A 71,680-nucleotide genomic window follows, 5' to 3' on the forward strand; every position below is an offset into this window, starting at 1 on the left:
AATGTCCTGAAATATGATACAGTGCTGGAATGAAACAAGTTAGTCCACAGTCAAATGTTTCAAACCAAATATTAAAGTCACAATAAAAGGTCAAAAATTTTCTGACTGTAATGGACAAAACTTAGAGTTTACGAAGGAATTTTAAAAAATAAAGATTTCTGAATCACGTATTCAAAGCACCAAATGTATTCTGTCTTTACTCCAATAAAACTCTTTACTGTTACGAAAGTTATGAAGTTTGAAAAAAGTCAAATGCATATAACTCCCCAATCAAGACTACAACAGTAAGCTTTAAAAACCAAATAAAACCTGTAACAATATAATAACTTTATAAAAATCAATGCTCTTGACCAAAATAAATTTTACCCGTTATTCACGAAACCCCTTTTCCAGTTACAAAAAATTTGAAGTTTGAAAAAGTCAAACAAGTATCTCACCAATCAAGTAAAATCAGGACCAAATTTTCAATAAATCAGTATAGAATCAAAAGCACGCTGAAAAAAGTTTGCACTGACAGAAACAAACAGTATATAGCACAGACTTACAAGGCTACAGTAGTAGGGAACAGTACTCTACTGTGAGAAAGAATTGGGTTAGTCAGCAATCAACTAAGAATATGCAAATTGCTCTAGTACCAATAACAGTGGTAAACAATAACTTTTCAAAGATGTCAGTAGCAAATATGAAGTAAACAATCCAAACAAAGATTACTAACTTTTCTAGATTTGCACTAGCAATGAAAAGTCAAACCAAATCAACAACTAATACTCTACTGTTTGGATCTGTTCAGTACTTTTTCTTTTTTTTTTTCCTTCAATATATTGCACCGAGAATATAAACAGTTAGCATGCAACAATTGAAATAGGAGCATGTAAAGAAGCAAACCCACTACTGATATTATGCAAGAGGCACGCTTCAATTCGTGAAAAAATCCAAAAACTGTTTTTCCAGAACAGAACACTAGTGGGCAAAACTCTTCAGTAACCCGAGGGAAAAAAAAAACTTGTTTTCCTTTTCCTCTTCAAAATCTGTTCGTAACAGGAATTCCAGAAACTGTTTTTCAAAATAGAACCGAAACTATTTTTCCAAAAGAGAAATTTTGTCTTAAGATTGTAGGAAAATAGTGCGGAAAAAACAAATAAACGATTTTACTAATTTATGGAAATTACAACATGAACATGAATCGCAAGATTACAGAATATGAAATGTAGACATAAACTGTAAAAGAGAATTAGCAATTCCAAACCGAGACCCGTTTTGTTTAACGGTGCCCTTAAGACAAATTCGTCGCCTCACCGGTGCTGGAGGTTGTGTCGGTGTTCGTCTCCCAGGGTTGACTCGGTTACCACTCAGCCGCCGGAGCACCGCCGTAGACTACCCGTCGAACCAACTTGTGTCTGTACTCTCTCTCTCGAAAAGAATAATTGTATTACAGAAGAATGCTTTTGATTGTTTTCGGTGTGTTGAAACCAAAGGTAGAGGTCCCCTTATATAGCTGAAGGAAGAGCCTCTACCATCAATACGACAATGAATACGAATATTCATGGAGGAGCTAATATCAATAGGGGAATTGATTCCGCAATTCAATTCTGAAATAAAACTGATACAGTTATTATTCTCAAAATTGAATACATAATCATGGGTAATAACTCTGGGTAATCAACCCAGCTTTGACCATTCAACCGTGCACTGTTGTCGGTCCGAAACCCACTTTAAGAGACAATTTCTTATTCATCTCTCAATGGAATTTGGGCCCACCTCGCGCGCTATGGGTCCCACCAAATTCTCTTTGGTTAAAATTCCATTTTTCCAACACTTTGTTAAGTGTTACTTAATTTTCAATCCAAGGAATTGTTGGGAATCAATGCATGCTGATTGAGATAAGCATTTTCTGTCCAAATTGGTTTAATTTGTCTTTCTTTCGAGAAAATGGGATGGTCCGATTGTTCCACCATCTGACTGCGATGAGCCATGAAGTTAAGGTCATCCTTTATGATATTAGGCAGTTGGGTAGAGGTTTCCAGTGCGTGAATTTTTCTTTTATTCGCTGAAATGGTAATTTAGTTGCCCACTCTCTTGCTGGGAAAGGTTTAATTGGTATGAGGTACAGTCTTTGGACTGAGTTTTCGTCGTTTTGATTACTTGGTCATTTGTCCATGGAGAAGTCATCATCTTGATGTACTGTTTTGATGAGTTAATAGTATCACAAGTTTTGGCAACAAAAAAAAAAAGATTGTTCCACCATCTAGGATTGTTTGGCTCTCTTGCTTTGGGCTACCTCTTAATGCATGTTTGGCTTTTGACAGAGGAAGTGTGATCGATGGTTGTGACTGAAATTATGGACCATATTGATGAAATTTGATTAAAAAACTAACAACCTTTAAGTTTCAGTAGAATGTGTTCATTAAAAGTACGAAGAATAATAATTAATATCCGTCAAAGACATTTTTAGTATTAACAAATGTTCTCAAAATATCCTTGACGGGTATTAATTATCAAAATACGTTCTGGGCCGTCATTTTCCCCATGAATAAAGTTCGGAGATGCTCTAACCGAGTCTAACAGGCCAGGACCGGAAACTTAGTGAGTGAGTCCACACTATATATGGACGTCAAAATACCACTTGTTTGCACTAAAACTACCCAAAATATCATTTAAGGCTACATTCTTTAAGGTTCTTGTTTTTTAATACTTATTTTCCGTTTTACGAAACAAATCATACTCTCACAATGCACCACCTTTAATACAAAAAATAAGTAATTATTTCCCTTAGTGAAACCGAACCTAAATAACAAAGTCAAGAGAAATAGTTGTCTTAAATAATGAGTATTTTATAATTGAAATATTGAAAATACTGTTTAGACAACAGGGTTAACTCATCCAGAACCGGACGCGGGGGGCTGCTGTCCCAATTTTGGGGCCTACCCCGGTCTCGCTTCGATGATCTGAATCGTTCACTTTGTAGAGCTCGTCGAGTAGAACAACTATGTAAAAATCAGCTTAATTGGATATCATTAAGTACCTGATCGGAGCCCATATAACTCTCAGTCCATGGGTTACAGTGGATTTGATCCAGTGTTTCGGATCCATTCTTTTTAAGATAAAAAGGTTCCGATCAGGTACTTAATGATATCCAATTAAGCTGATTTTTTGCATAGTTGTTTTACTCAACGAGCTCTACAAAATAAACGATTCAGATCATCGGAGCGAGACCGAAGTGGGCCCCAAAATGAGGTGCAGCAGCCCCCTCCCTCCTCCAGAACCTATCCAGAATTAAGGCAGTTGTTAATTCTGAGGGGACCGACGGTTTTTGAACCGATGGGTACCACGGACACACGGACTCATTTTGGATCCCGCACGAATGATCTGAGCAGTTTAATAATTTTAAAATTAAATTAAGTTCGTCCGAGAAAAATCATCTCAATAAGATATGTGTAGGTGCTCGATTCAATCTTCTATTTTTTTTATTAAGATTGTAGGATCCTGTAATCTGAATAAAAAATGGAAAGATTAAAACCAGCACTTATATATATTGGATTGAACTAATTTTTAAAGAACCCACTCAGTTTTTTTTTTAAATAATTGAACGGTTTGGTTCATCCGTGCGAGACCCCGACACGGAGTGGGCACTAAGTTCTTGCCAGTACCCCATCGTTTCAAAAATCGTCGGTACCAATAGTAGGACTCTTGTTAATCCGTACGTTCTTAGACACAGAGAAATTGTGCACAGATCATGCATTGATCGCGATCTGGGGCCACTGCGGGTCTCACACAAACGATCTAGACGGAATGAAATGTTAGACAATTAGATCGAGTACTTTTAGATATCGGATTAAGCTGATTTTTGACAAACACCCTTGAAAAAATATTTTAAATTTAAAAAATGGCTCGAATCATTCGTATGAAATCTATAATTGGCCATAGATCGCACGATCTGTTCACAAATTGTCTATCACGTCTGCTTTCTTGTTAACAATTAATTTTCAACCGCACACACTCATACACACAAACACATATAAACTCCCTCTCACATAAAGAATGAGGCCTACATACTGTGCAATATGCGGGCCCTACTCCTCATGTGAGAGGTGTTTGTGTGTGGTTGTAGAAGAGATGTTCTTGTTTTTTTTTTCAAAAATGATACTCACACAACAATTCAAACACAATCTCTCACATGCACGTGGGCTCCACACATACTACTATGTGTGGGTCCCACATATATGTGAGAGGTTGTATAAGTTGTGTTTGAATTGTTGTATGAGTAGCATTTTTGTTTTTTGTTTTTTTTTTTGAGAAATTCTTCAGTGCCAAGCGGATATATCCCACTTGGTCCCGAGCCATCCGATGCACTTTTAGGCGGCTCAGATTGAAACATTATTTCTTCTCTCACCCTCTTCTTTCTCTCTCCAAATCCGAGCCGTCCAAAATCGTATTGGACTGCTCAGATGTGCCGAGCGGGCACTACTTGATATCCACCCGGCACTGAAAAATTTCTCTTGGTTTTTTGGGTAATGAAGGTTTTTTTTTTTTTTTTTTTTTGATGGTAAGGGAGTTGTTCCTTGTTATAATTGTTGACAAAAGGCAAACGCAGGGTCATTGATGACACACCCATCTTCCCTCTCTCTCCGCTGATTGTCTATGTGAATCTATGGTGATTTCGGAGCCAGAGGTATAAACAGCTTCAGCTCGCCCATCCCAGCTCTACAAGCCATTGAAAAATTCTCTCTCTCTCTCTCTCTCTCTCTCTCTCTCTCTCTCTCTCTCTCTCTCTCGATCCCGATTCAAGTAGATGGTGAAGAAGCGAGTTCCCGATTGGCTCAACAGCCCTCTCTGGTACTCCGCCCCTCCTCCCCCGGCCCCCGAGGATGACGACGACGTTCGTCTCTACTCCACCTCCTCCGCCCCCACCATTTCTTCCCCTTCCACCTCTAAATCCGCCACGACCACCACGAATTCCGCCACCGCGTCCGCGGTAACAACGGAGCGTCCGAAAGTGGAAATTAGGGATCCGTATGGTAATAATGATAGTAGTGATTATGATAGGAGTCCTACTTCCGCTGAAGACGTTTCTCTCCTGGCTCAGCTCGAACTCGAGGTTAATATCATATTTCCCTGTTCTTTTTTGTTCAATTATTATTCTTTATTGATAACTCAGAATGTCTGGGCAAAGGGCTGCAAACGAGCCAAGCCGAGCTTTGATGTGTTTGAGCTCAGCTCATTTACTAAACGAGCCCAAAACTGGGGCTAAACGAGTCGAACCGAGCCGATTCCTGACAAGTTGAGCTGTTCACAAGCAGCTCAGTTCGTTAGCTCGGTTCATTTGCTGCCCTACGAGGCAAGCTTACGAGCATCTCGACTAATAATGAGACAAATCCCACCACTCGTCCAATTAAAGCCAGAGAAAACCTCCCACCGTATGGGCTGACCCCAAAAGGAATTGAGAGCACCTTTGAACGTGTGAGTGTGAGAGCTTAGGAGGGAACAAACCCCAAGTCTCGGGCCTCTCAGGCCTGGTGTTCCAATCCCTTGGGGTTCTCCTTTTGTTCATTTATAAAAGAGCGTTGACTGGAAATTTAGATGCCTGACTTTTGGAAATATGTGGAGCAATAGCTGCTAGTATCTGTTTTGTCATGCTTTTGCAGTTGTGTTTGTTGACCCTTTATATTTATACGAGACGGAATCAGGATTTTAACTTAGGAGTGGCGGACGGGCATAAGTGTAGAAATGGTACAGGTTTAGTAAAGAAAGAATATACAACCATTGGGGTATCGATCTCCTACCGCCATAACTTGTTCCCGTCTCTCTTCTACTTTGATGCTGATAGAAATTACTCGCTAATATCTTATCAGCATCAAAGGAGAATCTAAATCCATTTACAATAAGACTTTCTTGAAGACTTGAACCCATGAGTGACTGACTTTAAGAAAGCACTTTAAAGTTTAAACTCTAACAGCATGTTTGTTTGACGGGATTAATATTGAAGGGCATATAACCCCACCGGAATTACTATACACAATCCTACTGGATTAATTGCAATGGGATGTCCAAAACATGTATATGTGCCCGGGCAGCCTCTCCACTTTTTGCCAGTTGGTTTTGAGTTGGATGCTTTAATAGCATTGTATGTTTCCTACTTTGTGGGTTTATATATCCAAGGCATCCTAAATGCGGGTGGTAAATATTATAACCAAACACCAAATGTTTGGTCATTTTGGATATATAGTCCAATTTGATGCTTGTATCTAGTCAAACAAAAAATTGGCCCTAAAGCTACATGTATAGGTACACTACACATACATGTAGTTGTATCATTTCGTGCCACAGGAATAGCACTTGAAAATGAAAGATGGAACAAACATTAAAAAAATGATAATCAATCTAATAGGATTTCATATGCATGAGCTCCCATGCGACAAATTAAAGGATTGTTAATGTGCAGTATGAATAGGTATTTAAAAAAACACACATTAACATATGTATTCCTATTGTGTTGATAGGGCTAGCTTGATGTTCCTGTCCAAGCCTGTTACCCACGTGTTGCTTCTTTCAAAGCTATAAGAAAACTTTTGGGTGGTGTCTTCAGCTTCATTGTAATACCTGTTTTCCAGTTGTAATATTAAGCACCAAGCAGAAAGCAAATTGTGTTTTTCGTTGTACTATCTCGTTCTCATTAGGTTTCTTATCTGTATGTTGCCTTTTTTTAATTATATGCTCCAGTTGGTTTGTAAATGTCTCTTTTGGACTTCAAAGTTGGTGAAATGTATTTGCACACTAATTCACTTATGCACTCTCTTGGTGTTGTTGCTTACTATACTCCTAGGATCTTGTACCCAATTGCTGTTTGATTTCAGCATAATTTCGGCTTCTATGGGTGTCTTTGTGTATGTGTTTTAAATGGTTTTTTTTTTTGTGTTGAATTTAGCTTTCAAGAAAGGTTGTCAATATGGGTGAACTGCAAAGAGTTGCATCACAGGGCATTCCAGGTGCTGCTGGTATACGTTCTACTGTGTGGAAGGTTTGGAACTATTTGTATTTCCATTGATGTTGTTAGATATGTGTAATATTTCGGTATCTGATTATCTGATACATTTCCATAGAGATAAAAAAAAGGAAGACGGAATAAACTGCATTGGTTACGTTTAAAATGTGCAGAATTTTCACTTTTCGTTTATCGAATGTGGCTGAACAGCTTTTATTGGGGTATTTGCCAATGGATCGAGGGCTTTGGTCATCAGAATTAGTTAAGAAGAGGTCTCAATATAAGCATTTCAAAGAAGAGCTTTTGATGAATCCTGTAAGTCAGATGAGTTATGTCATTATTTCTCCATACACAACCATATAGAGTTTTTTTCCCAGAAATATTGCAAAACATTGAAGGAGGCTTTGTTATCCGCATTTGGAATTTTTTTAGGAGCAAACACGGACCATTTGGGGTTACTATAGATATCTCAATGCAGTGCAGGGTACAAATTGCATCCGTTTGTCTTTCTAAGACAAACAGAAACGCTTGAAATTTCTGTTTGTCTTAGAATTGCATCCGTTATTTTCATTTGTTTAGAAAAGATGGATTTATGAATGTTTCTGTGCTAGTCAGTCAGAAATCACAAGGAGGTTGGAGAAGTCCTCAGGTTTTGAAAATGAGGAATCAAAATGTGTTACCCGTGTTTTCCTCTCAAGATCAGCGATTACTCATGGAGAACACCCTTTAAGTCTTGGGAAGACCAGCATCTGGAATCTGTTCTTCCAGGTATGAAATGAGTGACACTGTGATAGTTTTTAGGTGACGAAACTTGATTTCTTGATATCTTGCTAGAAATTTTGAATGTTTTGTTTCTGAACTTTTGTTGGGCCCATTATCCGCTTCAGGTTATTTAGCCCTTTCCTGTTTGCAAGAACGAATTATGTAGTATTTTATCTTGTTCCTAGATACTACTATTTGTCTTTTGGGTGGGCTGATGTTTAGCTTTGAAATCCGGGCATGATTCATAACTATTTGTTGCACAAGTTTTTCGCTCAGATATATGGTATGAGCTTTTAATATTAATAATTTCTGTTCACAACTTCCTTGAGAGAAAGTTCATTGTCCAGAAATATAGCTTGTCTTGACTCTTGCCACAGCAGGGTATATGTTGTATCACTTGTATGTTACTTAGCCCTTTCTTAACAAGACTATAAGAGAAAGTTCCACCTTTGCTGTCCATGGAGATACAGTTGAATACCAGCTGCATGTGCTGCATCTCGAGTGGAGCGTTATATGGCTTTAACATTGCCAATTTTGTAGGACTCGGAATTCATAGAGCAGATTGATCGAGATGTAAAGCGTACTCATCCAGACATGCAGTTTTTCTCAGGGGAGTCGCAATTTGCAAAGTCCAATCAGGTGAGCTTTCTTATATGATGTGAATTCGATAGAAACGTGAATGCTTTATCTGAGGTGAATATTCGAATTCTTTCAGGAGGCTTTGAGGAACATATTAATTGTATTTGCAAAGTTGAATCCTGGTATAAGATATGTGCAAGGGATGAACGAAATTCTGGCATCTTTATTCTATGTGTTTAGAAATGACCCTAATGAGGAAAATGCGGTGAGAAAATGTGTCTTGTTTGTTCTTCTGTTTTCTAATTTCTGGACCGCTATTTATCTGATAAGTACTCTTTTGGACCATTGGTGGATGTAGATGGATTTTTACTCTCGGTGTACTAAATGTAGACTGCAGAATTGTAATTGCCTTACCGTGCTAGTTCAGTTTTTCATTTAGGTTCAAGATATATTTCAAGAGTTACAATTGTTATCTCTGAGTCTGATTTTGTTCACCCTCTTTGAAGATCATGTCAGGTCCATAGGATCCTCACACTTTTTTTGAGCGTGGAGTTACTTTTTGGCAGGAGCCTCATTCTGTTCACAAATGAGAGTGGGGTATTATTTACCAGATTTTGCTGGGGTGAACCTATGAAGTACCGACACTCTTAGGGGTCACTCTATCCGTATCTGACACGCAGGGACACGGCACAAAACGTATGGGACACGCCACATGGCTTGTCTACTAAATTGAAGTAATTTTTTTAAGGGGGACACGGGAGGGACACTTATGGGACACGGCAGGGGGTTAAATATGTAAATTCTTTGGGGGGTAAATGTGTATAACTTCTACTATTTTATCTTAAAAGTGTAGTATGATGAAAGTATGATGCTTGTCTATACATATTGATGCTTCATGCTTCTACATATAACTATGTTAGCACAGGTTTAAAATAAATTTTATTTATTTATTTTGCCGCGTCCCGTGCCGTGCCGTGTCTGAGTTCTCATTTTTTTTGAAATCCCGTGTCCCATATCCGTGCTACATAGGGGTGAACAAATCATTTCAATTGTCACTTGTCCCTTGTCAATTGACTCAGTTTTGGTGGCTTTTGCTATGTCCTGTTTTGGCCTATAATGCTATGTCTGGGGAGTGTGCAAACATGAATTATCCTGTATCAATCATTGCCGTAAGAATTTTGCCATAAAAATTGTTACAAACTTCTCCAATGTAGGTAATTTCTTTCATAGTTTAGTGGGCCAACTCTGAGAACAAACCATTAATGTTAGTAGAATGTATCATGTATGTTGAACTGCTAATAATTAGATATATTCAGTCTTATTAAAATGGTTATTCTCTCAAGTTTCAGGCCTTGGCAGAAGCGGATACGTTTTTTTGTTTTGTTGAGTTAATAAGTGGATTCAGGGATCTTTTCTGTCAGCAACTTGACAATAGTGTTGCTGGAATCCGCTCCACTATTTCAAAGCTGTCAAAGCTCTTAAAGGAACATGATGAGGAGCTCTGGCGTCATCTTGAGGTCACAACTAAAGTAAGTGGGTTATGCCATTTGAGTAGATGCCGCAATGGATGTTTTGTATTGCATATGTCTGATGTATATCTATGTACTTTTTCTCTGATGTTACATTGTGTGGGTTTTAAATAGGCATCAGTCATCGGACTAATTGTTCAAAAGATCCCATCTATGTTGATTGTCGAACTCTTAGCCAGGGGTGGACCCATGTTGAGGCACGTGGGGTCACGTGCCCCCAGGGGCTTTCGGAAAAATAATAATAATAATTATACATGGATAGGTTAAATATAATATATCTCCGAAACTTGTCATAGGACTTTGCCTCGGCAGAGTGGTAATTGGGCAAGATAGAGACTAGGCAGCTGGGGTTCGACTCCCCCTACCCACATTTTTTTTCATGTTTATCCTACTACTATTTAATTTCTCTCTCTCTCTCTCTCTCTCTCTCTCTCTCTCTCTATTTTGGCTTAAATTCTCACAAGATTTGTAATGTTTTCCACTAATTGGAAAGGTATGTGATGCGTGTGGACAATAAATTTTTACTTGACTTATTTGAACACATATTTTTTTTAAAAGACTAATGTGGTTGAGTTTGATTCCCAGGACCCTCTATCCCTTGCTTTTTCTTTATTTTTTCATTTTTGTTCTACCTCTTTTCCTTATGTTTTTTATTTTCGCTCTATCTTTTTCCTTTATTTCTCCATTTTTGTTTTATCTCTTTTTTTTTTCCTCCCAATCCACAATATTATGAAAATTAAATTACTAAATTACTATTATATCTTTTAGTTTACTTGCTCTTGGCATTAATCTTACGGTTGCCACCGCGACAGTTGGAAGGGTATTTTCAAACATGAATATTGTGAAAAATCGGTTGCGAAATAGAATGAGTGGTCAATACATAATGGTTAAACAATAATTTAGTGGTATACATGCAGAGAAATATTTTCGAGATTGTGAATAATAGGTGCCCCAAGTATATGAAATTCCTGGGTCCGCCACTGCTCTTAGCTCCATCAGACTGTGGAAAACCTACTGTGTGTAGAGTACTGTGATTCTTAATAAAATGGCAGAATGTAAATGCCGAATGGATTGAAACTTATGATTTTTTTCGCCGTCGTTATTGTGTGGGTTTATAAATAACTGTTCTCTATCGATAAGTTATCATTGTCGAAACTTATGATGTCTTCTGTGAGACACTTGTTTGGTTTTGTATTACACCATTCCCTGGGGGACAAGGAGAGGTATGTGAATAATTGGGCCACCTTGTATCGCTAATTAATTGGCAGCTTGCTGCGGTCAGGTTAGAAAATGGTTTGTCAAACCCGATATGAAATGGTAGTGCAGCATCTAGTTTATTAACTCCTGTTCTCGAAAACTGAATACATGACATGTGTCAATGTGATAAAGGAAATTTCCACCTTCTTGGTACAGGTGGAGATGTTGCTATCATGTTCTATCTTGTGGGGCCATTGATTTTGGCTCCATATTGTATCCATATTTTTTTCTTTTGCAACTAGAATTTTGCTATCCAAATATTGCGGCTTGCATTCTCGGCCAAGCATTGCCCTGAAGCTGTGCTATGGCTGGTGATCTTCCACAAGTTTGAAACTGATGAGAGTGTTATGCCTTGATTTTATCTTTAAAATATCAGGTCAATCCTCAGTTTTATGCATTCAGATGGATTACTCTTCTCTTGACACAAGAATTCGATTTTGCTGATAGTCTTATGATTTGGGATGCACTCTTAAGTGACCCCGAAGGTCCTCAAGTAAGTTAACATGTCCTTTATCAAATTTGCTCTTTTACTTGTCTTTTTGTATCTCTAGCTGCCCATTAACTGCTCTACCAGAGCTTATTCTGATAATATTTAATAGTGCTAATATTAGGAATTGTGTGGTGATCAAAAGATGTAAGGAATTTTTGTTTCCAAAACCGTCCGTCTCATGCGGTCAGGGCCGTGAGGCCCACCCCATGATAGGTTGGAAGAATACGAAGTGTCCATGGAAGCCCTCAGTTGTTTGGATATATAGCGAAGTCACGTCTCTCTTCGAAGCAGTACACAACTTTCATGACACTACTGCAGCTATGGATCTGATAGATGATAAGTTTGCTTATTAACAGTGATCTACCATAGCCTGTCATTAAAAAAGAAGAGAGTGACCATATACAGTCTGCTCATTGGTGGTTGACAAAGTAATCCATAACTGGAGTCGGGTTTATTTGCAGCAATGCTCCTTTTTTTTGACAGGGTCATATGCTACTAATATGAAGATGAGTTTATGGATCAATGTAATCTTGTGCGGCGAACAAACACTGAAATAGGAGTCTTTTCAGTCATTTAGATATCCACTTTTATGTCGTATACGTGAAGTACTACATCCAAGCAGAGATCTCAATAACTGGAAAGACTCCTAGTTTTGGTGTTTATTTACCGAGTAAGACTACAATGATTCTGCTTGGATATTGTATACATTTACTTGTCCGTTGAGACGGGATAACATATCTGGAGGGGTGTCCTCTCCAAAAGGTAGTACTGAGTTGAGTGCTTTGACCTTTGATCCTTATGAAGCTTGTGGTTGTTTGAGAACACAATGGAAAATGCATGCCACAATTTCAACTAAAACAATTTAAATAAATGCCGGATTTACTTTTTCTCACCCATTTCATATACCGAGCTATGTCCGGGGCTGGGGCTGGGGCTGGTATATTGCATACGTATACTGTGAATTTTGTTTTGGTTCAGTTTATATCTGGGCAAACAAGCAAGCCTGTAGTTGCTATCAATGTGAGATCTTTTGATTATCTCTCTCTCTCTCTCTCTCTCTCTCTCTCTCTCTCTCTCTCTCTCTCTCTCTCTCTCTCGTGTGTAAAGTGTATTTGGCGATCTCTTTTAGTTGGTAACGTGAAAGTACTTCCAACCTCTTATATCAGTACTTTGAATGCAGGAAACTCTACTTCGGATATGTTGTGCCATGCTAATTCTCGTCCGGAGGCGTTTACTTGCTGGTGATTTCACTGCTAATCTCACGTTACTCCAACATTATCCCTCTGCAAATATCAGACACCTACTCTATGTTGGGAACAAGCTGCGTAAGCAGCTACCTCTGTAGTTTTTTTTTTTCCCTTCATTTTTCTCATTTCTTTTTGTTTAATTTTACCACAGTATTTGTTGTCGGTGGTGTTATTTCCTTGGTGTCAAAATTTGTTTGTGAAATTTACTCTGTAAATGTCAGTTAAAGTAGTTAACACGCGAGCAGATCCTTTTTGTGTTGCTTTAATCTTCTTCTTTCTTTCTTTCTTTTTTTCCCTCTTTTCTTTATTTCTTTATAGATTTTGTAATGCAATATTCTTTAACCCTTTTAGCCTGATGAGATGTAGGAAATGCGAATGTGGTTCTTCAATAATGACTGAAAAACAAGGCGTGTTATTCGTTTTTATTTGTAAAAATTTGATGATGTATTGTATGTACGCTATACATTAAGATAGAGATCTCAAGTATTCTATTTTCTATCTATAAAAGGAGGAATTGTTTGGAATGATCCACGGGCCACCCGTGTAAACTTTGTTGTAATCAGATCTAGTTTCAAATTTGATAAGGTAGAAACTAGTCCTAAATCAGTAGGGGTAAAGGATTTATTTTTATTTTTATTTTTATCCAAATGTTTTTGAAAATATCTAAGATAAGCCAGCTTTTGTGGCTTTATCTTACATATTTTCAAAACTATTTGAGAAAAAATTGTGTTTTAGTCCCAAAATTCAACGCCCTAATAATCAATTCCTAGAAATCCATAAAATCTCGCCTAGAATGAAAAACGGCAAAAAGTTATGTTTTGGTTCCAAAATTCAATGCCCTAAAGAGCATTCACAATGAAATAATCAAAATCAAAATATTGTTAAAGTTATCAATGTGTGCTTAAAAAAGTGCTCACATTGTAATAATCAAAGTTAGCAACCTCCTAACCAATAATCAAATTTAGGCATTTGAATAATCAGAATAATCAAAAGTAACAATGTGAGACTTCACATTACTAATTTTAGCAACCTTCTAAATGAATAATTAAAAGCTGACGTGATAAGTTTTGATTATTTACTTTTGATTATTACATTGCTGATGCTCTAATACCCAATTCCTAAAATCAGATGATAATGGTTCATGGGGAATAAAGGCAAAGTTGGGTTTATCAAAATTTAAAGATAAAACATAAACCCAAAAAAGTGCCCAAGATGGAAACTTACGTCGAGTATGGGCCCACGATGAATCTTTTAAGTATCCCAATTTATAAAGGATTAATCTCACATTTTACAAGAAAGATTCTGATTAAGTAGTGCAACCCCTGTAATCCATGTGTAGGATAACACACAGCTGTCGATCTTATCAATTAATAGTTCAAATTAAAAATTAATTATAAACGATTATCGGTCATAATTAAAAATCATATCTCAATTATTTATTGTCAAGATTGATGATCCGTATGTGCCCTACAGGTGAAGGCCTTGCACTACATGATTTTCCAATCCGGCCAAAGGAGGGAGGCGATAGGCCTGGGATTTAAGCCTCTTGCGCTCCTTCTCACATGCAATAGGAAGAAATAGAAAAATCTCAAAGGTAAAAGAAACAGAGGCGTTGTTGCATCTGCGTCTTTTCATGGCATCACGGGGGCAGCAGCAGCAGCATGTTAATATTCCAGAAGAAATCGTGATTGAAATCCTCCGCCGTCTACCGATCCAATCCCTGCTGCGATTCAGGTGCGTTTCGAAGCTGTGGCGATCTATAATCTCCCATCCTAAATTCACCCTTTCTTCTTCTTCGTCCCAAAGCCACCTCTTTATTGCCAATAGGCCCAATACTCCAGACTTTTACTCTCTCAATTTCCAAGACACTTGGCCGAGCGATCCTCGTCCTCTCAAACCACCGTTTTTTTATGAAGTCCACAAGGGCAAGAAACCTAGGGGCTCCTGGTATTCTTTTTATGTCTTAGGTTCGTGCAATGGCTTGTTGCTTGTATTATATTGCGCAGATTTGTACTTGTGGAACCCTGCAATCAGGCAATGTGCCAAAGTGCTCTCGATTCAGAGAGATAGTAGTCAGAACGTGCTCCCGATGTGTATTTGTGGAACTCCACAATCTGGACTCTGTTTTGATTCCTACTCTGACGAATACAAGGCAGTAATGGTGCGTCGCGGTGGATTGGTCAACGTAATTAGTTTTAGAAAGAAAAAATGGGACAAAACTATTTGCAACATTGTTGCCATGGACGAGAAGGATGGCAAGAGCTTGAAGTCTGGACCCGTAGTAAAAGAAAAGTTGCACTGGCTGATCACCGGCTATGATCCTAATAACCACTTTCCAACCCTGAACCAGATCGTTTATTTCGATCCGCTTACAAATGAATTTGTGGAATTGCCAATGCCACAAATACCTAACAATGGGCAACACGTTACCATTATAATATGGTTGGGACTTTTAGAGGGATGTCTTTGTATGGCACGCTGTGTCTGTGAAGCGGGTGATTGTACTTTAGAAGTTGAACTTGATGAAGTTAAACCCATTTCTATCGAGGTGTTGGTGTTGAAAGAACATGGCATGGTAGAGTCATGGACCAAAGCTTTCATCATATCTAATGACTCCGGGATTTTACCGAGGCCACATTACAGAAGCTTGGTGCCATTGTGCTTTACAAAAGATGGTGAAGTTCTTATGTCAGTGAATGGCTCCCAATTGTTGGCGTACAACCCTGATGAAATGTCAAATAGGGATATTCATCTCCTAGGGAATCAACATGGCGGTTATGTAGCTTCATACGTGGAGAGTTTGGCTTCACCCTCTGCATATGGTCACGAAGATTGGATAGTGCAAGGACCAGATGTGTGGTATTTCTTCTTTTGTTCCTATGCTGAGAACGACAACTATGAGGAAGAGGACAGTTCCTATGGTTATTGTAGTGATGAGGAGTCCTTCCATTCAACCAAAGAGGACAATTCAATCAAGGAAGAGGACACATCCTATGGTTATTGCAGTGATAAAAAGTCCTTTCATTCGACCAAAGAGGACAACTTGATCGAGGAAGAGGACATTTCCTGCGATTATTTTACTGATGAGGAGCCCTTTCATTCGACCAAAGGTGATAGCTCCATCGAGGAAGAGGACAATAGTGTTTTCAAAGGCTTCTGAGAAAAAGAAAAAAATAAGGAAAAGTTAAGTAAAAAAACGAAAGCACGGCATTGCTTCTTATCAGCAAGAGAGAGAAAACAAAAGGCAAAGCAGAAAAATTAGAGATAAAAGTGAAGTAACAAGCATAAGAAAGAGCAAACAGAAAAAGAAATAGGGGAAAAACATGTATCATGCTGATTTGCATAAGCAGGTATTCATTGTCATTCCTTTCTGTATGAAATTCAAGTGTTTCTCAATGGTGAGCATTTGGTTACTTCTGTAATTATAATGTACAAACAAGAGAGCCTACTACCTAAGACCCATCTGCTACCCAATTATACTAGCTAAATTTAGCAGTAAGACGAAAGGGTCCCCGCTCGCTGAACAAGTGGGAAGGAATGACAAATGGTCTGTGTGTAGGCTTTCACCTCACAGTTAAATACAATAAGTTGAATTTAGTACATCTCTTTAAAATATATTGTTCGGGGATCATCATCTTCATTCCCAAATACTAATCAATTGAACCTTTAAAACATGACCACACAGAATTCCTACAAACTCGAAACTTTTGCACCAACAATGAACACTGCAATATGATAACGTAAAAGTAACAGTGTGTTGCCTAGAACGTCCCGTAAAACATACCTTGTAAACTCAATCATTCAAATGACTTCGCGGTTTCATCATACAACAAAGAAGCTCCAAATATCACTTGCTGATGGTGATGATTCAATCCAATAAATGCTCCACATGGACGGCCTTCTTTGTTAGTTCTATAGGTAGTATCGAAAAATAACACCATCTTACATACACTTGATGTGAGTGAGTTTGTAAGTGTTTGTAAGTGTTTGTGGTTATATAATAAGTGTTTGTGGTTATATAATAATTGTTACAATATTTTCTCTACTACTAAGACTTTCAAACCCACACTTGATGTGAGTGAGTTTGTGATTATGTGTGTAAGTGTTCGTGGTTATTGTTAGAGCATTTCTAGTGGTATTGTTAAAAATTGTGTGTTATATGAGATGAAGTGTATAAAGTGGGTCCCTATTTTTGTTTGTTAAGAGTATATAAATTTATAATGTGAATGTGTGTTGTAGTGGTGTAGTTAAAATGTGTGGTAGTGAAAGTTAAAAAGATATAATAATATATATGTGTGCATGTGAACCCACCCCTCTTCTCTCTCTGCAACGCAACTCTCTTTCTCTCTCTTCTCTTTGTATTGTTTTTAGGTTTGTTACAGTTATTAACCACACAATTAGCTTTTGTTAAAATTAGCCAAGTGTTAACAAAGCCACCAGAAAACCCAAACTAGAGTTAGTTAAATAAGTCAGAAAAATTCTGACCAAACCAAGCTCTTAACTCTGCCATTAGAGATGCCCTTATAATATTTTCTCGACTGCTAAGACTCATTGAATTGTACTTGGCAAAAAAAAAAAAAAAGGAAAAAAAAGACTCATTGAATTGTGGGAAGCAAAAAAAATTAGACTTCAAATGGTTGATGTAAATCAGTGATGAAACAAGTCCATGAGTTCGAAAACATTATTTATGACCTCAAAATGGAATTTTTCTTAATTTTTGCATCAATTCGTCTTGGCAAGAATAATTTTGGAACTACTAATAACTTAATTACAACTAATAAATAGTTATTATTGCGTAAATCGCATACATGCCGACCTTAGCTCAGTTGGTAGAGCGGAGGACTGTAGTGGGTCAGAAGGCCATCAGCCAATCCTTAGGTCGCTGGTTCGAATCCGGCAGGTCGGATGTTTTTGGGTGGTACAAAGTAAATATAAATGGGTTTGTTTTTTGTCTTTATTTGAATTTTTTTTGTATTTGTTTGTTTTGCATCAATTTTTTTTCACTTATTGATTTGTCTCGATAAAAGGAATCGAAAAAGTAAAAAAAAAATTTGATCGGAACTCATAATTTTTTGAATAAAGATAAAAATAAGTCAAAAATATAACTTTCTTTACTTATTTTTGTCTTTTTTAAAAAAGTTGAGTTCCGATCAAAATTTTGTGTACTTTTCCGATTCCTCTCACCGAGACGAATCAATAAGTTACAAAAGTTTGACACAAAACTAGCAAATGCGAATTTTTTTAATAAAGACAAAAAATAAGTTACTATTTGACTTTTAAAGCCAAATCCACCCTGATTTCCGAGAATAATTGTTTACCTTACTTTAAAGAGGGTGAAAAGAAGGCAAACATTAGCTACTCTGTGATTGGTGAAAATTGTGTAAGGTCGATGGATTAATACATTTTATTGGTAATAATTAATTAGTTTGTGGTGGGATCAATACGATTGGTGGAAATTGTGTAAGGTCGTCGAAATCGATACACTTTTTGGTAATACTAATTAGTTAGTTTGTGGCGGAATCCACACAATGTCCATCAATCATAGGAAGAATAATTTTCACCCTTTTTAAAAGAGGGAAGAATAATTTTCATCCTTTTTAAAGGAGGATACACAAAATTATTCTCCAAATTTCCAAAATTTTAACGCATCTTAGCAAAAAAAAATATATATATATCGTTTTAACTTGTGTTTGGACTTTGGAGTTGTGAAAAGTGAAAACCGAAAGGAATTGAAAGAAAGAGACAATATAAATGAAGACAAGAAAAAGTTGAAAATTGTCCTCTATTTTCTTTTTCATTTATTTTTCCTTTCCCAAAAAAACCTAGTATTTTTCTTTCACTCCCTTTCCTTTCCCGACTTCGAACAAACACTGTATGTTTGGTTTGATGGAATCAAAATTAGAATGGAATAGTCATTCCAATGGCATATTTATTCTTATGTTTGGTTCACTAATAAATGATGAAATGATCATTCCAGATTGAATTACTATTCACCTTAGTAAATGAATTGTCTCATTCTACTAAAAAGACAAATGAATTGCCATTCAATTTCTCGATCACACCAAAAATACTAGTGCTATTTCAACATTCACTATTGCCACACCAAAAATTACTATTTCCACTCCATAAATTACTAATGCCACATTATTCCATTGCGGATGAAAATGACTATTCCTAAGCACAACCAAACTTGAGAATGAAAATGAATATTCCAATCTCATTTCCTCAAATTTCATTCCATTGTCAATTTCATTCCATCAAACCAAACATACCCAAAGTCTAATTGGCAGGGTAGACCCCAATATATGAAAAGTAGTCGCATATAAGCCTCTTAAACGAACCAAATAGCTTAAGTTCAACTCGAGATTGACTTGACCTTTGGAATTCGTTCGATCTTATTTAAATAAAGTATAAGCCAAGCTTATTCACTTTTTTATTGTTTGTTTGTAAATTCAAGCCAAGCATAGGTGTTTGGCTCGATAAGATTGTGAACAGTAGGTCTTTCATAAAATATTGTAAAGATACGGGTAAATCATAAATATCTCAAATATATGAGATATTTTCTTCCATTTATATATTTTCACCATTCATCAGTGCATTTTCAATTTAATCATGTGAAAAAGAAAATACAAGATTGAAAATTCAATTGAAAAAATTACGATACCAAGCCATTTAATATAGGGCTTGCTTTTCAAATTTCCTAATATTTTTGTGATATGGAATATAAATAAAAGCTTTAAAATTTTCAACATATTTTGATTATTTAATAAAAAAATGAGGTGAAAAATATATTACGTGTCTTTTAACTTTATTTGTAAAAACAAAAGTAAAAAGTAAAATTTCTAAAAAGTCCCTCTAGTTTGCATAAAATCTTAATTTAGTCACTTTATGAGGAGAAAAGATAATTTTGCCCTTCAATTCTAATTGTTTAATTGACGTCGTAAGTGAGAGGGACGAAATTGAGACGGAACATAAACTATAATATTAAAATTGACACAATTAATACTAGAGAAATGAAAATGAGAATTCATACAAATTAGAGGGATCATTTGTAAAATTTACCCGAGAAGAGTAAATTTATAAGTGTTATTTCGGTATTTTTAACTTTTCGTAAATTTTTGTTTAGGTTTTCCTCGTAATTTTTGAGGTTAGTCGTTCGTCTCGACAAGACGAATCAGAAAAGTATAAAAATATGGACCGATGTTGAAAAAATTTAAATAAGACGGCACTTTAGACAAATAAAATATCTGTTTGATACTTTATTTCTTTAGTGATTTTTTTTTGCTTTAGGTCATAATCTTATACTTTTTAGACTCCTCTCGTTGAGCCAAATGATTAATCCAAAAAATATCACTCTAATCTAAAAAAAATTTAAAAAAAGAAAGAAAATACACAAAAGAAAGAAAATAATTAAGTTTAGAAGAATGAGTCCTAAATCACTCATTGATAGTAGTAGCATGTACTCCTAGTTTAATTACTCCATCCGTTCTATACTGAGAGTCCATTACGAAAAGTTGTGCTATTATTCAAATAAAAAAATCAATTGCTTCCGTGTATAATATTTTGAATTTTTTCGCACGAAATTAAAGTACTAATCGAAACATTTAATACGGTGCGAAAAAATTCAAAAAATTATACACAAATGTAGTTAATTTTTTAGTTTAAAAAATGACATAGGAGAGAGTATGAGACTTTCAATATGAAATGAAGAAAGTATATTAAAAAAAAAAACGAAAGCCTTGAGCCAAATTTCTACCCAAATAAAAACTATGGGTCAAAATTTGGATAAGTACTTCATTTTGGGGTGAACCTCATTCCAACGGTAAAATAAAATTTTACCCAAATATATAAATTTATGTTTTCCACAGTACCTCCTCCTCCTTTCGCCCCGCACGCCATCCCTCTCTGCGTAACAGTAATCGACTCCCTCTTCAAACAACCCCACCCCCCCCCCCCCCCCCCCCCCGACCAGATCTGTACTTCCAAGTCCAAACCTGAGTCCTCTTCTCTTTCCTCCTTCACGGTTCAAACCCCCCCGACTCTGGCGAAGCTCTGCACCAACTCCGGCGAAGCTCGGCAACTCCGACCAGGTCTTCTCTCTCTCTTTCTCTCCCTGATAATCTGATTTCGTCAAAACCAACCCCGATCCCATGTACGTCTCTCTCTCTCTCTCTCTCTCTCTCTCTCTCTCTCTCTAAATAGCCGTTGGAGAAATGGGGAAAGGATTTGGGCAAAGAAATGGGTAAAACCCATAATGGCGTTGGGAAAAGGATTGGAGAGTGTTTTTTGTGGTTTTTGCCCAAATTTTAAAAATTTGGGTAAGGGTTTGGGTAAAGGATTGGAGAGAGTATTTTGATGGGTTCTTTATCCTTTGTTTTGAACACGACCAGCGCAAATGCGCACCTGACGAGCGGGTTCTCATTTCTTTGTCGCGACTCTCTCAGATCGATGCGCTCCATCGGTGTCTCCTCAACTATGGTAATATATCTACTTACTAATCTTTCTCGTTCTTTTCTCTGTTTCTTGTTTATTTAATTTGTGTTTGTATTATATCGTGTTGCCGAGAAAATTTTTGAGGGAAAGAAAAGACACTGACATGAATCGTCGATCCTTTACCGAATGAGGATGAACCTCCGTCCAGTGGAATTTACTGAATTTTATGTTTAATCTGGACAAAAGTGCGACTTGAATTGGCATCAAGGCCATTCCTGACTTTTTGGGGGTCTAAACCTAAGATTAAAGATGGAGCCCTTTTTGTCGGACTATCACAAGGAGTACCAAAGTGTTAGGGGCCCCTAAAATTCTCAAATTTTCAGAGGCCTAAAGTGGCTGCTGCACCTCGAGATTTAGCTCAGTGCCGGCTCTACCTCGAGATTTAGCTCAGTGCCGGCTCTGATAATTTAGGATTTTAACTGTAGTGGAGTATTACATTTTGCTTTTCCCTGAGAAGAGAGAAAATATTGCTACTTGTATTACTGTTTTCGCCTGAACCAAAATTGGACAATAATGGGTTTCCATATTTTTGGGGTATATTCATTTATTCTTCAGGGACCTGTTTATCGAGAAGTATGCATTTGTTGAAACTAATGGGAGCTTACTAAAACTCTTTATATGGCATTCTTGATACATGTTTTTTTGTTTCTTGACTTACATTATTTAGGGTAATAAACTTTTCATGTGAATTACGAAAAGTAGTCATACAATTCTTGGATGATGCGGCTCAAAAAATAAAATAAAATTCTTGGATGATCAATACAGCAGAAGGCTTATTTAGTGAAAGTAATTAGAGCTGAGTAAACATGTCTACTGTCCGTAGCTGCTAGGCCTCTCTTCAGTCGAACAAGGGGTAAGACCTTCGGGAGACCTATGATGAGGCCTTCTCTCTGTTGCCATGAGCTGCTACACCCTCAATTTTGTTATAATGGCTCAGAATCAGGGCGGGCGACTCGAATTGGGGTCCTGTTATTTGTTTTGAAGGCCTTCCCTAGTCTTATTTAAAGGTTTGTACTGATTCTCTTAGTTGCATCTCTTTGGTCGGAGTTTCCGAGCAATGGCCCTCATTTTTGCGACACAACGAGTTCAAACCTCGGGAGACTGGGGAAGGGGTCTTTTGAGGATGTTCTGGCTCGCATTGGTTTTCCCATTGTTTAGGGACTCATCATGGTTTTGGTTTTGGTTTTGAGTTTGAGTTTCTCATCTCTAAGTCCTTCCCGCATATTGTGGGGCCTAGATTGTGTTTCTAGGTTGGATTTTGGTATCGTTTCTTCTCTGGCTTACAATTAGGTTGCTTTGACCTCTCGTGTTGTTTAGGCCCTATTCTTTTTGTAAGCCCATTTCGTGGACTGGATTTCCTTACCACTGGTTTCTCAGCTATGGTATGAAACATTTGCTAGTTCACTAGAGAGTTTTGTAGCGGCTTGGTTTCTGGGTTGGTGGTATAGGTGGTAGATGGTCTTCTTTTCTTCTTACCTAGGGTATGCCTTGTATACTTTTAAGTTTTAATGCGTTGTATTTATATATCAACTGGTTACTTGTAAGAGAAAATGAAAATTCTTTCAGATACCTAATTTCATGTGATCTTCTCCTCTAAAGAAAAATAATTTTACAAGGCCTGGGATTACAACAATATTTTATTTGAACTTTTTTGTGTGGTCAAGTTTTGATATTACCAGCAGTAATGTTAACTTTTGGACATTTTTTCAGGCAAACCCATTACGACTGTACTTGACTTGCATACGGAACACTCTTGAGGCTGCAATGTGTTTACAGGTGAAAATAGTTGATCACCTACTGGTGGCATTGTGAGAATAACAATGGAAGTATGAAAAGTCTGTTGTTGGTAATTCCTGATATATGTTTCTGTTATACATGTTCAAGTTGACAACTTATTGCAAGTGATCAGGTAATAACTGTTGTTTACTCTAGAATGCAGTATGCCTGGCAGACCTGTATTACTGACTAAAGCAGTCCAGTGTTTTTGTATTTGCAAATCAGCGAAAAAGATATGTTTTTTTCACATCTAGGACTCGGGGAATAGACAACTGGGCCCCGTTTACGTACTGATGATTCTCCCATTTGCTCCTTGGTTGATATCCCTATTCCTTTTTACGGATCTTGAACTCTCGTCATAACTTCCTTGTCAATGAACTTGTCAAAACTTGTTTTCTGGTTTTGATAAGTAACTTTTGTGTTCAGACATTCTTTTTCACAACCGTGTAACAATCATTGAATTCAAGGCTACCACTTAGTGCCTCCTGTGCTGTAAAAATGACTTTTGGATTGTATAGTTTTCAAATCATTTTCTAGAGGAAGATACTTATTCAGTTATCTGTGCCAGACTCGTGAATTAAGTGGGGGAATCTTTCGTATTCATACATTTTGGTAGACATAGTTTGGGAGGCAGGGGAGGACCAACTTTGTCTTTGGGTGGATTGTGTATTCAATGCTGAAATTTAGTGGGATATTGTATTCAGTTGTTACCCAATGAATCCTATTTATAATGAGTAGTCGATGAAGTTACATTAGTCAAAGAGGAGGCATGTGGTTTCCTAAACAATTGTGTACAATGCATTTCATTCTGATGTTAAGGCTTATTGTTGTTACTCAGGATAATTTATTGCAAAAGCTAAGATGTAGGGTAGGAGTGAGAGGAACAGAATGAAGATGAACACAACCGATGTTACGTCAAGCCATAAGTTAGAAAAGCTAGTTCTGAATTTTTAAATTTTTGTAGCGATGCCTCCTCATGCCTGTTTTTGGTTCTATGCACCCATGAATCTGATTAGAATGAAGTTTATATTGCCTCATGGCCATATATGTTTAATTACTGCTCTAAAACTTCATTTGTGACAATTGTATAACGAATTCCACAACATTTCGCAATTAACCTCATGCTTCCGTATGGTGGGTGCAGAACTTCCCTTGTCAAGAAGTTGAAAGGCATAACAAACCAGAGGTTGAACTAAAGTACGTTTGCAATCATCTCTTTCATCGGTTTACTTGTTATCTCTTTTATTTATATTTTTTGCTTTCTGCAGTCTTTAAAAAATTCATTTCTCATCGTTTTCTTATGGAAAGCGTTGCAGCAAAAAGAAAATTCTGGTGCATATTCATTGTCTCAAGTGCTGAAAGTGTTCTCCAAAAACTCGGAATCTCCTTTTTTCCCTTTTAGAATCTGGAAGATGAAAAAAATAGCGTTCCTGAGCCATATTATCTGTGTGTCTGATTCTTTAACCTCATCATCGTCATGTTAGGGCTATAAGCAATTACAACTTCTGAATTAAAACCTATTAGTTTCATCTGGTGATAGCCTTGAATTGTAGATAGTGATTTCAACCAGACTAGTCTGGTGAGCTTCTGAAGTGATAATTCAACCGCTGATGCTCAGAATTAAATTTAATCATGAAAAATGAAAAATCGTGATTACTCATACAGACTATGAAATCTTCATCCAGAAGGGCTAGACCAGGGGCAGATGGAAGGGGGTGCCAGGAGAGGCCCGGGCCCTGCACAACTCCCAATATTATCTTTAATTCTGCTAGTTTTTCAGGTTAATTTGAAAGTTTTATAAAATTGGCCCCTGCAAGTCCCTTGGTAAAAAAATTTCTTTAAGTTAGTATATGTATGTGTAGAAAAAACTCCAGATAAATTCTAAGTTATCAACAAGTTTTTGGTCGCCAGTGTAAAATAAAATGATGGCTACGCATATAAACACAGACTTAGATCTACCAAGTAGCAATATATAAACACCATATAATTTTTGTTATCATTGTAGAAATACACTCAGTCGGGCCCCAACAATGTACAAATCCTATGTCCGCTGCTGGGCTAGACCAAGGTTCTCTTCATTGTTTCTTGAGTACCACCAGATCAGACATGTGTTAGCTATTTAAGTTGTGTTATATTTATTTTGGGTTGCTTAAATCAGAACAACATTATTTTGTATAAGATTAATAAGACTCAGGGAAACAGAGTAGTGCGTTAGTGGATTTTAACTTTAGATGTGGAGTATCCTTCCTAGAGTGTGCCAGCCAGGCAGCCATGTCAGCATGATAACAGAGTTGCAGGCTCTGTCTACTATCGTGAGGAGTGTTTCTTATCTGAATGGTAAACCTTTGCAAATCTCTAAAAAGAAATTGAGTATATCGATATCTTCAACTTTACATAAATTCGTTGTTAAATGTAACATTGTCCAGTAAGATGACCCAGACATGCTGTTGGCTGATACCTCTGGTCAAACTTTGAGTTTTGTTATATTGGTCCTCCCTTAGTATTGTTGAACTTTATTACTAGAGTGTATGTTATGGTTGTTGTCCGTCTTCTCTAGGCTAGCTGGAAAACTATTCACCTCTTTTGTATTGTGATCAGTAACCAGATTTTACCAATTTATTGTTTTGTTCTCTCTTGAATCTCGGAAGAATTTGTCTTGATGACTCTCCCTCTGCACAACAGCATCTGTGTTTTATGTGGTCTTGATGACTCTCCTATTGTTGAACTTTATTACTAGAGTGTATGTAATGGTTGTAGTCTATCTTCTCTAGGCTAGCCGGAAAACTATTCACCTCTTTGTATTGTGATCAGTAACCAGATTTTACCAATTTATTGTTTTGTTCTCTCTTGAATCTCGGAAGAATTTGTCTTGATGACTTTGTGTTTTATGTGGTTTTGGATTTCCTCTATGTGTTGACTTTGGAAAAGCATTGGCAGTTCACTTACTTTTGTTGAGTTTTAGGTGGCAATTTAAGCTTCAACTATTCGTAAAAATCTTAACAATACATGCTTTGAGTAATTTGGTACTTTCACATGAGATGCAAACTTATTGATTTAAGCACAAAAAATAAGTGATGAGAACTTACCCTAGGGTAGGATGTGTTTTTGTTGTTTCCCGGGTTATTGCAAGAAAACATGGCAGCATAACACATACAGTATTCTCGGACTAAGAAGCACAGATACAGGATACGGACACGATATGACATGGATACGCGGACACGTCATTTCTAAGAAAATTAGGACACAGACACGTCAGGGACACGTCAAATGTAAAGTGTATTTATATTATAGAGGTATGTTATGAATTCATATAAATGTCGAAGACATTTTAATGTGTCGTTAGCATGTTCCATGAGTGTTGGCGACATGTCCTAGAGTATCCACAATGTGTCTAAGTAAAAGAAATATAATAAAAACATTTGGACAAGTATTTAGACATATGCAATACGTGTCCATAGAGTGTCGTGTCCGTGACCGACACGTGTCAGACTATACATGAGGCTGCTAGACGTGTTTGTGCTTCTTAGTTCTCAGACATAACACGAAGAGAAATTTAAAATAGTAACAACATAACACAGACTTAATTCAGAGATGTAGAGCACGAGCTTACAACAAGGGACTCCTCGTCAAGCTACTTTCTCCCGTTTTCTAATCGTCTTTGTACAAAATCAGAATAGAAAGCAACTTGAGGAAATTATGGCAACGTGTGGACATCTAGCCGAGCTTTGTCTTTTTGACCTCGAGCAGATGGATGAAGCGGAACACTTGGTATATCGCTTGCCCCATCTGATGCCTTTTCTTGTATTCTCCACCGGCTTCGTCCCTTCGCCGTTTGAGAATACCTCGGCAAACTAACAAAGGATGGAACCAAAAGAAAGGGAATATTCTTTTCCAATAGTTGTTGAGTAGCCAGATCTTGAACCATCGGACAGGAATGGAACAGCAGGTGAACCCTCGATTGGTCTGAAACAAAAAAGGTCTTGCCGTCGTACCCCTGCGTAATGGCGTTGTAAGATGTGTGGGCTGCTTCACCAGCATGAAGGCTGGGAAAGAGAGACATGCCAGCCCAGGCGAATTGGGTCTTTGCATTATGCAGTTTTTGCAATTATTTGTTTTGTAAAAGATATATGCTCTCTCCTTTTCCAAATACAATTGCAGTATGTGGTTTTCATCTATATGTTCAACCTCAAGGACATATATGGATGCAGTATACAAGACCTCTTGCATCACATATGACTCCATATTTACTGTTTGTATTTCAGGACAAGCCCAGAACTGCTGCTAAATCCGGTAAGTATCTTTTTTTTTAAATGCTTTTTTGCATTTATCCAATTGATTGACATATTAAATTTTGTTTTGCTCAATATCCATTGACCTGTTTCTGCGACAAATCGTCACAGCAAATTATTACTGTGGACAATGTATTGTATCAACTATCACGAGATGGTTGCTTTGTACAGAGGAGTGGTTTTCAATAAATGGGTTATTCTAACAGGCGCAACATGGCGCCGGGTAAAAGTACTATTTGCCGTAAATTACTACCAACTTTTCCTCTGAGTCTCTGACACATGGGACTGAACCAATTAGCACATTCGGCACCCTTTGGGAAATACACCTTTAACCCATACCCTTCATTTTTCATTTCTTATTCAGTAATGCTACCCGCACAGATTTTGTGCACAGATTTTTTGTGGGGCCCACTACGGGTCCCACACAAATAATCCGAGCCGTTCATTAAATGTAAAACATTTTTTCAAGGGCCCCGGCAAAAAATCAGCTCAATCCGATACTCATAGATGCTTGATTCAATCATTTAACTTTTCATTCGAATCTCAGGATAATGAAAAGTTAAATGATTGAATCAAACACTTATAGATATCGGATTGAGCTGATTTTTTTGCAGAGGCCTTTGAAAAAATGTTTTACATTTAATGAACGGCTCGGATTATTTGTGTGGGACCCGTAGTGGGCCCCACACAAAATCTGTGTGGGTAGCATTACTGTTTCTTATTTACCCCAATTTTCCTTCATCCTTTTCATTTCTTATTTACTTACACATATCGGATTGAACTGATTTTTCACAGACCCGTTCATATATTTATTTTAAATTTATTGAATGGCTCGGATCATCTGTGTGGGACCCAGAGTGGGCCCCGCGGGTCCGTCGGTACCCCGTAGGTTTCCACCTTGTCGGTACCAATATCAGGGTTCTAGAAAGTCCATGATGGGAAAAACAAGGACCAACAAGAGTATGAAAAGTTTAATATGTCGTAGGCTCTCACGTGTCATAAGTTTTTTGTCATTGGCTGCATCCTTGCTGTAAATCTTGATTTTATTGATAATCTGCATATTATTTATCCTGTTTTTGCTTCTTAATAGACATTGTACCTGTAAACATACAACTTTGAATCTATTAGAGCTGATGGTGTAGGTTAGCATTGGGTAATGGGTCTACTATTTCGGTGGTGTAGTTGCCTTCTTCAGGTGCTCAATCTATGTGGGACACTCACATGGAGAAATTTGGACAGATATGCAGGGTCAATGACCACCTCTCAATTGGCTTTGTGGATTAGTTTTAACATCTGTAGAATTACCTTAGAATAAGTCACAGTACTTGGGTCTGAGTAGGTATCTCTTCCATCCTATGGTTTATATGGGAATAATTATTTCCATATTGCCGTACGTGTTAATGTTTGTGCTGTTCGAACGTCAAAACCGTCTCCCCATAGTGCGTCCCCGCTGGTCAAACTTTGATTTTTCTGTTTGATGCTTTGTTATTGTTGTTTCCTGAATTTGTGTTAGTTTAACTTGAATGACATGAATTATGGCACATTGTGAAGAGCAAAGGGTATATGCGCTTTTCATTTCTATACCTATATTTCTTGGTCTTATTCTCATTCTGAAAAAGTACAATAGAATACTGCTATACTAGAGAAGATTTATTTTATTTATTTGTTAGGTAGGATATACTGCTGTATTTTTATTTCCCCTCTCCCACCCCGACTATTAATTGTTAGAGCTTGTCCCATATTGGTTAAATATAACCTCCAAACCTAGTATATGAGCCTGGGTGGCATCTTCACTCATTGCCAATTGGTTTTGAGTTGGATGCTTTAACATGGTATCAGAGCTAGGTTTTTGGAGGCTTTTGGACAAGACTTTATGTCGTTGATGGTTGGTTTGCCCTTTGTTTGTCGTTGATAGTTAATTGTTGTCGTATGTGTTGAATCGTTTGTTTACCTCACCACTTGCAAGTCAGGGGTCGCATGTGCGGGGGAGTGTTAGAGTTTGTCCCACATTGGTTAAATTTATTCTCCAAACCTAGTATATGAGCCTGGGCGGCTTCTCCACTCATGGCCAATTGGTATTGAGTTGGATGCTTTAACATTAATTTCTAGCTATGTTCTACACTTGGTGTCCTTTCATCATGTATAATTCAGTATAGTTTTAAACGATTTGATCGTTTTACATGGACCTCAACTAAGTTTTGATGATTTGTCTTTCAGGTTTTAATATGTCGAAATGAGGCCGAAAAATGCTTAATCGAAACATCTATAAATTCACTGCGCATTAGCCTTAAGGTGAGCTAAAGTAGTTTATATTTGGATAAATTCTGAAGTTCTTGTTGTTGCTTATGGATGAATATAAAGTTTTGAGCCCACAATTCATTCATTTTCATATAACTTGCACTGTAGGCTACATGTCAGACTTGCCTTTGTAGTGTGCTGATATTTCACTTCCAACGATCACGAGTTTCTCTAACTTACCTTTGATGCATTCTGCTACTCATGCAATAGTGCTTAATGAGTCAATGGTCAATACTTAAAGTGTACTTTTTTTTTTTTTTTTTGGTAAACCAAGTGTACTTTCTCTTGATCTTTTTGTGTTACCTGGTTTGATTGACTTGTGATTGTTGACTACTTAGTTCAATTTTCCGTTTCTACTGCTATTCGGATCTAAATTGCTAAGTGGTGGTAGGCTGATAGAAGCTGGGAAGAAAGGCTATGAAAAGGAGAAAGCATTATGGGTTTCTTTTTTGGGTGATTTGAAAGCTTATAGATAGAAATGAATGACTACTGGTTAGCTAATGTAATCAGCTAAGTTGGAGCCTCTATTACAAAATAAATGATCGACTATTGGTTATATAGGTATATTGGGGTTCTTGGCTGGTTGCTGGGATGAGAAATGGCATGCCAGAAATAAAGTTTAATACCCCTCCATCCCATAGTTTTAGTCCCTCGTTGGGAATCCAACTATTTAAGGAGGCATCATCATTACACCTCAAATGATACAAGTTCTCAAAATTGCCCTTTATGGGGAGCTATTACTCTTACTCCACTTCAAAGACCAAGGTAAAATAGGAGATCTATCGATGTTTTCTCTTTTACTTGTCAAAATAGACATGAATAAGGGGACATTCAAAAATGGAAAGGTGGTCTAAAATTGGGGGACAGAAGGAGTACTTTTTAAAGAGGCCTTGCGTGCAGTTTAAATTAGTTCGGTAAATATACCTTTACAGCTCTTAGGGAAATTGTTGTTTCTGGCATGCCATTGTGTCATTCTCAATGGCATGCTGGAGAGTATATTTACATAAACCGTCTACTGTACAGAATTCTCCATCATTACTTTAGCCGAAACCTTCAATATGATATCCATTTTTCGCTCAACATGTGCATCATAACTTGGTTGATGATTTGGTTCTGATCTAATAATCGAGATCTGATACATGGAGAGGTTCATTGACTTCGAGCTTTCTGGTCTGTAGTGTACTAGAAACGGAACAGCTGTGTCACAAGTTATATGGCATATGTATTAGTTATTCACGCAACATTATCATTTATGTTTTATGCCTTTTTCCTTAACCATCACTTCTCAGAATTTACGACCTTTTGATATTATTCTTCTCTTTCCATATAGGTAAAACAAGCAGATGAACTGGAAAACATACTGACTAAAAAATTTCTTAGATTTTTGTCAATGCGGGCAGAAGCATTTCAAGTATTGAGGAGAAAACCAGTACAGGTATACACATTCTTCTTCTTCTTTTAGTTTTATAATATAATATCTCTGACGGAATTTCATTTTGCCTGGCAGAAATCACATTTTTAATTGATTGTTGATATGCTCTGAAGTTGATGTAAGCATTTTAGAGTTACTTGAAGTCATTTCTGCAACACACTCTGAGAACTTTTTCCTGAACCTGTGAATCCTAAACCCCAAACCCTCATGTCCATGTTGTACTCATGATGTGACATAGCTGGTTAAAATTTCATGTGTTCACCTCTGCATTTTTTGATGGCTTCTCTGCAGCTCTCGTTTCTGTGTACCTGCCACTCATTAGAGGAAACAGTCATTGATGAAAAAAGCCCATAAATTTCCATGACAGGCTTGGGCAGAAGGTAGAAAGCCTAAGACACCTTGATCTATACTACTAGGGTCCTTCCGTGGTAGAACCTGGTGAACCGGGCATACTTCCCAACCTTCTGTGGACCGTTGCATTTTAGCTACTTTTTGCATTGTGTGGATGTAACCGTTGTAAAATTGTTGGATTCTGTTAAAACATTTTTTCAAACCTGCTGTGTCATACTTTTCAGTGGTTTTAGGATGATTGTCATGATAGCGCATTTTTAAGATATTTAAGAAGCGCAGTACATTTATTTTTCTGGGGGGATGCTCGTGCACTATTGAACAGAAGTTATGTACTTGAGAATTTTCCAGTTAGAATTGCTTCTTTATGCACGGCTTGTAGGTCTTCATAAAGTCAAATTGCAGTCAGAATGACCAATCGGCAGTCGTATACTTGTATCTGTCCTCTTTTTTAGACTATTTCTTTTGGAAGAATCAAATGATCTTTATAGATCATGTGTATGATTTGATTGTCTATTTCTAGGCACTAACTGTTTTGTTGCTCAAGATTTTGATGGATGAGCATGTTCTACTGATACCTCTACTTTCTTTTTGTAATTATTGTGTTCTGGTTGATTCACTTTTCAGGGGTATGACATTAGCTTTCTTATTACTAACTACCACTGTGAGGAGATGCAGAAGCAGAAGCTCATAGATTTTATTGTGCAATTCATGGAGGCAAGACACTTATCGTATCTTAAAATTGCCATTTCTTTCTCGTACGCGCATGCATATGACTGGATGTTGATAGGATATCATATAAATAGTCTTCTTTATTCACTCATCGAATGTAAATAGCTTGTTGACAGGACTTTTGTGCTAGCTCTAAGGTTCTTTTAGTGATTCTGTGAATACTAAAAACTGTCTCAATACTTATTTGCAAATGGACTTTGTACGCTACATCCTGTACTTAAGATGTCAATTTTTCATTTTTCGTATGATAGGTTATAACTTGTGGCACCTTAAACCTGCTCATTGCAAAAGAACATGGAGAACTAGGACAAAAGACTGAAGAGGAAAAACCTGTGTAATACCCAATAGTTAAAGGAAACACTCCAGCTTAACCCGTTAAAAATGGTCCAAAATTGAAACCTACTAGGGCACTGAATCAAACAATGATCTTCGAGGACCAAAAAACCTCAATATCTCAGGTGCGGGTAAAAAAAGAGAGTGAGTTTGGAAGCAAGGGAATTCCAGACCGGGAAAAACATGTGTATGAAATAGCATCCATTGGTCAACAATCACCACATAATCCACCAACAATTTCTTGTCCCTGGGCATGATGTTTCTGTGATTGCGAACATTATAGAAGCTTCATTTTATGCAAGGGGCGGGGCACTGTTATCTCCGTTGTTTCGAACATTGCGATTCCTTAAGGCTGGGTAGGCTGATTCCGTATGGCTGTGAATTGTGATTGAACTGTCTAGTTGTTTTCAATTTAGAAAGTTCATTAATCACATAGCATGTGATTGCGTTACACAAATAACATGTGTTTCGCAACAAATAGTTGGTGTTCATAGAACTTAGAAGTATCCCCGCTAGGCTGTTTCTCTATTTGCATCAGGATCAAGATAATGGCCCACGATTAAGCCTGTCATTAGAATCACGATTTCTTACGTACTTTAATCCATTACATGCTACTTTGTCGATTTTGACCCTTGAGGACAATATTTGTGGGTAATTATTTTAATCTAACTGGTGGTAAAATTGTTTAATATACTTTGTCCGATCAAATTTAACTTGTAGCACCTTCGTCTGAAATCTCTGTTGGTTAATCCAATCCATTTTTTTTCTCCTCCTTGGGTAATCTTATATTTTAAATGGTGGAGTTCCACATATTGCCGTGTAGAACACTTCATTTATTTTCTTTCGAGTTTTGGTCCTAATCCTTGTGTGCCTGTGTATGTTGTTTTCTTCCAACTGAGAAGTCTCAGTTCATTTTTTTGTAAGTGCAGGACATCGACAAGGAGATAAGTGAATTGAAGCTGTCTGTGAACACACGAGGGAGGCTTGTAGCTACAGAGTTTCTGAAGCAGTTCATCTGATACCTGACTGGTTCCTTACTCCGTGGGAATAACTTTGTTTTCTTGGATTACGTACAACCACGGCTGCTTGGGCTACCCGTTAACCATGTGCTTTCAGGTCATTAGGATCGTTCTCGTTGCAGAATTGGTGATTTTGTACAGCATATACTTCATTTTTTACCATAGTTTGTGTTGTTTTCAACGATCAGTTGACTGGAATTGCATGTGGCGTCAGACCAACTCCGACTAGCTAAAATGTTGAGATAATAAGCTAAAGCCAACTTCTAGCAACAATGTCGAGTTGTTAAAATTTGACTGTTGTTTGTGTTGTTTTCATCAATCATGCGATTTGTTGTTTTCTATTATTTTCCCAGGGTCCTATTGACAGTCCAGCTAGGAAAATGACCGGAGAAATACATACATAAAGACACTTTTTACAAATGTTTATACACTTTCACATATTTCAATACACCTTTTCAACCTTAGCAACAAAACAATGGGCTATTTTTAGCATTTTTCTAGTTTTTTTTAACAGAATGTCAACTGATAATGCTACATATGGATCTCATCAATGGATGTAGGGCCAGAGGGTTGCCAAAACTTGTCCCAAGGTTTACCAATTGCCAAAATTTGACTGTTATTGGAGTTTCAGGCTACACTTAGGCAATTGCAGTTCCCTTTGGCAGTTCATTATTAGAGCATCTCAAATCAAGGATATCAAAAATGACATGGCATGCCAAGTGGAAGGATTGACATGTGAAGAAATTTCAACCCAAATGTCAAATGCTAAGAATTCTTATGTCAAATTTGACATTTGTGACAAAATTTATTTTTCAATACTTTACTCTCAGAAACTTCCACACACCAAACAAAAAAATTGTAATGATATGATGGTTTTATTCTTTTTGGTAATGTAGGGTGTTCCGAACCAGCTTGAGTGCACTTCAGACTAATCCCTATAGCCATTTCACATATTTAAGTGTGGGGGTGAGGTAATCTCAAGAGTTGTTTGCAAGGAGAATCGAACTTGAGACTGTAAAATGGAGCAAACACCTAATTAGTCTCAAGCCAAGACCACTTGGCCAACCCTTGGCCAAATGGGCATCCTTAGGGTGCATTCTTTTGGCCTTAAATTAAACTTAAAATGAGAATTTTGCCCTTATTTGAATTTTTTTCGCATTTATTAGTTTTGCGCAAAATTTTTGTGGATTATTGATTCGTCTCGACTAGAGTAATCGGAAAAGTAAAAAAAATTCACTTTTACCCAAGTATTTTGAGAAATATTTCACTTTTACCAAAGTATATTTTGCTCTAAAAAGTAGTTATTTCTCAAAATACTGGGTAAAAGTAAAGAAATTTTACTTTTCAGATTTCTCTCGTTGAAACGAATCAATAGCCGACAAAAGTTTGGAGCAAAACTAACAAATGCAAAAAAATTCAAATAAGGACAAAATTCTCATTTTAAGTTTAAGTTAAGGCCAAAAGAATGCACCCTTTAAAATTTCAAATTCAACATGTCAAGTTGTCACTAATAAGATTTCAATTTTTTTTTTTGACATTTTCAAATTTGAAACCAAGTTGGAGATACAAGAAAGAACATCACACGTGTACATCTACGATTATCACGAAAAGGACGGGATTGTCATGGGTTCAAGCCACAACCACAACATCGGTGAGCTTGGAGCAAAGCACCGAACCACTTGGATAGTTATTAAAGTTGTCGCCTGAAATATTTGGCAATTCGATGAAGAGTTCTGAATGTAAGGCGATTTCGGTAACCACTTGGATTTCAATGCCATAAAATTGTAACTAGCGGCCGCAACCCGTGCTATGCACAGGCACATATTTAAAAAAGAAGAAGAAGTAACTGTCTGTTAGTATACACTTTTTTCGATAACAAACTCCTAACAAAATAAATTACCTTTGATTAATAAGACAACATATAAAACCTTCATTTTATTGCTAAATATGGGAACAAACGTCGTAAAAAAAAATTAATACAGTTACATTTTGCAGAACGAATGGAACATATTTGAAGTCTTGCATATAACTATTCTAATATGCCACCAAAAATTTCTTTGTACACAATAATCGTATGGCATCCCTTGCTTGTTAACAATCAACATCTTTAAGCCTGATGGAGAGGTAACACGTTAGATTTAAATATCTGAAACACCAAAAATACATACAACACAATTAAAATAATAATAATAATAATTAAAGTAAGAGATAATCTGGCCTGTGATTAGTGAGTCACGATGTCGTTGTGCTAAAATTGTTATTGCCTCACACACACGGGTTTTGACGTAACAATCAAGTGAATCAACAACCCCAAATACAACCCAAATCACGGCCAAGCCTACTCGATCTTTGCGTCCACCGGGAGTAGAGTGAACCATTTATGATCGAAGTTGTCCAATAATAATATAGAAAGTATATGAACTAGTAATCAAAGAGAGAGAGAGAGAGTATGTATCTTGTTATTAAAAAGTGAGTTAATGTTAAAACAAAAGCCCTTAGGCATATTTTGTGCTTTCTCACAAGGGACACAACTCTTGGATATAACTCCTTTTAATGAAGAGACGCCTATTCAAATGGCGACTCTTAAAATTATAGTAATTAAATAATGGTACTATAAAATTTTAAAACTTAAATATTCCAACACACCCGACACAACTACATATAATTGTCTTGTTTATGAGGAAGACTGAATTTGGAAGATAAAGGCCACGTTCTTTAATGTCTACCCTTAACTCTTATTCATTGTCATTGCAAATGTTGCTTCACTGGAAATTGTCTTGTTTTCGTCGTAAATGGAGAATGGTTTCTAGAAGGTGATAAAACTTTAGCTTGAATAATTTTGATCACCCATCCTTTCCCCCTCCCCCCCCCCCCCCCGCAGTGATCAACCATCTTATGATGTACCAAATACCAATCGAGTCCCACTGCATAAACCCAAGGATGAATTGACGTTTCTCAGAAGCATTATGGGTGTTCTAACTTTTAGCTGCAAGCAATGATTTGTGATTCCTGGTAAATTCAGAGGATGCAAAAGTTCGGGAGGATTCATGTCTTGAACATTACTGTCATGCTTGGTTGGGCACAATGTATCAACACTGTTATAACTCTTCATATGCCCCGGAAGCATTGAAAGTAAGATGGAATTGCTTTCATCGACATCAAAATTCTTAGGGGTTAAGATGGCGCGCTCTCTTTAAGTATGTGACCAACCTAATACTTAGAATTGAAATCAAGATATTTAGATTCAAATAACAGGCGTAATCCTCTTTCTCCATTTCTAAGGAGATAAATTTCTGGAATCTTTATCCAATCGGCCTCATGGCCTTCACCAAATGAGATCCCCACAATTTTTCCTTCAAACCAATTTTATCCACTCTGTAAAATCACGCAATTCTTGACGTTTGTGATTAAAAAATATCTTGTGCGGTTACACGTATATTTCTCCTTAGATGTAAAACGTGACAATGATTCCAAATTGTGAACTTCGGCAATAAAGCTTCCACCGTTTGATTTCGTCCACCTTTTTGAAGAAAGTATAAATTTGGCCATAACAAACACATGGGTGAACTGTTCAATATTAAGTTTGAAGATTTCTGAAAACTCTTGAGCTTCAATGATATATTTTGGGATTTGCACTAAATGAGAGATTATCTCATCTTTGATTTTTTCTTGTTGTTCTGCATATATATAGCTTGTAATTCGTTTGCAAAAATATGAGTAGAGTAGAAGGGAATTAGAGAGAAATAGAAAATTTTCTTCTCCTTTGTATTTTTCATATTTGAATGATTCAATAAATTTGTGAGCTGTTTCCTTCAATTCTCTTTGACTTTCATACACCATATTCCTCCGCCCAATACTTTTGCAACAACAGGTAATACTTAATTGTCTACAGTCGCCTCTGAGCACAAACTGCAACTTTAGAGACATTGCTAACCTTTTTGTCTTGTACCAACAATGGAGTGGAAGATATTTTTGAATTATTATTTTTTGAATGGCGAATGATATAGCTGTTGTAGAGATCGGGGGTTGCAAAGGGGGTCTTCGGGTTGGAGTTGTGCAGTGATAATATCGTGCTATACATCTTCGAACCGTCGGATTGTGCATCCGACGGCTTGGATCTCATCTCTTCAACCAATGATCAAAAGCTGTTCATTGCCAAGATGAGATCCAAACCGTCGGATGGTTCAGAGGTGCGAAGCATGGTGCTGCGCACATCTCCCCACAACACCATCCCCAATTCTGCAAAGGGTATCTGGCTTTGACTGTTGTTAAGGGGTGTTTTTTTTTTTTTTTTTTCTACCCGTGCAAAGGGAAGAGAATGTAAGCCTTGCCTGCCTTTTGAGAAAATGCCAGGCCGGTCCAACTTTTCACTTTCATAGTCGGCCAAATCCTATACATGATATGTGTGTTTCCTTACAGATCCTATTAGTGTAATTTTACAAATTTACCACGATCCTCATCTGTATAAAATACCTACACCTAAAGCTAAACCTAAATATTTTTCTCTCCTCTTCTCAAAGCTCCCCCTCCCCCCGTCGCCGCCGCCCTTCCCTCCTGCCCCTCCTACCCACACCAACGACAATGGCGCCACCACCATCGCCTCTTCCCCCGCCTCCCCATTCTCCTCTAGCCCCCGCTGCCGGATCTCCCTCGCTGCCTATCACCAACGACGGCCAAGATCTCATCCGCCACCGCTGCCCAAATCTCATTCTCCCAGAGATGCCACCATCCTCGCCAACGACAAACGGTGAAAACAGCCCTGCCACCATCAGCCCAATCTCCTCCCCCCGCCCCCCCACCAATTTGTGAAAGTGGTTGTTTGATGGATGGTGAAAACGGCTACCTCTGCCGGATCTCATGTTCGTCGCGATGAGTTTATTATGGTTTATTTCAAGTTTTGATTGCGAAGAACCGATTTAGATCTGTTTATTTTTTATTTTGGTTCAGATCTAGAAGTCGGTGTAATATGTAGGTTTTTTTGTATTGTTAGTTGTGTTTTTGGTGTATGGAGTACTGAGTTTTTGGTTCAGATATGTGTTTTGTGTATGGAGCATGTGGTTTTTGTAAATTGAGCATGTGAATTAACAGTTAACACTGTTACTTAATAGTAAAAAATCAACGTTTAGGGTTTGGGGAATAAAAATACAGTTAATTAACAGTTAAAGATTAGAGTTAATGGCTAAAAACACAGTTAATTAACAATTACAAGAACTTTAATTGAAGAGGCTTAAAAATTATCTTTTCATTATTTTGTAAAATGTAAATTTTTTAAAATATAAGAACTTTAATTGAGGGAAAGTCATGCAAGAGAGAGAGTGAAGTAAGAATGCTCCATTTTTTTTTCGGAAACAACATTGCTTAGTACTCCTATATACAAGTACATATGCAAGTGATCTCTTTGTACAAAAGGGCCCGCTAAAATTCTCAAAATAAGAACAAAATCTCTAAATAGAGTTCAATATCGGAAATGATGAGCGTAAAATCTCAAACAAGTGCAATTATCCTCAAATAATTAAGAAGTCTTTAGAATCTCCACAGTTATAAAAGTCTCATAATAAAAAATAAAAAAGAGAGTGCCAACGGATAAAAAAGTAGTGCGAAAATTATTTTTCCTCTTTTGATGGATAAATTACGGGTCAGTCCAAAAACAACCATTAAATTTAATTCCAATTAAGGAGTATGACGAAATTGACGGCCCATGACGTATTTTGATAATTAATACCTGCTTATTTGCAAGTCTAGGTAGAAAAGTGTGGACTTCTCAGTACAGATTGGGCTAGATTTCTTGAAAATATGGACCAATTATCTGGCCTAGTCCATAATTTAACCCTTTTTGTTCCCTCAACAGAAACTTCGAAGTCTCGTCACCCCTATTTTGCTAAGGATTTAAAAAAAAAAAAATTATTTGCAATTTTCAAACTTAAAAATAATATATTTATGAAAATAAATTTTCAATTTTTTACGCTGTTTAAAAGATCTCATCAAGATCTATCAAACAAAATTCATATTATACAAAAAATTATTTCAACAAGTTTATTATTTTTAAAATTTAAAATTACAAATATGTACTTATTTTTTAAGAACTCTTGGCAGAACACAATTACTACCTGAATATGCGGTGAAAAAGGAGAAATTTTTGGGTGCTGGGTGGGTATCACGTCAACCAGCAGACGTGGTGCCCGAGCAACACATTCGAGCCTTCCAAAACTATATTGGATAGCTCAGATTGAAACACTCTCTCTACTCTCACCCAACACTCTCTCTCGTATTTCTCTCTCATTTTTTTATCTCCAAATTCGAGCCGTTTAAAATCAAAATGAACGGTCCGAATGCGCCGATCATCAGGCAGTACGTGGTATCCCCTGGCACTAAAAATCTTCTCGTGAAAAAGAGTTGAAAGTTACCGCCACGCCACCCATAAATCTTCCAGAAGCTATATTCAAATATTCAATTTTTTCATATCTAAACCGCATGTGCCGACTACCGCTAATATATATAAACCCAACAAACCCTAACTTCAAAACCCTCTCCTCCCTTCGCTCTCTGCGATGTACGGACAACAGCCGCACCACCGCCCTGGCGGTACCGGCTGCGGTGCACCTCCGGCTCCGGCTCCGGTGGCACAACCTCTGCCTCCAGAGTTGAACCCCAACTTACTGCCCCAATACCTTAACAACCTCTACCACCAAAACCTTACCCCCTTCGCCACTAACCAATTCTTCCAAAACCCTAATTTCCCCCCACTCCAAAACCCTAATTTCCCCCCGCTCCAAAACCCTAATTTTCCCCCGCTTCAAAACCCTAATTTCCCACTCCATACTCCTACCTTCCCTATCCAACAAGTTCCCAATTTCTTCCCCAATCAGAATAGCTTCCCTGTCCAACCTCAGCCGACCAATCGACCTGAACAATCGATCGAGAGGATAGATAGGGCCGTAGTGAAGGCTCACTGTGATCTCGTCGCGGCGAGAGAGAGTGTTTCGGCTTGGAAAGTGTCTCAGGCTGCGTTGTTGGTATTGAAGGCTGATTCTTGGGAATCGTTGGGAGTTCAGATGCAGCTAGTCCCTTCTCTTAACCGCCTCATAGTCGTGGAAGGGAAGGTACAGTGAAATTCCTATTCATAGTTGTATTTGAATTATGTTTTTGATGAACTTAAATCTAGTCCCTTCTCTTAACCGCCTCATAGTCGTGGAAGGGAAGGTACAGTGAAATTCCTATTCATAGTTGTATTTGAATTATGTTTTTGATGAACTTAAATTAACAAGTTCTATGAAGGATAAGAACCAGACATCTAATAGGTCAATAATAGTCGTTATCATCTAGCATAGCACGCGAGTATATAACACATTGCAATTGCTCTCGATTTGAGTGTTTACACTAGTGTGAAATTGTTACATAAGGCTGAGCCGTGGGACTTGTTGGGGGTTCAGATTCAGCTTGTCCCTTCTCTTCACCGCCTTATAGTTATAGAAGGGAAGGTTATGTGAAATTCCTAAGAGTAGTTGCAAGCCCGGCTCAACCCTAAAGCGAGTGATGTGCAGCATGTGCTTGCTTTAGGCCTTACCATTTTCCAAACTTACAGGAGGCCAAGGGGTGCAAATGGGGCAAACCAAGCTTTCTAGTGTTCGAGCTCGGCTTGTTTACTAAATGAGCCTAAAACTCAAGCTTAAGCTTGGCTCGCATACGAACTGTATGCGAGTTGAGTAGGGCCAAGCCCCGTTCATATATTAAATGAGCAATGCCTATACAAACGAGCAAACTGGAGAGTGGAGCTTGGCTTGTTTACTACACTAGCTTGAAACTTGAGCTCGAGCCGAGCCGAGCCCAGTTCATTTATTAGAAAAGCTTCTATAAACGAGCCGAGCTTTAGAGTGTGGAGCTTGGCTCGTTACGACACGAGCCTAAAACTTGAGCTCAAGCTCGGCTCAATTACTAAATGAGATGAGCTGAGCCCTTACCGAGCCAAGTCTTTAGCTGCTTGCGAGCAGCTCAGTTCATTTGTAAGCCCCATTTTGTATAGTACATGATAATCTTTATAGATTGTAGAAAATGAATTTGATTGGAGGGCCCTTAAACCACTTCTAAACGCTTCAAACAGTTAAACTAAATCTTAAACGAATGAATGGAGGCCTATGTAAATTGAAATTTAATAGGTTACATTGTAGAAATTTTGAATGATCTCTACAATTGATTAACTCAACATATTGTGCTTCTCAAAATTGTAATAACTATTTCAAGATTTCGCGAAATGAGTTCTAAACATTGAAAATGTACAATGTAAAATGGTGATCCAATTTAAAAAGGCCTCAGTTTTGAGCTTTGCTTTAGGCCTCTAAAAGTATTAAGCCAAGTTGTATTTGAATTCTGTGTTGCTGAAAAAGACGTGGGAAGAGAAAAAAAACTAGACTATTTTTTAGATTTATTGGCCTAGGACATAAGAACAGTATCATCAGGGGTGGCTCCAAAAATATTTTCTGTCATTGATTAACTTAAAAATAACTTAAATTTTCTAGTTTTACAAAGGCAAAGAAAATAACTTCTAATAGGTCAAGGATATTGGATATTAGGGCTGCCCATAGATCGGTTTGATGTGGATCAGTCTGGTTCCCAATCCAATTCGCTCGCGGCGGATCTTCGTTTTCTCCATCCGTCAGCCACCTGAAGTGTTGTTTGGTTGGTTCGGTTTGGATGCGGTTTTGGTGGATCGGTTTTAGCGGATTTGAGCATGCGATTTATTTTTTTATATACACCAAAAACTTGAAAATTAAAGCCCCAAAACTTGAAGTCCAATCATGTCTGCCACAAATTCAAACAAGTTTAAACCACATTACTTAGAATTAAGTTACATTCATCCACCCTAAAGTCTAAAGATAAACTATTAGACATCAATAACACTCGAACTTGGAGTTGGAGTAGAACATGAACTTGATTCATATTCTAATGTACCAAAAAAAGAGAAGTTTAGTAACATTTTCAACATAAAAACATCATAGAATACATGTTTATTACTTTATTACTTGTGAAATTTTGTTCAAATTACTCAACATCATCCATAACCTTTGAAAGAGAAACATTAACATTGCGGATTGGGCGGAACCGAACCGAACCCGTTAGAATTAGTATTTTTAGATTCATATCCGTCGTAGCATGTCTCGGTTTGGTGCGGATTGGGCGGTTCGGTTCATTTGCTGGACAGCCCTATTGGATATCATCTTTTTGAGAAGCATTTGTGAATAAAACAATTGCAATTGCCCTCGACGAGTTTGTATACTAGCGTGAAATTTTTGCATAAGTGCCTACTTAACAATTGTTTCAAATGTAACGATGCCAATATTTTGCAGTGTGAGAAAATTGTATGGTGGATTGGGCAATAAAGTAAAATTGCTGTTTGGATTATGGAAGTGGGTTAAAAATATCATTTATTTTTGAATTGTAAAGGTGACATAACATTATGTGTATTATATTTTGGCGCAGTCAAAATGCATATTAAACGAAAATAATTTACCATGTTATTTTGGTCTTCTTGATGTTTGAATGACCAGCATACACAATACTTGCCTTTGATTATAATCTATGCTTCACCTATGAGCTATGTGGGAAATGCTCATGGTAATATTGCTACAAATCTCTTGCGTAGAGCAATGTTCTAAAAGTCGCTCGGCGCTAGTCAGGCGGCCACCTTCGAGCAATTAATCGGATTAATCGGTGCATATTAATTAGTAATCGGCGATTAATCGTTAATCGGACCTAATCGGATAGGCCCCGCCAGCTATTAATCGGTGATTAATCGCCAATTAATTCCTTGTTTTATAACACTGGCGTAGAGGATCCTCCTCAAGCTTGTTAATCTTAGGCAGTGCTGCAGAGATCACAAAACAAATGAAATAAAATGCATATACATGATGCAGATCAAAGCCTAATTGATCCAGTTGTTGATAATTGACTAGGTCCATTATTATTCATAGAATAGATATAGGTTTGTTGAATGTTTGTCAATATACAGATAGGTGCCTGGTGTAGTGGGCTGGATGGCGGGCCGATCATTTGAATCAGACAATCAGGTCGCAGGCCCACTATACCAAACGACCACAGTCCAATGGCGACTGGACGGGTCGCCCGGCTTGTGGCTCAACAGGCTGGTCGAGTCGGTCGAGGTGTCGTGTCGGATTGGATCGTGCGCCAGATACACTCCATGGATACTACACCCTGGTGCAACCCGTCCGAACCAGCCATGTGGCACCAGTCATGGTTTGGCCGTGTGGCGCGCTTAGTTATCTTTTGGCAACTTGGCATCATTGGCAGAGGCAAGAATGTGTCATTACTATACGATCCGGTCCAGCAAACTTGGCGCTGAGCCATTTGTGCTGCATGGCACTGTCGTATAACGTACGCATTGTAGTGCTTTGCTGAAAGTACGGTTCGGTTGTGTGGCACCACCTGGCATTTGGCAACAATACGTCCTAGTTCCAAGAGATCCGAAAGAGAGAGGAGATCCGAATTGAACACCACCCACACCTGGCAACAAGGACTATGAGTGTTTTTTTTTTGTTGGGCCGGTGGGGATAGGGGACGGGGTGTGGGTCTCGTAGAAAGTCACTGGAATTCTGAGTTAGGGTCAGGTAGTTACAGTTAGGGTTTCTACAGTATTATTTTGTTTCTCTTAAAGGATACAACTACAAGGGAAAACTCATGTTTCAGAAGAAGGGATCAGATCTATATTGCTTACGCATACCTGCTTGTGATGCTCTTTTTTGTTTCCAAAACGGGTACTTTGGTGAAAGTGAAAGTGAAACTGAGTAGTCCTAGATACCTTGTAATGTGAGTTAGGGTTCATGCGTTCAATGTTTTTTAAGATTTAGTAGGGGATGAAGACGAAGATAAGGGCTTAATTGCAATAACGTCCTTTTAACTGTTTCAGTGGTAATCTGAGTAGCCACTTTGTGCATATATTGCCAGAGGTTAGATCTGTCTCCAATCCTCCCCTGCACGTACCCCCAACGATTGGGGACTAGATGTGTTCTGTTGTTGTTTTGTTGATGGCAATGCTCAAATAGGTCCAGGTTGGAAGGGACGTATTTGTGGGAGGGATGTAAATTACGACATTGACAAAACCACGAGGAACCTTTTTGGCTATTTTCAAATATCTGGCCTCAGAGTGGATTTTGCCCTTCTATTTATTTATTTTAACTTATATTACCTTAATTTATGGGTAAAATTTTCATTTCTTCATTTTCTTATATGCAGATCAATGCGTTTATCCACTGCTTTGTTGCGGTTCAAAGAATTACTTCATTGTATGATTTGGAAGTGGCAATTTGCAAGAATGAGGGTGTTGTGCAATTTGAAGAGCTTGAACTAGGCCCTTTGGTACGCCATCCACTTGTTATGCATTACTTTTCTGTAAGTCCTGACTTGACAGAAGTTTTCAAGATAACAAGTGAAGAGATACTTTCTTGCCTTTGTGAGTTCACGAATACTCAGAAGGACAAAGAAATTAAGGTTGAGGAATTTTTGGGTTTTATTGCTAAGAAGCGATCAATCACAGGCAATGAAAAACTTTGTGTGCGTATCCAAAGCTTGGGGTATGTAGTCCTGTCTGCTACTGCACACTTTCAATTTATAGGCCTAATCATTTCAAGATTTCTACTACTATCAAATAGAGTTACTGTTGTTATATTGGTGCATAGTTGTGATGTTTAAATTGGCTTATTCGTCACGATTCATGAAACAGAAAAATACTAATATCAACTTTGGATGACAACATGTCTGCTATATTCTTGTTGTATAAACCTGCAACCATGTCCCTGGCTGCTCTTAAGGAAGTATGTGGAAGGCTGCCATTAAATGTTTGGTTTCAACGAAAGTTCCTGTCATCTTGTTCCTTGACTGTTTTGTTTGAACAGACCTTTCAGATTCTTCTTTTCTTTTTGTAGTTTTTTATTGCATTGTTCTTGGTTAGTGGAGCATCCTAACTCGCTTAGTTGGAATACATAGCCATTAGGAAATTTTAGTGGGCTACTTAAAATTGAGACGCCTTCTTCTCGAGCCACAGGTCTTGCAAATCAACTTTGAAGCAAAATTGTTTTCTCAAGCCAATGGTTGTACAGATTACGCCATCATTTTTGTAAATTAGAAGATGCGAATTTAAGGTTTGTGTATTATATTCCGTATGTATCTTTATTTAATTGGCCATATTGTGTTGTTACTGTTTTCTACTATTTTCTGGAAGGATATAGGGGAAGCTACTTATTCTTGGTTCAAACTATACCTTTCTCACTCGGTGTTCACAGAGATTTATGGATTTATGATTCCTGGTTTGCATTTTATATGGGTTTGTCATTTCAACTGTTATAATCTTGCTTTATGCTCATCTTAGTTTCTTTTACTCACTTTTTGTAGAGAATAACACGACAGTACTGGACATATGGTTGGATCTCTTCTCCAATAGGATATAAAAGCAGCACACCCAAGTATTAAATGGATAGAAATGAAAATATACCGAAAAAGTGCCGTTTAGAATCTTACTTTCTATTGTTTGTAATCTCAATACTAGTTGTCAAGTTGGGGTAGTCTTTACTCATATGCACTTCTTTTGCTGCATTCAAGCCCGAATACAGTGATGAATTGACAGGGGTTGTGATGGACTTAAGTGTTTGGGACTAAGGCAATTGAGTTAACTTTGGTTATGTTATCATTAAATTATTTTCAGTTTGGCTTTAGGATTTCTAGGTCAATGATGACATGGTGGCATATTGTATCATTATGCTTAATTGTCTTCTGTCTTGAATACCAAAAACTACCTTGGTATGTTTTTTTTTTAATGAAAGGTGAAATCCCTGTTTTTTATGACAGCTATACATATGTAATTGAAATCTTTGGTTGCAGGATGCATATTACTCTTATCCGCCAAGCAAGGAGATCTGAAAGTACCACAGTAAACAAAATTTTTGATGACTTGCAAAAGAAATCTGAAAAGAAAAGTCATAAACGCCGCCCACTTCTGTCCTTGCAGAAAAAGCAGCTGGATGACCATTTTAGCTCTATATCACAACGTGTCAATTCATTTTCCCCACTGCATGGGAATTTTGTTGGCAAGCATGTAAAATTTTCTTCTAGTTCAGAGGATGATGGTAGTGATGATTCTGATTACGAAGGCAACAAGAATGATGCAGATGCAAAAGATAACAGCAAGGACTTGTTGCAGAATACTAGCAATGACAGAGTAAGTAGCTGTCCTTACCCATCAGCTGCTGAAGAGATGTCACGACTAGGATTGAAAGGAGAAATGGATGTTAGTGCTTCCGCAGGTAGTGGCAGTGAAAGATGCAACCAAAGTAATGGCCAGTTGAAAAAGAAAAGAAAATCTGGAAGTTTAGGCAGCAACATCACAGCACCTCACAAACTACCTAAAAAATTCAGGACTGGATCAGAATTTTCGATCGATGAGGATGAAAAGGAGTTTATTGGTCAGAATGAAGCTGATCTTTTGCTTGAAGCAGATCTTTTACTTCCTAACAGTTCCATGAAAATGTTCATCACCACATGGAAAGAGGCTTGCCGGGAGAACACTGTTAATGAGGTATGTAGATTGTATATGCCTTGTTCTAGGGTGACACCAATGTTCATTTCCTCCCTAATTTGTTGCTAATTTTGAGCATATTTTTTTTTTTTGGGTTGGTTTAATATGTTCTCTCTTGCTTGTATACGGGCGGCATTCCCTTAATGCCTTCTTTCTAATATATTTATTTACTTATCAAAAAAAAAAAAAAATGTTCTCTCTTGCTTGAAGGACTGTGTGATTTAGTTATTCAGAAGTAACTTAGAAATTTATCTTGTTCGCTGAGGGGATAAACGGTAAGTTTTATTTCTGCATCTATACTACATACTAATCACTTGCAGTTGACATAGCACCCTCTTAATTTTTATGCACCCCAACAAAATTGACTCCACATAACCCCTCTGGCTATACTCTCCTAAAAGAATGTAATTGGGTAATTTTCATTAAGTGGTTTAACGATTTCGCACAACAAATTTCCCCTTACATAACTACCAGTAATTGAAACTTCCTGCAATAATTATATTTCCGATGCCAGACAATGGATAACAAAGGAACAGAATATGTTAAATCAAGTTAATTGTATTCAGAATAATACTGCCTACCAATTATACCCACGTGTTCTTCATTTTTTTGAAATTTGCGATGTTGGAGAGTTGGTGTTTTGCGTGTCATGTCAGTGCTACATATGGAGTCTAGGACAATGCTTATCTGACATATGCAGACACAACTTGGACACTTATCTCTATTTGTTTGTTGTTCCTCCCTTCATTGTTGGGGTGGGAATCAAGTCCTAAGTTATTGTTCTTTATGGTAGTACCAAGATTTAAGGTTGCTAATTCTATACATTTTGATGGCTTGGACAATAGTAGTTTGGAAGATAAAATTTAGGGTGATGGGGTAGGGCCAGGGACTTGGGAAACCACCTAAACTTCCCTAAGCCTAAGGTATGGCTACACAAAACCTTGGAATAGAACCTCAAAGTTTTCATCCCAATCCTGAAATTTCAATTTTTATAGTTGATGGAACACATAGATTTTTCCAGGCTGGTGGTGTCTGATTTGTCAACTCTTATCAGTCTATGTTGTCTGGTATTGGCTGATATATAGCTATATTAGCTGTATCACCGATATTCATCCATATTTCAATACCTCAATTTAGAAATATGTATAAAAGTAGCATAATTGAGATGTGAAGTTTGGATGTGTTATCCCTAATGTTACCTGTCTTCTGAACCAGTGTTGTGATAGGTCTGACTCATGGGCAATGGGGTGAAAATGGTTGTAGCTCTTTTTGTTCCCCATTTTATGTACCCTATCAGAATGTGTATTGTGTATCGGCTATTTGGTGTCTCTGTGTAGTGCTTGAGATCGTAGGCAGAACTTACACTAAGTTCATTGTTCTATTACCTCATGTTTTTTGTCTGTCTTTATGCTTTCCAGATTTATTGCACCCCTAGGTTTTTACGTGTCTTGAATGTTTGATGTTGTTTCTAGGTTACAACTAAACAAAAGCTCTTTCATGCTTGTTTCCTTCTTGCACTTGTAGGTTTTTGAGAGGATGCTCCAGTTTTACAAAACAACTGGTCAGACAAGATATAAAGGGAAAGGGATGTTTGCCGACGTAGGAACAAGAAATAAAATGATGTCAATGTTCTCATCATACCCATGCATTGGATTGCTAAATGTTGCTGTAAGTTAATTCTATGTAGGTTCTTCTCGTTGTATACGACATATGTAATTGAAATGAGCAGCCAAACTCGTAAACTAAACATAGCATGAGGAAAGTCACAATGGACATGCCACATATGGAGAAGACCCAACAAGATCGATACTAGAAACCCGCGTAGCAACCAGAGAAAACCATTAACAAGAATCGAAAAGTAACCAAACATTGAGGGTTCCAACCTCCCAAAATTTTTGGACTGGTATTTTTTCGGTACTTTTTACTTTTCGTAATTTTTGCTTAGCTTTTCTTTGCAATCTTTGGGGTTAATCATTTGTCTCGACGGGAGGAATCGGAAAAGTATAAAACTGTGGACTGAAGTTGAAAAAAAGTTCATATAAGACAGGCAACATATCAGTTGTTTGGTATTTTTGTCTCCAGTTAACTGTTTTTTTTTGGCTTTTGGTCATAATTTTTTACCATTTAGACGAAAAAAATGACAATAAAAAATTTTGGGAGAATGGGGCCTCGGACAACAACAACAATGCTTCAGACCGAAGAGATGACGATAGGGAAGCAGTTGAAACGGTGAGACTTTGGCGAGGGTGGTGAGGCTCCGGTGGGACTCAGACAGTGGTAGGAAAAGAAGTTGCAGATCTGGTTCGTCGGAACTGAGAGACAGCCACAGAGTGCCATAAATAAGGTCGTCACTGGTCTTACAGGCTTTCTCGGAGGTTGGCGAAGGTTCATTGGTGATCGTCCATCGTGGCGAAGGGTTGGATGGTTCACAGATGCGTGGTCTAAGAGGATTTAATGCTACAGTGACAACAGAAAGGCTGATTTGATTTACGATGTGAGAAAAAAGAGAGACCCACAGTTCCGTAGTTCTGGGTGGTGGTGGGCTGTGGACAGGATTGAATGGCGGTGGTATCACTCCTTTGATCCCAAGTTTTGAAAGAGAAAAGGAGAAGTGTTTAGGGTTTGAGAATTTTAAATGTCTCACTTATTAAGGAGTTCGATCATATTTTAATACTCTCAAATTGATATAGTTTAATCACTCATCTTAATGTGGGTGCAGTTGGCAAGTACAAGTATGATCAAAATTGTCTGCCAAGCCCTGCATTTTGATTGGAATCAATCTACTGTTCACCCAAAGTAATTTTAGTTTCCAACTGTTGCCTAGCTTTAAGTACACTTTGATCTGCCTTTAGTATTCCTGTTTTGCCTTTTTCAATAAACATAAATAGTTGGTAAATTAGTATGGCTCCAACTCGAGAACCTATCAAATATGTCTGACTGTCTGCTGTTAATGTGAGAAATCAATTAATGATCTCCATGGGTTTTATATTGGTGCCCTGTACCCAAATTCATTCTCCACATTTTGTTTGTTTATTCTTTATTTAACCTCTATCTAGTGTCATATTTTCTGTATGCATTTTTGGTTGAATCTGACGTGTCTTGTAAGGTTAGTTACAGCTGGGTTACTTTGTCCTGTTGCAGGTGACATCCATTAAATGTGGAATGTGGGATAGCGTGTATGATGCTTTCCAAACTTTTACTGAACAGGACGCAGCAAATACAATTGCGAAGAAATGTGCTGAATATGAAAGCATCGAGATTGAACCAGCTGAAAGGGTTGCATTAGTCATAGATGAGCATGTTTCAAAGTGTGAGCAAAGTGAGTTGTTTGTGCATAATAAATCTTGCTTGGTATATCCGTCCATACTATATAGACATGGTGCTTCCTCACTCCTCTTTCATCCCTCCCCTTTTCTTCTTCCACCTTTCTTTAGTTGTATTACTAGTGTTGAGTTTTCCAAAAGGAACCTCTCTCATCCCTCATAGTTTTACCATTTCTATTAATTCTATTGAGAATCCTAAAAGGATTTTCTTCATAAAGGAACTTTCTAATGCACGCTACAAAATTACCCTTGAGGCGATCAGTATTATTACTTTAGGTTTACTTAAAAAATATTGATCATTTAGATAGTAAATAAACAATTCTAATACAAACTTCAATAAGTGATAACCACTTTGAATGGGATGCGAGTGAGATAGATTCATTTTCCTTTCATTCTTATCCGTGTGTCACACGGAACCGATGCTTGTTTTATATTCACAGTTGTGTATTCCATAAATAAAGACGGGTTCTCTCTTTTAGAGTTGAGAGCTCCTTTCGGTGAGGCTTCTTCAATGCTTTCTTGCCACCAAGAAGATGGATGTTTTCATGTATTTCTCTTTCTAGAGAGAAGAAACATTGCCCTTCACTTGCTTGTTTATGTTTTGACTTATAGAATGTCTTATGATGGAATAGTTGAAACAATTACTTGAAACAAAATAAACATGATTCATCTACAAGAAGCTATAATGGGCAGGCTAAGGACCATCCCCCAGGACCGCACCGTCCATTTTTTTCCCACACGTGCCAATTCAACGCTGTAGGAAGTGGATCCATGTAGTCTACCTGATTTGGGACAAAGGCCTGTTGAATCGAATTGAGATCTCCGAAATTCTTTATGGCCATGAAAATAACATCTTCAACTACTCAATGTGCTTATTATTCTCTAGACAGTAGAGTGATAAAAGGCTGATTGAAACTAATTACCGATTATTGTCCTCTTTTTTATTGTATTCTATTATGTATACGTGTCATTATTTCTTTTATTCCCTTGTGAAAATAGCATAAAATAAGTGTACACAATTCTGCAGGTGTCACTGTTGAAGATATTATCAAGAAAGTTTCTACGTATTTTGAGCTTGACTATAACGACTTGAGCAATGTAAAATCCTCACTTGAGAAGAAATTTACCTTAATGAGGAAGCTTCGTGATTGTGAGTTTTGGTTGACTAGAGAGTTCTCTGTCAAGGAATTTGAGTCCCTTGGTTACGGGGAGTTCTTCACTTTCTTGGAGAAACATGTTTCTCTAATGCCTAATACACTCCAGAGATGTTTGACTGATTATGCATATCGGAAGTCTCCTTTGGAGGTTTGCATGCTTCAGCATCAGTTGTCTGTATTACTGTCACAAGCTTCAAATAGTTTAGGGGGAGTTGAAAATGTAACCAAGGAGTTGCTTTCTGTGCTGCTTATGAGGCAGTTTCCTCAAATCAGTTTCACACTAGTAGAAAGCAGTTCATTCAAAGATTTTAGGAATATAGTGAGAGAGAATGAAAGCACTTCTACTTGTGTCTTATTTTCTGCGACTTTGTTAGGAAATCGTGCTGGAGATTCTGTCAATGAGAAAGCTTTGGCAGAAACTACTACAGACGGAGCAGAGATTGGCCATAAAACTGGGTCTCTTGGTCCTTTTACTACAAAGGATGCAATTGAAGTCTTACTTAGGGCACCAATGTTGGCAGATTTAGAATTGTGGATGCATTGGGATCTCAGATTTGCTCCCTCGCTTGGTACTCTTGTGGCCTGGTTGCTGAATGAGGTTAATACCAAAGAGCTTCTGTGCTTGGTTACAAAGGATGGCAAAGTAGTCCGGGTTGACCATTTAGCTACTGTTGATTCTTTCTTAGAAGCTTCTCTTCAAGGGTCTTCTTTTCAAACAGCAGTGAAATTGTTATCTTTGCTTGCATTGTATGGAGGCGAAAGGCATGTTCCCTTGTCCCTCCTAAAGTGCTATGCACGACAAGCTTTTGAAGTCTTGACAAAGAATTTCATGGAAGTAAGTGAAAATCGAACCTTCTTGACGCATAGACATTCACTTTATAGACTGCACATGTCTGATGATGATGCCTCTGGACGCAGCACTGATTTACGCAGAAGCAACAGTACTGTTCATGAAGCGGTCACTGTTGTAGCGAGTTTTTTCATTGATTGTTTGGGTCATTTTCCTACAGAATTTCGTGCTTTTGCCGCCAACATATTGCTCTCAGGATTACGATCTGTTATTAAAGATGCTCCTTTGGCCATATTAGGCAAATGCAAGCAAATCGAGCAGCGTCTCATGCTTCATGATGTTGGACTGTCTCTTGGTATAGTGGAGTGGATTGACGATTACCATGTATTTGGTTCCAATATTGCTATTGAGTCTTTTCCATCTTCTGGTGTGTCATGCTTACAAGCTGTTAGTTCTGAGTTCATCAGGGGGTCAACGGGTATCGAAGATGCAGTTAATAAGCTTGCATCTACTCAAGGTGAAGTGGTGGTCTCTATTGAGGTGGATCAGAAGAATGAAGAGTGCAATGCGGCTTGCTTTGGGCTCAACAGTGAGAAGAATACTGGTGATTGTTTCAGCGATGAACGACATTTATTAGTGGTTGACATGGAAAATGAGGCAGCGCTGATTATTGAATCTATTAGGCGTGAAGAATTTGGTCTCGATCCAAGACTTTCTCAAGATGAGAGTGGCATTTTGAAGAAGCAGCATGCTCGCTTAGGGAGAGCGCTCCATTGTCTTTCACAAGAGTTATATTCACAGGATTCACATTTTCTTTTGGAGCTGGTAATTAGTCATTCCTTATTTTGTTATGTCTATACGAGTCTTCGTATATGCTAAGCATGTGCATTCTCGTGCCTTTCGTAGAGTTTAATTTTATTTTCATCCCTTAACAGGTCCAAACATCGAAACTTCTTGCTTGTGTATGCATTTCTTGCCTGTTTATACTTGGTGCTTCGCATCCATGATAATGCTGCACTTGCTATGAAATTTTGCAAAGTCTTTGGACCCTTTCTTTGTATGGAAGCGGAAGCTATTTGTTAATATCTGAAACATATGAATTAGTTGATGCTTTCTAGAAACTTTAGGATAGGGTAGATTTTTAATCTCCATGATGTCTACCCATGCATTTTGCTATCATTTTCAATTGGTCAAATCTTGCATCCAACTAGTTTAAGTCATAGATGGATCAATTTCTTTGATCTCCAGTAGAGATTAGGAATTCTGCTTCGCACTTGGCTACCCTGTGTTTAGTCTACTATCCTTAATCATCAACCCATCAAATGTCACGCCATTGAAGAAAAAACAATTTCGATAACATGAAGCAAATATGGTGGAAGAATTCTTCTAAATGGTCTTTGGATATTGCTTACGTTATAGAGCTTCGAGGTTTGAGTCCATGCGATGGCAGGTGCTATCTGGCCTAGTTTTATGGCACAAGTTCAATCACCAGTATTGCTCTCTCCAGACTCTGTAGTAAGTGACAGCAATGTGCAGGGGTAGAATTTATTTTTTTGGTATCAAATTTTATTGAAATCTAGCGTGGAATATTGTATGTCTGTCACATTCTTTGAAGAACGCTTCTCTTTTTAGTAGAACGGTAGAAGTATCTTCTCGTTAGTGGCATTCAAGCTCTTATTTTTGCAACTTTAGCTGCAGCTTATATAGGTGAATCCATGGAGGGCCATCTTTAACTAGTTTTCCATATAGTCTTTTTTCATCTAGTCCAAGGCAATGGATGCGTAGCTCAAGATAATAGACGTAGAGAACATAATTACAGGAACTATAAATATCCAAAGACATTAGATACGATCTAGAATAGTAACAAAAAGATTACAATTAGACTCAAAAAAGGAAAAGAGATCGAAAAGTAAAGCAAGTTTTGTTGGAAATCTTCAAAACGGGCTGCTACTTAACGACAAGAAAGTAATCCTTAAAAGGGCATCCTTAATTACGTTAACAAAGTTAAGGACTATATCAACAAAATCTACAAGATTATTGAGGGTAGGCATGACTGAAAATCTGCAAAAACTAATAGATAGATTGAATGGTTGCAATTTTTTTATTATTATAAAGTTTGTTGTTTCTTAACTCCAAAACTGCTTCCTTACGATTTCCTGGTGAAGTTTATTCTACAAATCCCACCAGTAAACCAATAAATTCCAGTACATATCACCCCACGAATCCCTCATTTACCCCCCTTCGTTTCACTCACCTAAAACTACCCTCACACTTCAACTAAACCTGGCAATGAAGGTGATTAGTGCAGTTGACCTAGTTGTTTTTTTTTTAATAAGTAAATAACTATATAGATGAAGGCATTAAGGGAATGCCGCCCATATGCAAATAGGCCACGAGACAAAAAGGCCCTACACACTTCCAAGAGAAAAGAAAAGCTCAAACCAATCTAGAAATTGGTGAAGAGAAGGATCACATTCTCTCGTCCCAACTAAACAAACTATTCACCAAAAAACTTTTGATTCTATATAAAGATTTTTCCACCCCATCAAAGCATCTCGAATTTCTTTCCCGCCAGATGATCCACATTAGACAAAGAGGGATCAAAAACCAAACTTGCTTCCACCTCTTTCCAACTTTTGCACCTCTCCAAGCGATTAAGAGTTCCATCACACTCCTCGACATGACCTATCGCATAGCAAACCAAGAAAGAACCATAGTCCAAAGCTCCCAAGCCACCGGGCAATGAATGAGGAGATGATCAACCGACTCCGCATCTCTTTTGCACATACAACACCAATTGACAATGATTCTCCGCCTTCGGATCAAATTATCAATGGTAAGAATCTTGCCTTGAACCGCACACCAAACAAAAAAACTCACCTTTAAAGGCGCCTTCGTCTTCTAGATTGCTTTATGAGGAAAAGAAGTATCTTTTTCAAAAAAAGATTCATAATAGGATTTCACCTGAAAGGAGCCATCTTTGGATAAATTCCACTGAATTTCATCCTCTCCTCCTCCTAGTCTTTGGAGACCATACACTCTAGAAAGCAACGCCATCAAAGCCTCTTCCTCCCACTCATTCACATCCCTTTGCAAACGGATGTCTCAAACCCGCAATTCCTTCATGAAAATGGAGATGCTCAGAAACATTAACATATGTTTCGCTAGCCAAACTAAAAATACTCGGGAACTCTTCCCGCAAGGTCACTTCCCCACACCACACATGCTCCCAAAACTTTACCCTTCTCCCATCACCAACCAAAAAATGGGTGTTCTTTATGAAGGCATCCCACACATTCATAATCCCCTTCCACAACGACACCCCATAAGGCGATCTCACACCCAAAGACGACCAATCTCCCCATCCGGAACCATATTTCGCAGCAACTACTTTCCTCCACCATCGCTCCCTTTCACTCGCAAATCTCCAAAGCCATTTGCCCAACAAAGCGTGATTGAATAACTTTAAGCGCCTCACACCCAAACCTCCTTCTCTAATGGGAGCACAAACTGTATCCCAGTCAACGAGGTAATATTTGACCTCATCCCCCACGCCGTTCTAAAGAAAATCTCTTTGAATCTTTTCTAACCTCCTCGCCACCGAAACCGGAATGGAAAACAATGACATGAAATAAGTAGGTAGATTTGAAAGGGAGCTTTTAATCAAAGTAACTTTAGATTTGAAAGATGATCCCAAAGGCAAACCAAGATACACTGATGGGAGAGACGCCACCCTACAACCCAAAATCTGAGCAAGAGCACCAATATCCTCAATCGCCCCAATCGGAATCATTTCTGACTTTCCCAAATTCACCTTGAGGCCTGACACAGCCTCAAAGGACAAAAGAACACATCTGAAATAGCCCACTTGTGTTGCTTCCGCATTGCAAAACACGAGTGTGTTGTCAGCATAAAGAATATGAGAGACCATCAACCCCGCACCGTCTGCCCTCCCAACTTCAACACCCTTCAAGAATCCCCCTAGAACTGCTTTCCGAATCATCCTACTTAGCACCTCCATGACCAAAATGAAAAGGAGGGAGGAAAGGGGATCGCCTTGACGCAATCCTTTAGAAGTCTGAAAGAAACCGGCTGGAGAACCATTCACCAAGACTGACATGCTAATAGATAAGATGCAAAATTTTATCCATTTCCTCCAGCGCTCTTCAAACCCCATTCGTTGCATAATATAGATCAAAAAGTCCCAGTTAAAATGATCATAAGCCTTCTCAATATCCAACTTGCACATGATACCAGGAATTCTGCTCTTTAATCTTGAATCCACACACTCATTAGCAACCAGGAATGCATCAAGAATTTGCCTACTTTCAACAAAAGCATTTTGGGCTTCGCACACAACCTTCCCTACTGTTTTCTTCAAACGAATTGCCATCACTTTAGCCAACAACTTATACGCTCCCCAAAGTAAACTGATAGGTCTAAAGTCCTTGATGTCCTCCGCACCTCCTTTTTTTGGGATCAAGGCCACAAAAGACGCGTTCAAACTCTTTTCAAACTCTCCAAACCTCCAAAAACAATGAAAACCTCCAAAAATAATGAAACATACCCATCACTTCCCCTCTCGCCACTCCCCAACAATGTTGAAAAAAGGCTAAAGACATACCATCTGGACCGGGCGCTTTATCTCCATTCATCGATTTAAGAGCAAGACGGACTTTTGATTCCTCAAATGGTCTTTCTAACCAATGAACCTTCTCCACCAAGATAGATTCGAACTCCAAATTATCAACTCGAGGCCGATACACTCCCTCCTCTTTGAACAAACTAGCGTAGAAGTTAGCAATACTTGTTCTTACCTCCTCTTCCTCCTCCAAAATACTTTGCCAATCTTGATCTTTCCAATAAAGTTCTTTCTCCTATTACAATTGGCCATTCTGTGAAAGAATCGAGTATTTCTATCTCCCTCTTTTAACCACAAGTTTTTGGATTTCTGTCTCCAACTAATTTCTTCAAACTTTTCAATTTTTACGAATTCATCTTTCGCCTTGGCTCTCAGAACCTTCTCTTCCTCCCTTAAATCCCGAACTTGCTCCTCCAAATCCGAACGACTAATCTCATCAACCACCTTGGCCTTTTGAGCCGCCAATTTTCCAAAGATCTCAGTATTCCATATTCACAAATCCTCTTTTAACAGTCTGAGCTTCTTAGCTAAGACAAAGCTTGGCTTCCCCACTACCTCATAACTATTCCACCATTCGCCCACTCTTTCTAAGAAGCCCTCGGACAACAACCACATATTCTCGAACCGAAAAGGGGTCCTCCCACGACGAATCCCTCCACTGTCTAATAAAATTGGGACATGATCTGTGTTAGGTCTTGGAAGCGCACGCTAAATCAGCTCCGGGCAAAGCTCCTCCCAAGAAGAAATCAAGAATCGATCAATGCGAGACATACATCTATCATCCAAATTCCCAGACCACGTGAATCTAGTACCATTTAGAGGCGGATCTAAGAGCTCCAAAACATTGATAAAATCTGAGAATCTTCTCATGTTGTGCGAAATAGAATTACATCCCATTCTTTCATGCGGGAACCCAACTATGTTGAAATCTCCCCCCACACACCACGGAACGCCCCAACGAAATGCTACTGCCGAAAGCTCTTCCCACAAATCCTCCCTATGGCCATTAACCACTGGCCCATATACTCCTGTGATAGCCCATTCAATATCATCCTCCACAGTGTTGAACAAACAGGACACTGAAAAAACACCATACTCCACATCAATTCTCTCCACCACTCTAGTATCCCACATCAACAAAATCCCCCCTGCTGTCCCACACGCATCTAGATGTATCCACTCTACCCAACGGCTTTCCCAAATCTTCTTAATTTTCTCCCTCGAAACCTCCTTTAACTTAGTTTCTTGAAGACAAACCACATCCGCCTTCCATTCCTGAAGAAGAGATTTAACGACCATCCTCTTCTCCTTAGCATTCAATCCTCTCACATTCCAACTAAGGATTTAATCTTCATAGAAAGATACAAGGTTAACTCCTTCCACCCCTACACTATCTCCCTCTCCCACCTTCTTACGACCCTCATAGTTAACAGAACTCTGTAACCTTTTTAATTCTCTAACTCCTTTGCTTACATTGCTCCTCCCTTTTTTAACTTCCAATGCTGCCCCTTTCTTCCACTTTTCTGCAATTTCCGAGAATAAATGCATCGTTCTATCTTCAAAGCCATCAAAAGAAACACCCAAGAATTTACTGAAGCCATTAATTCTCTTCAGAACCCATTTAGAGACTTCCGCTTGAGACATTCCAGGGACCAGATTATCTCCCTCCTTCAACGCCCATTCAGGCTCCTTAACCGCCAACGGATTGGGCAACCCCTTACTCATTACCAGCCTGTCATCAACTAGATCATGCACCCACCCCAAATGGTTGAGTAACTCTTCCTCATTTGCAACATCCAACGCCAAACCCTCCCTCTGACCCAAACCAGAAAAAGGAACTATTTCCAGCCCCACAGAGCTGCATTCCCCCCCTCTACTTCAGAAAAACAACCCCTAGACACCCTGCCCAAACCCAAATGACCCCTTGAAAAAACACCCCCATCACCGCAAGAATCTCCCACTTCACCACCTTATCCCTGCTACCCACCTGAAAATTCTCTACCAAAACAGACCTATCTAACACCGAAAACCCACTAATTGACGACCAAGAGCCCTTTTCGTGCAGAAAGGAAAAAGAAGAGGGTGGAGAAGGAGAAGAGCGATCATAAATCATACACACCTCACTGCAGTCCATTGCCGCCTGAGAAAATCCTCCATTGTCAACTTCTTTAGCGACGACGAGAGAGTTTGGATGCAGAGGACAACCGAGATCTTTCATCGTTGCACAAACCAGAAAAATACCTCTCTGAATCTGGGACTCCTTTATGACTTGGACTCCTTTATCTGAACTGGTCTTTTAAAAAGAAAGGTCCACTTAGAATCAGGCCCATTCTTTTTACTGATATGGGCTGATTTGAACCCTCCAACAGCTCCACTTTTGAAGCCCACTTTCACCTTAGCCTTAGGTCCACTCATACCAAGTCTAGGCCAATACCCACCACCATTACGCAATTCAAAATTAGAACGTTGTCCTGGTCCATACCAGCCCCCACGCTGAACTCCACTCGCCACATTAGCGTAACCTCCATGCGTCTTCTCCGACCTTCCTCCCACCATAGCGCCGCCTTCTGATCTTTTAACAGCCACTCCCTTACCACCATTAACAACCCCCAATCCAGGTTGAAACAAAACTTTCGAACCCTTCTCAACCCACAGAGGTACTTCGAACAACCAGCCCCGCAAAGCGATCTTTACAGTTGTCGGAATAGAATCCGGTGACTCCCAAACAGCAATCCTAGCCCAACGGAGATGAGTACGCTGCTTCGTCTCATCGTCTACAAACAGAAATCCCCCGCAATAGTCACCAATTGCTCGGAACACTTCAAAATCCCATAGCTGTAATGGAAGCCCTAGAATTTTCACCCACACCTCTGAGCGATCATCCCCCTTTTTGACACAGCATTCGACAGGAGACCACCACTTCAGATCCACTCTTCTTCCTACAAAACACCAACTCCCCTTCAAGACCCGTTGAGCTTCCTCCACCGACGGCAACGCGAGTAAAAAGGAACGGCCTCCCAGATCCGAAACCTAAACCCCCGCAATCACCTTCCAAGATTTATGGGCCCACCGTTGAACTTCCATGGCCGACGGCAATGCCAAAGCCCCTTTCTCCATTCTACCCACCAAACACCTCCCAAGAAAACTCTCAATATTTTGCATAGAACCCATCCTCACATCCACATCACAGCCCCTCCGTTTTCTTCTATTCTCCACCGCCACCGTATTCTCCGGCCAGCCACCAATTTTCGCAACATCGAAGAAGGATCTGCCATCGACTATCCCTCCTGACCGCATCCAGCCACAGAATGCCCAAAACTTCCTCGAGATATCCACCCACCCTCCACTACCACCCAACTCCATCACAAACACCTGCCACACCCTCCCGTCATCTCTTACTTCCACCTTCAGAAGAAAACCCTTTTCCGTAACGAGTCGATGCACCTGTACTTTCCTGGCAAAACCCCCATAGCTGCACACGAGGTCCTTATCATACCCTGAGGATGCATCCTCAAGGATTAAGCACAGCCATAGCAGTTCTATTTCGGTGACCCTCAACTCTCTACGAACCCCCTATCCTTGTTCCACTAGCCCAAATCTCAAACGATTTCCTTCCGTGTCATCCACCAATTCCGACGCCTATCTATCATTGTATCATACAAACACTAGATTAGTTGACCTAGTTGTTGTAGAAATCCAACCTGGGATTTGAACAAAAATACCAGATTTCGTGATTATAGTACTATCTTAACTCCCATCTTTGATCTTTTAAGAACTCAAGTGATTGTACACATCCTCTATGCATTTAAACTCAGCCTACTAACCTCTAGGTTGTGGGTTTGAGTTTGAGGACACCATTTTGTGCATTAAATGTCTATGGTTAAGTCTGTATCCAATTATCCCTCTAGACACCCATCAATGGCCTTATGGGTTCTAACTACTGAGTAAGCGTAATTTTTCGCGCACACGCATTTGTAATGTATGTTATCCAATATACAAGTAGTATCCTTCCAACTGAACCGCATACACTTGGGTCTGCTGACATATTAACTGCAGAACTGCTGCCTAACATTCACAGCCAAATTCGCAAATTGCTAGATCTGCTCTCGGAACAAAATAATGCTATGTAGGACCTTGTTATGTCTTTTTCTGCTTCACAGGTGGATGCAATGCACTTTTAACTGTTAAGAGACTTGGTCTAGATGTATAATTATATCAGCAGTCAGCACAGGTCCACCGTTGAATGACCCTCAAGCTGCCATGTATCCGATAATGTGTTGCTCCAGCCTTCGACTGATCAAAAAAATAGGGTGTTGCTCCTGCCTTTGAATTTATATTCTCAGCCATGATTGTTATGGATGACAAGGAAAAACCTAACCAGGTTTAGAGAGTTACAATAGACTCTATTTGTGAAAATTTTTCAAGATTTTCCTTCCCCATACAACATAACTTTTCCTGTTCATTTGCTAGTGTTTTGATTTTATGCTCGTGCCCTGAATGTTTGTTAAGCTTCTGCTCACAATTGTGATGCTGCAAACCACCTTACATTCTGCCATACTGCTTCAGGTTCAGAATGCAGATGACAATGTCTACCTGCCAAATGTTGAACCAACTCTGTCATTCATTCTTCAGGATTCAGGCATTATTGTTCTCAACAATGAACAAGGCTTTTCAGAACAGAACATTAGAGCGCTTTGTGATGTTGGAAATTCGACAAAGAAGGGGTCCAGTGCCGGATATATTGGCAAGAAAGGCATTGGCTTCAAATCAGTGTTCCGGGTACTATATAATATAAATTGCCTCTGATTACTGTCATTATAGATTCTGAGTCTTTCCTAGATGTTCAAGTATCAATATCATTAAGCCACACTTGGTCATCTATAATGACTTAGTAGTAAAAAGTGAACACTTCCTCTGTCCTGCAAAATTCATCCTTGATATAGTATTCTCGTGCATATTTTTTTAAAGTTTCTTTGCACCGAATTAAAGATTTCAAAAGTTCTTTAGTTTGGTGTAAAGAAATTTTTGAAATAATTCATGGAAGCTTTTCATTTTTTTATCCAAAAATTGCATGGCTTTTCTTAGTGACTAACTTTGTGGGATGGAGGAATACTTGTTAACTAAGATATTGACGAAGATGGAGGTATCTTGTATAACAGTCAATTGTCTTTGAAAAATCGATGGGGTAAGCATCTGAAGCGAGAAATGTAGCAATAGTATCAGAGTAGGATAACTTGGCAAGTGTTATATGATGTGATTAAATCAGTTGTTAATTTTGTTTTCTTGCCTCTCTATGCTGAGGAGGAAAGAAATGCTTACTTAAATTCCGATCTTGTCCATTTTTACTGCAAGGCTAACATCAAGTTGCATTCCACGTATCCCTGAGTGAGGTTGTTGGCAAAAGGATATACAGTCAATGCCCTGGATGCCATAAGCCTTCTAACGAGTGCCCAAATATTCATCTGATGCAGTCATTTTCTTTAATGTACTCCTGTTTCACTTGCTTTGCTCTATTGTACCTAGACTAGTGATATACAATTGTACCAAGCTATTCGTTAGCCTTTATCTTAGCCCTAGGTTTTTCATTGAGTAGTTTTATAATTTTGACATTAGAATATTGTGAGCTTACCTCTTTTTATTCCCTTTGGGATTTTTTTTTTTTTTCTCTTGATCAAAGATCTTTTTTATTTGGTTGCATCATCAGTGATGGAAGTTCAAACATGAAACCTTAAATGGACTGCCTGCTGACATTGAGTGAAATTTTTTGCCACTTCTACTGTTAGTAGTTTCCTATTTTGTTCTTGGTCGTTTGCTGCTTACTAGAATCAGTTGACATTTTTCTAGAAATTCTAAGTTACTAAAACAAATCATCAGATCTCTTTAGGCTCTTTTTTTATTCAATCTATTTAGGTCCTAGAGTTCCCCTAGTGTAGTTGGGGTATAGAGTAGTCTATTTATGTAATTTAAGTTGTATGTATCCCCATGGATTTGAGTTAGAGATCCAAGACATTCTTGGAGCCAAAGCTGTTGTTTCTTGGCTTGGGTGAGCAGAGCTTTGCTTAGGCAAGCAAACCTTTTTATTCATTGATTGCCAAGGGACCAAAGCAATTTGTTCTAATCCTATTCTATTGTATTTCAACTAACACCTAGCATCAATTGAGGTAGATATACTTGCATCACTTTTTGTTCGGAAAGAAAATGAATACTGCTGTTACCAAGTTGATCTTCCACTATGGGGATTAGTGTGGGGCAAAAGAGTCATAGGTCTTTTGATGTTGTGAAGTTTATTTTGTATTGATTAGTAAAGTATTTTTTATTTTATTTTATGAATAGTTTGAAGGGGGAGTGAGTAACCCTCTCTTGACCAATTCTTAGATTGTGTCTATATGACATGGATGCGGGGTATGTGTGTTTGGTGTGGTATGTGTAAACAGTGTTGGTTTCATCTAATCCAGTAATCAGGGTATGAATAAAACAAAATAACCATGTTTCTTTGTATGGTTTTTTTTAATGTTCTAGGAGGATGGTGTTTAGGAGATGAAATAGAGACTTCAAAGATAATATGAGATGTTGTTTCATAGTTATAAGGTGAACCCGTATTAATAACTATGCACGTTGGATGGATGCACAACAAGACATGTTGAACACGTATCCCATCCCCTATTGCCATTGTTGAATTCCAGTAGAGTTACTCCACGTATGTTGAAAGAGTTAAGTGTAGCAAGGGATTTTGTATGGGTTTTGAAATGTGGGAAATCATTTAGTGGCTTTTTATACATGGTTGGCAATCCTCAATGCCATTTTTTCAGTAAAACTCTCTCTGTCAAATAATTCTTCAGAAAAAGAAATATACACGGGTTCTAATTTCTATGTTGCAAGCATGGTCGTTTGAAATACATTAGAAGTACTGGCCAATGGAAGTACTTACTTAGCCTAAGTATTGCATTGCCACAACTAGCTTGGTTGATACTTTACTTTGCTGGAGTACTTCCCCCCAGATTTGCGAAGGAAAGCACGCGAAAGGGCATTTCTTCCTCCATGATGGTTGCATGGTGTGTTTCATTCCATCATTGTTTATCTGATGAAAAATATTTGGTCTTTTGAAGGTCACTGATGCTCCAGAGATTCATTCCAATGGGTTTCATGTCAAGTTTGATATAACTGAGGGGCAGATTGGTTTTGTTTTACCAACAGTCCTTCCTCCTTGTGATATTAATTTGCTCCAGAGGCTGGCTTGTTGTGATAATGAGAATATGGATACTAACTGTTGGAACACATGCATTGTGCTTCCTTTCAGAACAAACATATCAGAGGGGTCTCCCATGGATGGCATTAAAACTATGTTTTTAGATCTTCATCCATCTTTATTGCTTTTTCTTCACCGCCTCCAGTGCATCCGGTTCAGAGACATGGTTTCTGATTATATGATTACCATGAAGAAACAAAATGTGGGGAATGGTATCGTGAAGGTATCAGTTGGGAATGAGACTATGACTTGGTTTGTAGAATCTCAAGAGTTGCAAGCTGACACCATTCGTCCTGATGTGAAAACGACTGAAATCTCAATAGCGTTCACCTTGCAGGAATCAGATAATGAGGGTTTTATCCCATGTCTGGACCAACAGCCTGTTTTTGCATTTCTCCCTTTAAGAAGATATGGTCTAAAGTTTATCATCCAAGGTGATTTTGTTCTTCCTTCATCTAGAGAAGAAGTTGATGGAGATAGCCCATGGAATCAGTGGTTATTATCCAAGTTTCCTGATTTATTTGTTGGTGCAGAGAGATCTTTTTGCGCCCTTCCTTGTTTTAGCGAGAATCCTGGCAAGGCTGTTGCAGCTTTTATGAGCTTTGTACCACTTGTAGGGGAAGTGCACGGCTTTTTCTCGAGTCTTCCACGGTTAATTATTTCTAAGCTACGTACTTCTAAGTGCTTGCTTATGGAAGGGGATAATAATAAGTGGGTTCTTCCCTGCAAGGTTATGAGGTGCTGGAATCAACAAGCTCGGTCTCTTTTGCCTGATAGCTTGCTCCATGAGCACCTCGGCCTTGGATTTTTGGAAAAAAATATAGTGTTGTCAGATTCATTGGCTAGAGATCTGGGTATTCAGGAATATGGACCCCAAATCCTACTTCAGGTAATATCTTCTCTGTGTCATTCAGAGAATGGTCTCAAATCAGTCAGCCTGGTTTGGCTATCTTCTTGGCTCAATACCCTTTATACAATGGTTTTGAATTCTTCTCGGCTAACATCTGTAGACTCTGGGGCGGCATCAGATGCTATAAATGCACTCAAAAAAATTCCTTTTATTCCTCTTTCAGATGGTACTTATAGTTCGGTGGATGATGGTACAATCTGGTTACACTCCGATGGTGTAAGCCCCAGATTGGATATTGATCATGGTCCTGATGTTTTCCCTTTATTGTATGCTCAACTTCGGATGGTAAGTCCTGCGCTTCTATCTGCTGCTGCAACTGTTGATAGTTCATGTTTGGATGTGTCTGTCATGAGCAATGTCATTAGGATGCTTCAAAGAGTTGGTGTCCAACAGGTGTCTGCGCATGAGATTGTGATGGTACACATCTTGCCAGCTATCTCTGATGACAAAATCACTGAGGACAAGAAAAGTTTGATGATAGAATACCTTGCTTTTGTACTGTTGCACTTCCAATCAAGTTGCCCCAACTGTCATGTGGAAAGGGGAGAAATAATAGCCGAGTTGCACAATAAAGCTTTCGTTTCAACAAATCATGGATATAAACGACCTGGTGAAGTATGGATTCATTTCAGTAGAGAATTTGGAAATCCTATTGATGTAAATAAGTTGATTAGTGGGTCGGATTTGACATGGCATGAGGTAGATGTTGCCTATTTGAAACATCCAATGACTGAATCACTACCAGGTGGTATGATGAAATGGCGGGAGTTTTTCCAGGAAATAGGCATTACTGACTTTGTGCATGTGGTTCCAGTTGAAAAGAAGATCACTGAGATATCTCCTACAGTTCTGAAGAATATGTCGTGGGATGGGGACCTGATCTACCATGGAGCGATTGCTAAAGATTGGGAGTCAGCAGAGTTGTTTCATTTGTTGTCCCATTTATCCTCAAGCGGTGACCTGATAAGGTGTAAATTCCTGTTGGAAGTACTCGACACGTTATGGGATGATTGTTTTAATGATAAAGCTACTGGTCACTTCATTTTGAAATCCCCAGAGGGTAACAGAATGTTCCAGTCTTCGTTTATGAGCAGTCTCTGTGGTGTTCAGTGGATGGTTTCAAGTTTGGATAATGAGCTTCACTATTCCAAGGAGTTGTTTCATGATTCCGATGCAGTACGCTCAATCCTTGGTGCTATTGCTCCGTATGCTGTTCCTAAGGTTGGTGTGATGTATCTGTAAATCATAGAGTTGGGCTTCCACTAATTGTTTCTTGAAGCGGTAGGCTAAGTCTTGAAGTCTACCGTTTCATGTTATTTGTCACTAATTGTTTCTTGAAGTGGTACTCCCTGTAGTGCTCACTTTGTTTTTTGTTTCATTTGTCTTTTTGGTCTCTCCAGTCTCAAATTATTCTTACTGCCCCCGGCCTTAGCAGTTTCTTTTATAAAGCACATAAAGCACTCCTCATGAATAAAGAAAATTTTCCAGTTAGTGTCATGGAAAAATGGATTTTCAAGTAGCATACTAGCATGATTTCCCATCTGGCGATTTTTTGTCCTTTGTGCATGACATTCTATGGGCGATTGATTTGCGGACCTTCAAACTTCCACTATGACTCTTTAAGCTTCATGTACTCCCTCTGTACCTTAATACTTGTCCCTTTTGAAAATTCCAACTTTTTAAGGAGACATATTGATTGCACTTAAATTCAATTTTAAAGATATCATTTCCATCCTCTATTCCAACTACCTTGGAATACCCTATTCATTTGTACCAGTTAGTTAAAAACTACCAAATTTTGTTCTTTTGGATTTCCAAAAAAGGACTAACATTATGAAACATCCCAAATAAAATAATGGACCAGTAATTATGAATGGAAGTATTTCATACCGTTGCATGTCTTGAATGTTTTGTATTTAGTATCGTGCGTGGCACTAATCAACCTTGATTTAGTGAATCCTCTGTTTGCTTCTTTTACCAACTTATTACCATGAACATTTCATTGTGCGTAGATGTGTAGCTTCTACTCTTAATTGTTATGCAGGAATGACATCAGTTAGGTTGGGTGAAACGGTACAATCCAATTGGCAATGTGTGGAGTGGCCTGCAAGGATCATATACTAAGTACTGTGATACCAATGTACTTTAAACTCCAACACTCCACAACATGTACAAATCCCATTAGCACATGGGACTATGGGAGGGACAGTAAAGAAATAGATGAGATAAACAGAAACATCAGAAGACTCGTCTTTGGGTTTCACAGCTCACTATGAATTTTTCAAAGTTATGTTCTGTTTTCATTGAACTAAACAAATGAAGAAATATCAAAATGTTTGGTCTCTATATTGGGTTGTTTGAATGGAACATGGATGACCACCCTTAGGATTAAAGCATTGCAAAATGTAATAAATCGACTCAAAAGGCATATACTCATTGGCTTAGGAGATAAAAAAAGAGTATCGCCCAGGGAAATTATCTTGTTTGAAAAGTAAGGGATTTTATTAACTAGGTTCATGAACTTAATTTGTGAAATTCCAATGTCCTCACTATGATAGGGAGAATCCTCCGCCCAGATTTGCTTATGTCTGGGACCTTTATCATTGGGATTTGGATGGAGAATTGGGTTTCCCTGGTTAATAAAGCAAACTATTTTGAGTTATACTTGTTCGATGAAGTATGCAATGATGGTAACTACTATTTCATTGGTGGCTCCTGATTTAATTTATGGGTTCAATTCTTCTCTTCCAAACTTATTCACCATTTGACGTCTTTTGTTAATGTCTTGGTTCTATAATGTGGATTTGCTTATAGACATTGGTAATCTCTGGTTATCTTTCATTGCTTGTTACGTATGCACCACTAATTATAAATCCAACTAATAGAACTGTTTATTACCTCTTTTAATCAAGGGATTTGATCAATGTAGATTCTTATAAGTTATCTTGCTGTTTATTTTTTATTTTTATTGAGACAGGTAAAAAGTGAAAAGTTGTTGTGCAATGTTGGGCTTAGGACTGAAGTTAGCCTTGACGACATCTTCCTAGTTCTTCAAGTTTGGAGAAGATCTCAGACCCCTTTCATGGCTAGGTATGATGTCTTTTTTTCTTTTTTTTTTTGTATTTGTTACTTGGCATTTTTATTTCGTTCCCCATGGGTTGACACGTTTCATCTACAAGCGCATGTTACAGTTAATACGTAGAACTATTAGGTACCCCGTCTTCTTTGTAGCAAGAGCTAACTTTGAGCGCAGTTTCGGTTCTCAAAAGAAAACACATTTTTCTGTCCCTTTCCTTTGTTTCTCTGCCAAGATCTAATGAGAAAGTAGTGTTGGAATTTATTTATGTGGCTCACATGCCACATCAATCCTATTTATATTTTATAGTATTTATGTTCGTAAGTTTGATGCCCTGGACCATGAAGGAAGGAAGCATGGTAATGAGCACAAAAATTGATTTGGGTCTCTAGGCCTACCCTCCCTAATGTTTTTCGGCTTTGATTTAGGGGCATGGTTCTACAGCAAAACATCCATGTAGCTCCTCGGTTCTTGGAGGTTTAGGGGGGCCACTATTTCAGTAATATTCTGAGAGCAGCCACTTTGTGCATATATTGCCAAAGGTTAGGTCTATCTCCAATCATCTTCCGCCCATACCCCCAACGATTGGGGAATAGATGGGTTCTGTTATTGTTTTTGTTGTTGTAGAATTTATGTTCGTAACTAAAATATGGGTATTAAATTTAAATAAAATATTGCCTAATAGATATGGTGACTATCCATGAATGGGTTTAGTGACCATTCATGTGCAAGGTTGCAACTATTAATGAATATGTGCCTTATTACTTCTTTGATGGAATGAAGTATGGAGGGTTGTGTCCGTTGGGAAATGGTCACAATCTATCTATATGAAGGCTTGTGATTACCAACAAGTTACATGTGTGAAAAACATTTATATAGATTAGATTGGAAATCCTACCCATTGCTTTCCGAAATCAATTAGTGAGAGTTTTGTTGAGTCAAGCATATTGGTTCAAGATCGAAACAATTTCCGGGTTTCTTAAGACTTGAACGCCATGGCAGAAGGTAAGTAATTTTTCCACTGCGTATTTATTTTGATTCTCCCACATAGGTTAGGTTTATCATTTGGTATCAGAGCAAACCTTCATGTCATTGTGTTTAGTATGAATTAGTTGATTGTCGAAACTTAAATCTATTGAGGAACCATTCAGTACTGTTGTTTCAGATTCTTTAAGAAGAAATACCATTGTATCAACCAATCTTAATGTTGATCTTGGCCCTCGTGGGTTTGTCTATTAAGTCAATAGGAGAATTTCTTTTAATTACCTTGACCTTCTACATTGTTGTCGATCGGTTTTCCATTCTTAGTCCCAGACTTTTGCCATTCACAACTTTTATTAGAGTATTATAAATTTGTTTCCCTACTATGGAATAGTCATCTGTTGTGTGTCAACTTTGGCCAATTGGGCATTTTTCGAAAATTCAGAGGATAGACTGTTGATACGTGTGTGGGGTTTTCGGTTCTTTATTTTACTTTATCCAATCTACAATTGGGCATTTTTCGAAAATTCAGAGGATAGACTGTTGATACGTGTGTGGGGTTTTCGGTTCTTTATTTTACTTTATCCAATCTATTATGAAACTCTTGCTTTAAAGAGTAAAGCGTTTGACCACTACGGCTAATGGACTTTGATTGGTCTAGTAAAATTATGGTGTGTTTTGTCCTGTGTGCAAAGGAGATATTAAGAGAAGTCAAAATCATATTCTAGTTCATGTTGTTTAGTTCATAATGCGAACATTATTTGGTTTTAACTATCGATGGATTTTCCAAATCCAATAGTTAACTATCGGTGGATTTTTCCTTGCTATTGTTATCTATCGTCTTGCCATGATCCCATAAATGTAGTGCTACACTTAAAGCATAGACAAGATTTTGGGAACATCAATTTTAAGTGGAATGGTGTGTAAATATGATTTTCTCAATTACCCTGTTCTAATTTTATTTTTGTCACACTTATGATCCGTTGAAGTGAACAAAATTTGAGAACTTTTGATCGTATCCATTTCTATTGGTTGTTCATTGTTTAGATGGGCATACATGATAGTTCCTTATATAAAGTAATGGATTTGGTGTCTGGCATGATGGGGTTCCTATTTTATTTTGGATATGATCAGTGTAAGAGAAAAGAAAAGTGGGGTTTCTATTGCGATTTCTTTCTCTCGAATACTGTAATGCATATAGCCATAAATTTATATCCAAGTTTTGGGACATTTACAGAAACTATTTTGGAATTGTGTTGTATGCTTTTGCCTTCCTATCTCATGGAGAGTTCAAAGGTTTCATTATAGTACTTGGCTGCTAGATCTCCTAAAGTTTTCATATATGACTTAATTTAAACTAATTTTGCTCTCAAGTAACTTTCATGCTCCAAGTATCATATGCCATCATATAGCAAAGCAAAACATGTGATTGAATTCTCAAATGATTTGCGCAGAGATCAATGCCATTTGTCCGTACTTCTATCACACATGAAGGTATGTTAACTATTGGATCCGGAAAATCCACCGATGGTTAAAACCAAATAATGTTCGCATTATGAACTAAACAACATGAACTAGAATATGATTTTGATTTCTCTTAATATCTCCTTTGCACACAGGGCAAAGCAAACCCTAATCTTACTAGTCCAATCAAAGTCCATTAGCCGTAGTGGTCAAATGCTTTACTCTTCAAAGCAACAGTTTCATAATAGATTTGGATAAAGTAAAATGAAGAATTGACAACCCCACACCAGGGCCAAGATCATATATGAGACGCGTTGATATCATCAGTTTCTGTTTAAACTTTGATCATGTGAGACTATATAGTGAATATGTGGTAGTTGTAACCGTCCCATTAAAGTTTGGTTGATACCTTTTGAGATGACTTTGATCATGTGAGACTATACAGTGAATATGTGGTAGTTGTAACCGTCCCATTAAAGTTTGGTTAATGCCTTTTGAGATGACTTGAACGTTATAATGTTTTGAGATTGGCCACAGCTTCTTGAGATGTTATTTTGTTTGATATTAGGAGAGTCACATGTGGAGTAGTGATTGGAATATATGTGTTTGTGTTAATTACATGGCATCTACCATTGAGGTTGAATTTATAAAATTATTTATTTTTCCCATAGGGAAATAATTAGTTTTTGTTAGTTTGTTTGGGACATTTTAGTGAATTCAACACCAAAACAGAAATTGTGTGCATAGATTATACGTTTCATGTTGATATTCGAAATTGGCGAGTCTTGTTGTTGCAATGAAGTAGATCAGTGCGTGTTGCAGCCTTTACCCACAGGGAGGTTTGAATTTACTTATTTCAATTAAAGATTAGCATAAATAGTTTAATTCACAGAAATAATAACTCGGTCTTGCAAGGAGGTTCTTATTTTTGTGATTTAAGTTGAGTAAG

At 38.1% G+C, this 71,680-nt stretch overlaps 4 protein-coding genes and 2 non-coding genes across 14 annotated transcripts in view; all 6 read left to right on the top strand.

The window, feature by feature from the left end:
* The first annotated feature begins 4,546 nt into the window (after nt 1-4,546).
* LOC131299435 (uncharacterized) lies at nt 4,547-13,350 on the top strand. Of its 2 annotated transcripts, XM_058324984.1 has the most exons (10): nt 4,547-4,720; nt 4,753-5,095; nt 6,923-7,015; nt 7,190-7,294; nt 7,595-7,747; nt 8,282-8,380; nt 8,457-8,585; nt 9,670-9,849; nt 11,483-11,599; nt 12,777-13,350. In XM_058324984.1, exons 2-10 carry the CDS (start codon nt 4,790-4,792, stop codon nt 12,939-12,941), a joined length of 1,347 nt encoding a protein of 448 aa, XP_058180967.1. In that variant the 5' UTR covers nt 4,547-4,720; nt 4,753-4,789; the 3' UTR covers nt 12,942-13,350. The 2 variants fall into 2 exon arrangements, with proteins under 2 accessions (XP_058180967.1, XP_058180968.1); XM_058324985.1 differs by lacking the exon at nt 8,457-8,585 and having other exon boundaries at nt 4,547-5,095.
* Nucleotides 13,351-14,364: 1,014 nt separating this feature from the next.
* LOC131299434 (F-box/kelch-repeat protein At3g06240-like) lies at nt 14,365-16,236 on the top strand. Its single transcript, XM_058324983.1, has one exon. It carries the CDS (start codon nt 14,477-14,479, stop codon nt 16,001-16,003), a length of 1,527 nt encoding a protein of 508 aa, XP_058180966.1. The 5' UTR covers nt 14,365-14,476; the 3' UTR covers nt 16,004-16,236.
* Nucleotides 16,237-17,654: 1,418 nt separating this feature from the next.
* TRNAY-GUA (transfer RNA tyrosine (anticodon GUA)) lies at nt 17,655-17,749 on the top strand. Its single transcript has 2 exons — nt 17,655-17,691; nt 17,714-17,749. It is a non-coding gene; the product is annotated as a tRNA-Tyr (tRNA).
* A 2,968-nt stretch (nt 17,750-20,717) lies between these two features.
* Nucleotides 20,718-33,836, top strand: LOC131299452 (actin-related protein 2/3 complex subunit 4). 4 transcript variants are annotated; one of them, XM_058325010.1, is made up of 9 exons: nt 20,718-20,933; nt 21,234-21,321; nt 23,047-23,112; nt 24,257-24,309; nt 27,375-27,402; nt 29,619-29,693; nt 31,030-31,134; nt 32,107-32,196; nt 33,474-33,836. In XM_058325010.1, the coding sequence occupies exons 2-9, from the start codon at nt 21,292-21,294 to the stop codon at nt 33,561-33,563; spliced, it is 537 nt and encodes a 178-aa protein (XP_058180993.1). In that variant the 5' UTR covers nt 20,718-20,933; nt 21,234-21,291; the 3' UTR covers nt 33,564-33,836. The 4 variants fall into 4 exon arrangements, with proteins under 4 accessions (XP_058180993.1, XP_058180994.1, XP_058180995.1 ...); XM_058325011.1 differs by having other exon boundaries at nt 20,721-20,995; XM_058325012.1 differs by having other exon boundaries at nt 20,722-20,933; nt 21,288-21,321.
* Nucleotides 33,837-40,014: 6,178 nt separating this feature from the next.
* LOC131299426 (protein NO VEIN) overlaps nt 40,015-71,680 on the top strand; it is a 40,041-nt gene continuing 8,375 nt past the window's right edge. For 2 of the 5 annotated variants that reach the window (XM_058324963.1, XM_058324964.1), the window contains exons 1-9: nt 40,016-40,663; nt 44,808-45,145; nt 46,449-47,142; nt 48,667-48,810; nt 50,284-50,461; nt 51,493-53,237; nt 61,621-61,833; nt 64,161-66,431; nt 68,188-68,300. In XM_058324963.1, coding sequence (XP_058180946.1) covers nt 40,112-40,663; nt 44,808-45,145; nt 46,449-47,142; nt 48,667-48,810; nt 50,284-50,461; nt 51,493-53,237; nt 61,621-61,833; nt 64,161-66,431; nt 68,188-68,300 — 6,248 coding nt within the window. In that variant the 5' untranslated portion in view covers nt 40,016-40,111. Of the gene's footprint in view, nt 40,664-40,744; nt 40,764-44,807; nt 45,146-46,448; nt 47,143-48,666; nt 48,811-50,283; nt 50,462-51,492; nt 53,238-61,620; nt 61,834-64,160; nt 66,432-68,187; nt 68,301-71,680 lie in introns of those variants that run through there. The other 3 variants (XM_058324965.1, XM_058324967.1, XM_058324968.1) reach the window with 3 other exon arrangements.
* LOC131302157 (small nucleolar RNA snoR100) lies at nt 68,630-68,737 on the top strand. Its single transcript, XR_009191631.1, has one exon. It is a non-coding gene; the product is annotated as a small nucleolar RNA snoR100 (small nucleolar RNA).

This window comes from Rhododendron vialii, chromosome 9a, assembly GCF_030253575.1.
Source record: "Rhododendron vialii isolate Sample 1 chromosome 9a, ASM3025357v1".
Lineage (NCBI taxonomy): Eukaryota > Viridiplantae > Streptophyta > Magnoliopsida > Ericales > Ericaceae > Rhododendron > Rhododendron vialii.

Coding starts and splice junctions, on each gene's coding strand:
- LOC131299435 (XM_058324984.1), top strand. CDS start 4,790: ATGGTGAAGAAGCGAGTTCCCGATTGGCTCAACAGCCCTCTCTGGTAC. Junction 7,016..7,189: donor TACGTTCTACTGTGTGGAAG/GTTTGGAACTAT, acceptor GTGGCTGAACAG/CTTTTATTGGGGTATTTGCC. Junction 7,748..8,281: donor TCTGGAATCTGTTCTTCCAG/GTATGAAATGAG, acceptor CCAATTTTGTAG/GACTCGGAATTCATAGAGCA.
- LOC131299434 (XM_058324983.1), top strand. CDS start 14,477: ATGGCATCACGGGGGCAGCAGCAGCAGCATGTTAATATTCCAGAAGAA.
- LOC131299452 (XM_058325010.1), top strand. CDS start 21,292: ATGCGCTCCATCGGTGTCTCCTCAACTATG. Junction 29,694..31,029: donor CACTGCGCATTAGCCTTAAG/GTGAGCTAAAGT, acceptor CTTTCCATATAG/GTAAAACAAGCAGATGAACT. Junction 32,197..33,473: donor TTATTGTGCAATTCATGGAG/GCAAGACACTTA, acceptor TTGTAAGTGCAG/GACATCGACAAGGAGATAAG.